Source organism: Mobula birostris, chromosome X (genome assembly GCF_030028105.1).
Source record: "Mobula birostris isolate sMobBir1 chromosome X, sMobBir1.hap1, whole genome shotgun sequence".
Classification (NCBI taxonomy): domain Eukaryota; kingdom Metazoa; phylum Chordata; class Chondrichthyes; order Myliobatiformes; family Myliobatidae; genus Mobula; species Mobula birostris.
This window is the reverse complement of record NC_092402.1, coordinates 35,634,582-35,706,670: the sequence shown is the minus strand read 5'-3', so window position 1 is coordinate 35,706,670 and position 72,089 is coordinate 35,634,582. Positions and strand designations below refer to the sequence as shown.

At 40.5% G+C, this 72,089-nt stretch overlaps 1 protein-coding gene across 1 annotated transcript; it reads right to left on the bottom strand.

The window, feature by feature from the left end:
- Nucleotides 1-38,848: 38,848 nt before the first annotated feature.
- LOC140191386 (peptide YY-like) lies at nucleotides 38,849-48,040 on the bottom strand. Its single transcript, XM_072248764.1, has 3 exons — nucleotides 48,024-48,040; nucleotides 45,606-45,793; nucleotides 38,849-38,906 (listed from the first exon to the last, which is right to left on the bottom strand). The coding sequence occupies exons 2-3, from the start codon at nucleotides 45,791-45,793 to the stop codon at nucleotides 38,891-38,893; spliced, it is 204 nt and encodes a 67-aa protein (XP_072104865.1). The 5' UTR covers nucleotides 48,024-48,040; the 3' UTR covers nucleotides 38,849-38,890.
- Nucleotides 48,041-72,089: the final 24,049 nt, after the last annotated feature.

Below are 72,089 nucleotides of genomic sequence, written 5' to 3'. Positions count from 1 at the left end.
TAAGTAGGTGACGAAAACTGCACACAGTACTCTGAATTAGACCTCACCAACATCTTATACAACTTCAACATAACATCCCAACTCCTGTACTCAATACTTTGATTTATGAAGGCTCCTTTGGAGGAGAAGATGGCGGCGTGATGCAGCGTGCAGCGGCCACTCCGGTGATGAATATTTGTAATCTGTCAAGTAGGGTGCCGTGCACAATCCTGATTCGATGGAGACAGATGTGAGAGCATGGAGGAACATCTGGAGAAATTTTTGAAATGCCTTCTTCGCTGCCGCTGCTACTGTGTGATCCAGATTCTCCGGAGGAGGAGGCCCCGAATCCTCGGCTTTGCTTGTTGCTCGGCGGCCGGGGCAGGGTCGAAGTGCTCTGCAGAGGATGGTGCTCGGGAGGCTGTATCAGAGGGGGTGGTCGGAGGCTTGAAGTTTTCGGATGGACTCAGAGTCGACTGTGGTCGGGTGCTTCCAATGCATCAGCAGTTGTCGGCGCCTGGAGGTTTAAGGCAGAGAGAGTTTCTCCCCTTTGTCGCCTGCTATCAGGACTATCGGGAGTCAATCGGAACTTTGGGACTTTTTTTTTTACCATGTCCATGGTGTGCTCTTTATCAAATTATGGTATTGCTTTGCACTGCTGTAACTATATGTTATAATTATGTGGTCTTGTCAGTGTTACTCTTTGGTTTGTCCTGTTTTTATTTGGTGATATCACTCTGGAGGAACATTGTATCATTTTTTAATGCATGCATTTCTAAATGACAATAAACAAGGACAGAGTGTCCTCATAATCTAATCTAATGTGCCAAAAACTTTCTTTACAACCCGATCTACCTGTGATAACACTTTCAATAAATTATGTATCTGTATTCCCAGATCCCTTTGTTCTACCACACTTCTCAGTGCCTACCATTCACTGTGTAAGACCTACCCTGGTTGGTGCTTTTGAAGTGCAACACCTCACACTTGTCTGCATTAAGTTCCATCTGCCATTTTTCAGCCCACTTTTCCATCTGGTCCTGCTGCAAGCTATGATAGTTTTCATCACTGTTCAATCTTGCTGTCATCCACAAATTTACTGATCCAGTTAACCACATTATCATCTAGATTACTGATATAGATGGCAAACATCAATGGACCCAGCACCAATCCCTGTGGCACTCCACTAGTCACAGGCCTCCAGTCAGAGAGGCAACCCTCTACTACTACTCTCTGGCTTCTCCCACAAAGCTGATGTCAAATCTAATTTACTACCTCATCTTGGATGCCTGAAACTTCTTGACCCACCTCCCATGCAGGACCTTGTCAAATGCCATGTAGACAACATCCACTATCTAGCCTTTACCAACTTTCCTGGTAACTTCCTTGAAAACTCTATAATGTTGGTTAGACGTGACCTACCATGCACAAAGCGATACTGTCTATCCCTAATCAGTCCATGTCTATCCAAATGCTCGTATATCTGGTCGCTTAGAATACCTTCAAATAACTTTCCCACTACTGATGTCAGGCTCACCAGCCTATCACTTGAATATGTGCATCACTTGTCAAAATCAACTTCTTACACTCTACCAAAGCTTTCAGAAGTATTAATATAAAATTATGCCATATTTCCTGAATGGATGTGTAATTGGGAGGGAGAGCTGGGAAGAGAAACCAAAACAACATTACACAAAAGGGAACTATGTGTTCTGGCACAGTTGCTGGTAATGAAAAGAGACTCATCTCTATTGGCCCAGAAAAAATGAAATTATTAATGAAGTAGCACCATAATGGTGCCACTTCAAGCCCATTATTAATTTACTTAGACTTCTTCCTTAAGTGTTTTTAATGCCTACATTGTCATCAATATGAAAACTTGGCTTGCAAATCCAGTAAGCCCTCATGTGATGAATTGTTTTTTTTTCTCAGTTTTGTCTGATCCTTCAAAGTCATAGTGGCCTGACTGTTTAATTAGATTTACTACACAATTCAAATGTATTACAAAGAATTAAACATCATAATTATGGAATTAATCATTAGCATTATGTTAAATTCAAGTCCAGCAGAAGCATTTGTATCAATCAAATCACTGCTTGTCATAAATAAAACTTGCTCAGCCAGCTAATCTTTCTCCTCAAGTCATTGCTGAGACTGAAGGGCCACATTTAACACAATGTATCAAGACATTGAGTAAGTGTTGATACAAACAATTTACCTATTAAAACAGCCTTTTTATTTTTGCTTCCTTGCCTAAATACTTTCTGCTCATTTTCATTGAAACAGTTATATATCTCTTCTAGTCTTTAAATGTTCCAACGGCTATTTTGTCATTGTGAATTTGCTTTTAGTTTTCATAATTGTACATTTCTTCAGAAGACTCATTTATCAGTTTTCTTGTAGTGAAATGAATTATATAAATGTTTGTCTCAAGCAGCAGAACAACCCAACATTATTTGTGGCTGGAGAAGTTATGGCAGTGCTCCAAATTTTGTTGTGAAAATTCCTTTTGTGAAAGAACAGAGCATTAGATCTCCCAATCAGCAATTAAGTCAATACAAATGGGAAATTAATGCCATCTCACATTAGCATCATCATTAATGTGTAACATGTCTCATTGTGGAATGGCCATCTTGTTCATAATACTTCTTTTAAATACTCATTTCTGTTAAGTGTTTTGTTTTAGAATGATTAAGCCACCATTGTGAAATGGCAAATGCAGTAGTTTATATACACAACTATGAAAAAGCTGGCACACTATCATGGTCCAAAACGCTGCATTTTCATCATAGAGGTGACATATGCATTAAGCTATCCATTGAATATTCAAAGAATGAATAATTTGTTAACAAATGTTTCATGTGTGCAGTAGATAAAGGGTGTATTAAACTTGTGGGTAAACTTTAAATCTACATCTATTATTGAGGTAAAACAACCCTTGACACAGTACCAAAACGTCCTTTTGTTACTGTTACTGTGATCATGCTACACTCTTGCTCAACGTCCATGTTAACCTGCAGGCATTCTCTGATCTCAGCTTCTTCCTCATAGTTCAGCTGGTTTCATTTCTGTCCATCCAATCAGAATGTCTCACCTTTCCATTTTGGTGTCAGAATCCCATTCCTAACTTGCTGTCCTTTTGTGATGTCATCTGGAAACAAATAATTAAGTTTTACGTATATACCCATAACATCAGTAATTATCACCTCACTCAACTTCTTCACCATTTGTCCTGCATCTGGAAATGGATTAAGAATTAACTAATAAGTTGACTGAAACCATACCACAGAGCTGGACAGCTGAAATGGAATGGATCCCACTTGAAGGACAAAGGAAACCAAAGATGCGCTAAAGGCCAGAATTGGAAGAAGGCAAGATTACTTGAATATTGTAGGACTAGTGAAGGATATGGAGACAGAGGGAAGATTAAGCCATCATGGTAAGTAGAATAAAATTGTTTGTGGTATTCTACGTGACTGAGAGCTGAGCTTCCAACCTATAATATCACTTGTGCCTGATTTATCTCAACCTACTTCGTGCAGAAACCCTCATCCATGCCTTTGTTACCTTGTGGTCTATACTAGTCCAATGTCCATGGTCCACAGTCTCCCATCTTGCATCCTCCTGAAGTCTGTGTTCATCCAAAACTTGGCTAGCCATATCCTTATAATGATAAGATCCCAGTTTCCCATCACCCCATGCTTGTTCACCAATATGAACTCCCAGTGTATCAGAATCTGTATTTAAAACCCCTTACTGGTATTCAAATCATTTAAAATTTACTCCAGATGCAACCTCTTTCTACCCTGCAACCCAATGAGAAATCTTTATTCCTGACATCACTACAGCTTCAGCATTCTTGGCTCTGGAATCTGTGCTCTAATTCAGTCCTTCTGTCCTCATTTATAACACTTTAAAACCTACTCATCTCTTAAGAATGTTCCTATTGTCACCTTTGGCTTTGTATCATTCTTTTCTCCAACTGTATTGCAATAAAACAGGTCAGGACATGTTTCTATGTTACAGGCACTATATATTAAATGCATATTATTCTCACATATTAATGAATACCCTTATGATAAATATGGTAGATACACATCAAGTAATAAAGGAACAATTCAACATTTGAATGAATGGCTTTAAGATACAGCACTTTGTTTCAGAATATTGTAATAACCATAGCTAGAACATTCAAGCAAGATAGTGAGCTTTTAATTTTATCTGGTGCAACAAATGTCTTGGTTGCTATGTAACTTTGTAAATACCTTCAAAAGGAACGTAGTCACTTATTGTTCTTCAATATGAATAGGGTTGTTGATACTCCAGGAGTGAACAAATGTCACAATGCAGAGGGAAAAAAATTAAAACAGCACTTTCTCCTTCGCGTTCTGTGGTCTTTGGTATTCTATTACAAAATAGAAAAGCTGCTTTGCTTACACTCAGGAATCATATGTTTCTTCGATAATGGAGAGCACATGATGTTTGTAACAGTACGTTGAGAGGATGAATCCACCAGATTACAAAAGGCATAGATATCAGGGTACAGGATGTGAGACAGAAATACATCTGACAAGTATCAAGGCCACATTTATGCCTCATTGATTCTGACATTTATTACACATGCATATTGCTTTTGGAATTTGCTGATGGCCTTCTCCATAAACTAGTGTAGTTCTCTGGTGGAGGCTATTTACATAATGACATTAGGGAGGGAATCCTGTGTGGATGGCCATTGACAATATTTAGAGTCATCATATTGTAGCATTGGAGTTACATAAATTTGTCAGAATGCTGGCCCTGGGCAAATTGTCTGTGTGAGTATTTGCAAAGAACTTTATGACAGACAGGCATTTTTTTCTGATGGTAGCATGCAGAGTTCAAGGATGAAATCAATTTCCCAGTTCAAGATTCAAACACATTGCTCCGGTTTACTGTGACCACCCAGCTACTGTACTTAAAAAGTCACTTTGCAGAGCAATTTTCAACCTGATATCTTTAGTAAAAATCCTCTTCACCTTCTCCTACACTGTGGCATCTTTCCTAAAAACTGGTGCTCAGAATTGGCCACGGTTCCCTGCTTTATGCCCCATAGACAATTTTGCATCCACACAGCCCATGAGCTTCAGCTTCATCAATAACTATGTACAAAGCTAATTTACAGAAAGCTCTGCTTTAAGTGTTGAATGGAGGGCATATTATTGGCAACACTGCTGAATATCAAGATTAACTGTCAGCTCCATATGCCAGTTTACCCACCAAATAAAACAGATCAGATTGATTTCTGGTTTCTGGAGACCGAGTCAGACTGTACTCTGCATTGATCTTTGGCAAAGGTTATCCTAAAGTATCACCCCGACATTAAAATAGAATCAATCTTCAGGTGCAGAGATATTGTTTGTACCCATTTCATCAAACACATTTGCACATAATTGTCCAAGAGTCATCACACACACTAATATTCCATAAAAGTCTAAATGTCAGCTGGCAGCAATCACCAAGTTAGGCTTTAATACTGAGGAAATATAACAAAATAAATAAGGTAATAATGATTGGATTGACAATATTTGACCTTGCTTGCTAAAAATCCTTGGTAACACACAGTTCAAACATTATTCATACAGAAATAGGGCACTGATTGTGTTTGTGCATTGGTTATCCACAAAGGATGTTGGCTTTGATTTTGAAGTGACTATTGTATTTGGGTAATGAACTAGGAACAACCTTCCAACAAAGTGTTCATCCTGGAAGTACAACACAGATGGTCAAATCAGGAGGTTGTGTCCAAAACAAAAAAAAAGTTCAAAGTAAATTTATTATCAAAGTACCGAAGTGTCACCATATACTACCCTGAGATTCATTTTCTTGCAGGCATTCACATTAGAACAAAGAAATACAATAGAAACAATGGAAAGCTACCGCACAAAGACTGACAAACAACCAATGTGCAAAAGATGACAATCTGTGAGTTTAGATGCTGTGTACAGTGCTGAGGTGCGTGAAGATGGGTGAGTTAGTGAGTGAAAAGGTATTATTGACTCCAATTAAAAAAGTCTCATTGAATGTCATAAAGGTCAGAAAATTATTAATAATTACAGCATTGTAAGACAAAAAATACTTTTTAGAAATGATTTCAGTGACATAAATTCATTTGCAGGAAGAATGAAAAATAATAGTGGTCTATTATTTAGGGACTATTAATGCTGACTTCCAAATAGGTAACATTATACTTGTGAGGCTAATTTCAACCAGCTGATTATCAGAATATTGCAGTTTATTGAATGAACAGTACAGTTCGAACATTACATTTGTTAGCATCCACACTATGGTAATATTCTACAACCTAAAGAACAGCTATAGGTCTGATATTACAGATTTTTTTAAGCTTCTTTCAGTTTACATTTTCCACGGGTTCCAGGCTTTGATCAATGCAACAAGACAAGAGAGAGCTATTTCACAGTATTCACCATTGTAATTTGTGCTCTGTATAAAATGCTGTTCTCTGTTAGTGCTTCGAAGGTCTCATGCTTGATAGGCTCGCTTTTGATTTTATTCTATTTCACAAACTTTATTCTTGTGCCAAAATGTTATGTACAAAGATAATGCTTAATAACACCGTCACCATGGGAGTACTACTTTCAGTTCATGTAGACACCCTCTCAAGGGACTACACCGAATCAAAGCCTGCGTTACCGGGGAACAGTATCAACATCTGAACAATGGTGATTACATGATTACTATGCATTATTTGTGAACAAATTTGATATACCACTGCAAAGAATATTTTCCTTATAATTTGTTTATAATCTCAAACCAAAACAAGTAATCCAGTCTTTCTCCTTCTCTCTTGCATTGATTCATCACCCAGCTTCTTTTGTTCAAAAATATTTCTTCACATATGTGTGTGTCTGCTAGCCTCATGCACTATCAATGTACTGCTGGTGGCAATGATCTTCATCAAGTGTAGCTGAACATTATTAAGATGGTTGCGGGCAGTGATATTTCTCTTTGGTAGGGATATATTAGCATGAATCACAAGGAATGTCATACTTTCCGAGAATGGGAAAAAGAGTTGAAAATTCACTACAGATAAGTAAAATTTCAAGTAGAAGATCGGTTGCTGAAAAGGAGACAACAGCTGGGCATAAGTGGATCATTTTCTGAATGACAAGATGTAGCATGTAGTGTGCCAGAGGGATCAGTGCTAGGTACTCAGCCTTTTACAACTTCAGCCGCTAAAATTGCTGTTGATACAGGGTAGGTAGGAAGAGGACATGAAGCAACAAAGGATTATGAGAATAGGCAAAGATCTGACAAAATGTGGGAAAATTGTTCATTTTAGTGGGAAAAATTATAAAGCAGCATAATGTCTAAACAGTGATAAATTGCAGAGTTTTATGATACAAAACGATCTGGGTGTCCAAGAGCAAAAATTTTCCAAAAGCTGATGTGCATGTACAGGAAATACTTAGAATTAAAAGGAGGTTATTGTTTATTGCTAGGGCAATTCAACATAAAACTAAAGAATCAGAATCAAATTAAATCACAAATCAGAATCAGATTTAGTATCACAAACAACAGGAATTCTGCTGGAAATTCAAGCAACACGCATCCAAGTTGCTGGTGAACGCAGCAGGCCAGGCAGCATCTCTAGGAATAGGTGCAGCCGACGTTTCAGGCCCAGACCCTTCGTCAGGACTAACCGAAGGAAGAGATAGTAAGAGATTTGAAAGTGGGAGGGGGAGGGGGAAATCCAAAATGATAGGAGAAGACAGGAGGGGGAGGGATGGAGCCAAGAGCTGGACAGGTGATTGGCAAAGGGGATATGAGAGGATCATGGGACAGGAGGTCTGGGGAGAAAGACGGGGGGGGAACAGACGATGGGCAAGAGGTATAGTCAGAGGGACAGAGGGAGAAAAAAGAGAGTGAGAGAAAGAATGTGTGTATAAAAATAAATAACGGATGGGGTACGAGGGGGAGGTGGGGCATTAGCGGAAGTTAGAGAAGTCAGGACTAACTGAAGGAAGAGTTAGTATCAGGACTAACTGAAGGAAGAGTTAGTGTCAGGACTAACTGAAGGAGGAGTTAGCCAGAGAAAGCAGGATCTCCCAGTGGCCACACATTTTAATTCCATGTCCCATTCCCATTCTGACATGTCCATTCACAGCCTCCTCTGCTGTAAAGATGAAGCCACACTCAGGTTGGAGGAACAACGTCTTATATTCCGTCTGGGTAGACTCCAACCTGATGGCATGAACATTGATGAAGGATCTCGGCCTGAAACGTCAACTGTACCTCTTCCTAGAGATGCTGCCTGGCCTGCTGCGTTCACCAGCAACTTTGATGTGTGTTGCTCAGATTTAATATCACCAGCATATGTCGTGAAATCTGTTAACTTTTTGGCAGCAGTACAATGAAATATATGATAAATAAATATAGAGAAAAAATGAGTTACATTAAGTATATATGTATATGTGTTTTAAATAGTTGAGTTAAAATAGGTAGTGCAAAATAACAGAAATAAAAAAAGTAGTAAGGTAATGGTCAAGGGTTCAATATCCAATTAGAAATTGGATTGCAGAGGGGAAGAAGCTGCTCCTGAATCACTGATTGTGTGCCTTCAGGCTTCTGTACCTCCTTCCTGATGGTAATAATGAGAAGAGGGCATGTCCTGGGTGATGGAGGTCCTTAATGATAGACACTGTCTGGGGCACCACTCCTTGACGATGTCTTGGATACTACGGAGGCTGGCACACATGATGGAGCTGACTAATTTTACAAGTTTCTGCAACTTATTTCAATCTTGTGCAATAGCCACTGCTCCCCACACCCCCCCCCGCCCATATCAGATGGTGATGCAGCCAGTCAGAACGCTTCCCACAGTACATTTGTAGAAGTGTTTGAGAGTTTTAGGTTACAAACAAAATCTCCTTAAACTCCAAATGAAATACAGCTTCTGTCTTGCTTTCTTTATAACTGCATCAATATGTTGCGTGCAGGTTAGGTCCTCAGAGATCTTGACACCCGGGAACTTGAAATTGCTCACTCTCTCCAATTCTGATCCCCCTTTGAGGATTGGTATGTGTTCCTTTGTCTTACCCTTCCTGAAGTCTACAATGTTGAGTGCCAGGTTGTTGCTGCAACACCACTCAACTAGCTGGTATATCTCACTCCTGTACGCCTTTTTGTCACCATCTGAAATTCTGCCAGCATCGGATGATGGATCTATCTTCAGCAAATATATAGATGCTGTTTGAGCTATGCCTAGCCACACAGTCATGGGTGTAGAGAGAGAGCAATTAGCTAAGCATACACCTCTGTGAAACATAAAGAGGGTGTGTTCAGATCTACAGAGCATTGGCAATATGAAATCTGGTGTAATGTGACTTGAAACTTCCTTGTGTTGATAGGGAGACACAATCATCCGAGTTTTGTTATGGGCATTGATCCAGATAAAGTTCAGACCCAGTGCACACACATGCTATGACTGTCAATTGTTAACATACTGCATTACTATACTTAAACCATATTATTAGCTTGCTTCTGTGTGGGAAGCATTTTCTTTGACAAAAGGCAATTTAATCATTTCCTGACTTTTGCTTTGAAGTTCTGTGCAATTGTGCACAATACAACGTTAGATTGCGCATAGGAAAAATAATTACAGCAAATGTCCAAATATGCATTCTAAAATTAACAAAAGGAGGCCGATTCAATAGATGCAGGGGAAAAGCTCCAGAAGCTCAGATAAAAGAGACTTGAAAGTATAGAGAGATTCACATTTTAGCCTGCAAAGGCCTTGTAATTATTATATGGTATAACTGTTATTAGCTAAATACTGACATTTTTAAAATAACCTGATATTTTGTTCGCTAATAGACCTGTGAATTTTAGCATGGAGGACTCCTGGGATCGGTAATGATACCAAATGGCAAGAAAAACATTTTGAACATTCACATGAGGCACATAAACAGCAAAGGCTTCAAATAGTAATGCAGGAGGTGAGACTACAGGTTACGTGCCCCAGCAACTTTGGGTCAAACCTGACAACAGGAGATTATGTATTTTCTCCCTGTTGCAGTCTCTGTGTTCTCTGCTTTCCTACCAAACCCAAGAGATACATGGGTGGGTAGGTTATTTTTAACCGGGTGTAAATTACCTCTAATTTTAAGTAAGTGGAAGAAACTGGGAAGGTCGTTGAGAATCTGGGGAGTCTGAAATGGGATGAGTCTAGGATTAGTGTGAATGGATCTTTGGTTATTAGCAGGGACCATGTGTGCAGTAGGGCCTGTTTTTCTGCTGTGCAACTCTTAACTGGAGAGTTAAAGCCTCCTTCATCATTAGTTAAATGACCTGACAGGAAAGATGGTAACATCCATCTCTCTCAAGACTATGCCTTCTTTATCTTTAACCATTATCTTGCTATTGGTGTCATTAGGCTCCCTACCAGTCCCATCTGGGCCTGACCTTCTGATGTCACAACATCAGTCCACACCATTCATTCCTCAGATGCCCAATATAATTTCTCAGACACCCAGGGTGAATAACCACCAGATGAAAATCCCTTTGATAATCAGCCAGGACACTGCCTTGACAGTTATCTTGCTTCAAGTATCATCTCAATTTCCCATCACAGTTACCTATGCTGTTTCCTTCAAAATCTTCCCTCATCGATCCCCCAAATCTCTATCCTATTCCTACTTGGCTAATATTGTTTAATATTCTGAAACCCACATGGTTTATTTATGTTAAGGTAAAATGTATTTTATAAGAACAATGTGTTAATTTTGTTCTAACGTTGGCATTGTTTCTTTCAGAAGTCATGGCTGAGCTAATTTTCTTATGGGAAAATATTATGTATAAAGATGGCTGATTCCCTGGAACGTAGCAGACTGAGGGAAGATTTGATACAGGTATACAAAATTGTGAGAGGTATAGACAGGGTAACTTTTCCACTAAGGTTCGGTAAGACTAGAACTAGAAGTCATAGGTTAAGGGTGAAGGGCAAAATATTTAAGGGTATCATGAGGGAAAAAGGTTTCACACAGAGGGTGGAGCAAGTGTGGAACAAACTGCCAGCAAAACTGATGCTTGTGGGTTTGATTGCAACATTTAAGAGCTGTTCAGATAAGTACATGGATGGGAGGGGTATGGAGGGCAATGGTCCATGTCTGAGTCAATGGGACTAGGCAGAATGACAGATCTTCACAGACTAAATGGACTGAAGTGCTTGTTTTCTATGACTCATAGATACAGAGCTGGGTTTTAGAGATCTTGGACTATCCTTTTATTTAACTACTTAAAATTTGGCCCATGGCACCACCGTGTGGAATACTGGATAAATACAGACATGTCAAGCTCCATCTATTTTTGTTATTGCAATTCATGATGGCTAAAGCAATGATAATATTGGGGCTTCGTCTGATATACAGTACTATGCAAAAGTCTTAGGCACTCATATATAGCTAGGGTGCCTAAGACTTTTGCACAGTACTGTATTTGTCAATGTGGAGCAGAGAGCGAGTTTGTAAATCTGGCGGGAGCAAAAGATGTCGGGAATGGCGAGAGTGGATCGCCATGGGAGGGGTGTGGGACAGGTGGCAGAGAAGGAGTGCCGGGGCGGGGCAGGATGGTGGTGGCGTGGGTGCAGACACACCCAACCCTGAGACACCAGGCAAGGTCTTTTGATTCGAAACAATTGGTTTATTGATGCCCCTCTCCCTGCCACTTTCCCACTCTCAGTTCACAATAGAGACCCATATCAGAAACAGGTTTATCATCATTCATATACATCATGAAATTTGTTTTTTGTGTGGCAGAAGTACAGTATAATGCATAAAATTACTACAGTACTGTGCAAAGGTCTTAGGCACCCTAGCTAAATATATATATTCCTGTGTATTGGAATTTCTGTACTAGGCTATGATGCAACCAGTTAGCATATATTTGTGAAAGTTCGTTAGAGTATTTGGTTACATTCCAAATCTCCTTAAGCTGCTAAGAAATTAGAGACACTGCTACACCTTCTTTCACAATTACATCAATGTGCTGGGTCCAGAACAAGTCATCTGAGATGTTAATGCCCAGGAATTAAAAGCTACTTACTCTCTCCTCACCTGTCCCACCAAGAAGAACTGGTATGGCCTTATATAATTGCAGTAAGTTGCTTTCATTACTGTATTCAAATCCTCAAGCAATGAAGGCCAACATGTCAATTGCATCCCAAACTACTTACTGTACCTATGCATTAATTACAGTAAATTATGTATTAGGGCTCCCAGACAAGGTGGATTGCCTTCGTCTACGGCTGTGGGAAATGAGGAACTGCTGTGTGTTTGTTCTTGCAGAAATGTGTATTTGCTGAGTTCTGGAGGAACACTGTTTCATTTGGATGTCTGGCTGATTGACAATTAAACGTGATCCAACACACTCCCAAACCTTTTAACCTCTCACCTTTGCAAAAACAAAACTCCAGCTTTCTATTTTTCCCTGCTAAATCCAATCATGAGATATGATGGGCAGTGATTTGGCCACCACTGCCAGCCCACCAACTGGAGAGAGTCGTGGTTAAGGGTCAAAACACTCTGTGAAGGTTGGGAACCACCTGATGACACCTGCTCCTGGCTGAAGGCTACGGTTATCTTATAAGGGAACTGGAGAATGCACCCTAACAGTTGTATGTAACAAGACAAGTTCTAGGTTAAATCCCAGGTTTTCCTTCCACAACATCATTCTAGTATCCGCTTCAGTGTACAATCTGCAGCCATTCTCAAAAACAGATTACAGAGAATGGACATTATGCCAAGCATGACGATCCATAAATTATTAAAATGTAGCAAATGATAGCCAATTTGTGAAGCAGTACAGAGATCATGAGTAAATGTTGCAATAAAATTTGGACCTTAAGGTTCAGGTATGAATGAATTATAAGAGAGTTACAAACAATTTCGTGTCATTGCATACGAGAGGTGATTGATAAGTTTGTGGCCTGAGATAGAAGGAGTCAATTTTAGAAAACCTAGCACATTTACTTTTCCTACATTTACACACTTAGTCCAGTGGTCATGGAGCATACGGATTCCTCCTTTGTAGAAGTTGGCGTCTTGGACCTCCAGAAGTGGTCCACAGCAGGGGTGATTGATAAGTTCGTGGCCCAAGGTAAAAGGAGATGAGTTATTAACTTCAAACTTTCTGCATTTTCACTCAAAGAGTTGAACTGCACGTACATGTAACGGGAGCTGTATAACTCATCTCCTTCTACCTTAGGCCACTAACTTATCAATCACCCCTGCTGTGGACCACTTCTACAAAGAAAGGATCTGTATGCTCCACGACTGCTGGACTAAGTGTGTACATGTAGGAGGGGACTATGTTGAAAAATAAATGTGCTAGGTTTTCTACAATTGACTCCTTCTGCCCTAGGCCACAAACTTATCAATCGCCCTTTGTATTTCAGCTCTTTGGAACTCTGTAGCAGAGCCAAAAGCTAATGCTTCTGGAGATATGAGAAACAGACACAGCTAATTATGAATCTATCAAACCTACAGCAGAGGTAGCTCTAACATAAGGAGCTTGAGAATTCTGTTGAATACTGATAGTATGCAAACACTGCTTTGGTAAGAAATGTAATGATGCAGATCAGTAACTTAGAACAAAGGGAAAGCTGGCTGATCAAAAAGTTGTAACAATGTGGATGGTTGCATTGATATTCTGCCAAGGAAAGGGTCTGAACATACTTTTTTTCATGCTGTATAATATTAAAAAAGGTGACTTTGATAGGACACAGATTTAGAGAATATGGAATCAAGCCCTTCAGCCAGCTAACACACACAAATTGCTGGAGGAGCTCAGCAGGTTAGCAGCATCTATGCAGAGGAATAAAAAGTCAATAATTTGGGCCAAGACCCTTCATTTGGTCTTCTGCAGATTTCCAGCATCTGCAGAATCTCTTGTGTTTATGATTTGCATCAGCCTACTGATGTCTGTATCAACTATTAAGCAACGAAGTACTTATTCCCCACCTCCCTCACACTTCCACCAAATGCCCTCAGGATCTACCGCTCACCCACACACTAGGGGCAATTTGTAGTGGCCAATTAGTCTACCAACCTGCACAGCTTTGGGATTTGGGAGGAAACCCAGGCATACTGGAAACATAGTGCTCACAGGGAGAATATGCCAACTGCATAGGCAGTACTGGATGTCAGAATGCAAGAGGTTGCAAAGAGTAGATAACACAGACTCATCCATTGTGGGCACAGCCCTTCTTGCCATTGAAAGAATCTGCCTGAGGCACTGCCTCACCAAGGCAGCAACTATAATTAAGGATCCCCATCATCTTGGTTATCCCCTCTTCTCATTGCTACCATCAGGCAGGAAGTGAAGAAGTTTGAAGCCCCACATCACCACGTTCAGGAACAACAGCTTCCCAACAATCATCCAGTTCTTGAATTGATCTGCACAGCCCTAATTGAAAACTATGGACCATGTCCAGCACTGCATTGGACTTATTTTGTTTCTGATTGAGACTTTTTCTTGCATTCATGTCTAGTCTTTTTTTTCCTTCACTGCCTAATATAGGTTATTTATAATTGATGTATAATTTATATTCTGAGTGTTGTCTGAATCTACAAATCTGTGATGCTGCTGCAAGCAGGTTTTTCATTATAGTTGTACCTCATTATGTTTGTGCACATGATCATAAACCCGACTTGACAAATGTGATTTGACTTAACCCTGGATCACTGGAACTGAGGACTGTTATGTTGTTCTTCACTGGAGATATGCTGTAGTACCTTTCTACAGCACCACATATCCAGTGGATATACATATGCCATAGAACTATACAATTAAATGCTTATAGTCTAGATAGACCTTCGTGCCCATCGCATACAAAAAAAAAGCAACACATGATTTGGGCTAATCCTATTCATTAGCCTATGCCTGTAGCCTTGAAGTATGGCCACTTCCATTGTTCATCTAGGTTTCACACATGGAGAGATTCTGCCCCACCATACCTTCAGGTGGTGATTTCCATATGAGTAAAACGCTCAACTCCTTTTACCAGATCCAAAAGAACATAAGATATAGGAGCAGAATCAGGCCATTCAGCCCATCGAGTCCACTCCACCATTCCATCATGGCTGATTTAATAGACCTCTCAACCCTGTTCTTCTGCCCTGTAACCTTCGACACCTTGACTAATATCAACCTCTGTTTTAAATATATCCAATGTCTAGGCCTCCTCAGCCGTCTATGGCAATGAGTTCCATACATTCACCACCCCCGGTTAAAGAAATTCCTCCTCAATCTCCGTTCTAATGAATGTCCCTCTATTTTGAGGCTGTGTCATCTGGTCCTAACCCACTCACTATAGGAAGCATCCTCTCAATATCCACATTATCTTGGTCTTTCAATATCCAATAGGTTTCAATGAGCTCGCCCCTCGTTCTTGTAAACTCCAGTGAGTACAGGCCCAAAGCCATCAAAATGTGATGTTCACGGTAATCTGTGTCTCCAGTTTTTTAAGCACTCTGCTCAAAAACACAGTTGCTCCTTATTCCTTCCATCTAGGCCTCCAAATAATAAAACATGAATAATTCTCTCAACCTCCTCTGTTCCAAAGAAAACCACCTGGGCCTAGCTTAATAACTAAAATTCTCCAGCCTGACTCAGCAAGTCATATAGCATCTTTGGAAAGCAAAACAGTTAAAAATCCAGGTTTTGGGGTCCTTCTTCATAATTTTTCTGCATGGTTTGCTGGGTCAGAAGCTTCTCAGTGCACAGAAATGGTCTAAAGTGGGGTAAGAGTTGTCAAAAAAAATCAAAAGTTAAAAAGGAAATCACAACAAGTGTCTAATTTGTTGGGAAATATATTTTGAATGTTTGCTTCAATGAGGTCTAAGGTTAGAGTTTATGATAGTATAGGCAAACTCAAATAGAGGAATGCAATCTCTTAGGAACTTTCTTTCAATATAAGATCACCCTAACATAAGTCCGGAAAATATGCCAAGCGTTTTGTAGCAGTCATAATCATCACTTTAGTTTTCCAGTGACAATAGTTCATCTGGAAAACTGGCAGCACATATTTCTTCCTAACACCATTTAGATCTACCACAAAATACCGCTTTGTTTAGTTTGGCATACACTCATTTCTGGTTTCAGAGCCAAAAAATATTGACACCACTTCGATTTAATGTTGCTGTGCTAGTCTTCACTGTAATTCTTTTGAATGATTGTACCTTTGTAATTCTGATGCTATTAAAAAAAAACCATCTAGGCCAAGAAAGTTCAAGGCTATGCATCGGGGAAAGAAAATGTTGGTTTCCGGCGCAGGGCATGATTAACAACATTTCTAGATTGAACATGTCATTCCTAAATTCAACTGGACACTACCAGTTTAATACACTGATAATGTAATTGCAGTGGATTCTGGTTAATTGGACCAATCAGGGTAGCCACTTATTTGAAACAATTCTTAAAGAATAAAAACGAATTGAAAAAATAGCCAAGATTCCCTTCACTTATTTAAGACACTATGCCACTTAAACAGGGCTGGAGATATTGCCAAAGTTTTTAACTAGCGTCATTTGTGTGGCCGTTATACATTACACTGTGCTTAGAGTGAACAGTTTTTAAATAGCATCAGTCGCGTGTGTTTGTGTTCAAAAAGCAGTGATATATGCAGTAATACAATTCAGAACTCTTTTGCTTACTGTGGTTTCAAACGTATGGGTTTGGAGATTCCAGAAACGCTCAAGTGAAAATGAAACAATTTCACTACTTCAACAAATTAGGAACTACAAAGAATTTGAAGGTATCAACAATCATCTTGAATGTTACAATGAAAATGTAGATTTGGAGGATGCAATCATCGATGGCATTGTATGAAGGCAGTCTATTATCTGCACTAGCTGTCTGCACTGATAGCAAATAAACAAGCAGCATACACAAGAGATGAATTTCTCCATTGATAACTATTAGGAACTACAATTTTATAGTACTATAGTAGACAGATTCTGGAAAGGTGTAATAATAACAAGGTTGTCACAGTGGGAGATTTTAATTTCCCAAATATCAATTGGCATCTCCCGAGAGTGAGGGATTTAGATGGGGTGGAGTTTCTAGGTGTGTTCAGGGAGGTTTCTTGACACAATCTGTAGATAAGCCTACAAGAGGAGAGGCTGTACTTGATCTGGTATTGGGAAATGAACCTGGTTAAATGTCAGATCTCTCAGTGGGAGAGCATTTTGGAGATAGTGATCACAATTTTATCTCCTTTACCATAGTATTGGAGAGGGATAGGAACAGACAAGTTAGGAAAGCGTTTTATTGGAGTAAGGGGAAATATGAGGCTATCAGGCAGGAAATTGGAAGCATAAATTGGGAACAGATGTTCTCAGGGGAATGTACAGAAGAAATATGACAAATGTTCAGGGGATATTTGTGTGGATTTCTGCGTAGCTACGTTCCAATGAGGCAGGGAAAGGATGGTAGGGTACAGGAAACGTGGTGTACAAAGGCTGTTGTAAATCTAGTCAAGAAGAAAAGAAAAGCTTACGAAAGGTTCAAAAAACTAGATAATGTTAGAGATCTAGAAGATTATAAGGCTAGCAGGAAGGAGCTTAAGAATAAAATTAGGAGAGCCAGAAGTGGCCATGAGAAGGCCTTGGCGGGCAGGATTAAGGAAAACCCCAAGGCATTCTACAAGTATGTGAAGAGCAAGAGGATAAGACGTGAGAGAATAGGGCCAATCAAGTGTGACAATGGAGAAGTGTGTATGGAACTGGAGAAGATGGAAGAGGTACTTAATAAGTACTTTGCTTCAGTATTCACTACGGAAAAGGATCTTGGCGATTGTAAGGATGACTTACAGTCGACTGAAAAGCTTGAGCATGTAGATACTAAGAAAGAAGATGTGCTGGTGTCATGGTCTGGTCCGTGAGTCCAGATTCCAGTTCATGGTCCGGTCCATCTTTCCTTATTCCAGGTTTTCTGGTTTTCCCTTTTTCTGTTGGTTGTTCTAATTCAGGCAGCTGATTCACATTTTGGGCTGGCTACGTAATAGCTCCTTGGTTCAGCTTCAGTTCCTGGATTGTCCCTATCCAAACCCTCTGTCTGAATCCCTTCTCTGCCCCTTCCTCCTGAAGTCTTGCCCTGCAACCAGTGTCTGGAGCCTTGCCTCACCTGGAGCCTTGCCTCGTCTGTAACCCTTGCCCGCAACCTTTGCCTGCACCACTGTCAAGTTCAACTGCCGGAGCAAGATAAGGAACTGTCTAGCGTTGTTTTGAACTGTCTCTGTGTCCACGCCTTCACGAGGTAGGTCCAGCCATTTGCCGCTACCTAGTGTTGAGAACAGTCTCTGTGTCCACGCCTTCGCTAGGTAGGTCCAGCCGTTTGCTGCTACCTTGAGTAGAGAACTGTCTCTGTGTTCTGTGTACGAGTCCCAGCCCTACGTCCTGCTCCCTAGGAGGGGTCCTGACTCTGTGTAGAGCCCAGGCCCCAAGTCCAAGGTTCTGAGTTTCCTGTCATCCCAAGTCCAAGGTTCCGGAGTTCCGTGTCACTAGTCTAGGCTCCTTGTTCCTAGTTCCTTACACTGCAACCAGTGTCTGGAGCCTTGCCCCGCCTGGAGCCTTGCCCTGCAAACAGTGTCTGGAGTCTTGCCCCGCCTGGAGCCTTGTCCTGCAAACAGTGTCTGGAGTCTTGCCCCGCCTGGAGCCCTTGCCTGCAACCTTTGCCTGCACCGCTGTCAAGTTCAACTGCCGGAGCAAGATAAGGAACTGTCTAGCATTGTTTTGAACTGTCTCTGTGTCCACGCCTTCACTAGGTAGGTCTGGCCATTTGCCACCACTTAGTGTTGGGATCCGTCTCTGTGTCCACGCCTTCACTAGGTAGGTCTGGCTGTTTGCTGCTACCTTGAGTGGAGAACTGTCTCAGTGTTCTGTGTACGAACCCCATCCCCAAGTCCTGCTCCCAAGGAGGGGTCCTGGCTCTGTGTTCCATGTCTCTGCGTTCCTGTCTCTTCCTCGACCAAGGCTCTGCATTCCTGTCTCTTCCTCGACCAAGGCTCTGCATCCCTGTCTCCCTCGACCAAGTCAAGGCTTTGTGTTCTCGTCCTGTCTATGTGCCTTGTCCAGCCCAGGAGTACCTCACCCATCCCAGTGCTGGGGTTCCCTTCTCCTGTGCTGGGGTTCCCTCGTTCTGTCCAGGAGTCTCTCGTCCTGTCCAAGCCATGTCCAAGAACCTCATCCTATCCAAGCCACGGCTTTGCGTTCTCATCCTGTCTATGTGCTTCATTCTGAGCAGGAGTTCCACGTCCTGTTCTGTAGCCATGTCCTGTCCTTCCCAAGATCCTAGTCCCAAGTCCTAGCCTAGACCCGGGTTCTGAGTCCCAACCAAGACCAAGGCTCTGGGTCCTTGTCCAGGCTCTGGCTCGGAGTCCGAACCCAAGCCTCGTCATGTCCTCGGCTCAAGGAACCGAAGCCTCGTCATGTCCTCGGCTTGAGGAACCCAAGCCTCGTCATGTCCTTGGCTCGAGGAACCCAGGCCTCGTCATGTCCTCGGCTCGAGGAACTCAAGCCTCGTCATGTCCTCGGCTCGAGGAAGCCAAGCCTCGTCATGTCCTCGGCTCGAGGAACCATAGCCTCGTCATGTCCTCGGCTCAAGGAACCCAAGCCTCATCCAGTCCTGTAGCCACGTCGTGTCCCCGCCTAGTTCCGGGGTCCGAGCCCGAGTCAAGAGCCAGGTTCTGCGTCCTTGTCCAGTCTCTGGCTCGGAGTCCAAGCCCAGGCTCCTAGTTCCCAGTTCCTTGTCCTGGTCGCGCTTGCCTAGCCAATGTCCTAGCCCAAGTCTATGTTCTAGTCCCAGCTCCTAGTCTGCATCCAGTCACGTCCCTACCTTTAGTTTCTAGTCCTGTCCTGTTCCTAGTACTTCAGTGTCTGTGTCTTGCACTTGGGTCCACCACCAGCACCCCACTTTATGACAGCTGGAGCTTTTGGAAAGCATCAAGTTGGATAAGTCACCAGGACTGGACAAGATGTACCCCAGACTACTGTGGGAAACGAGGGAGGAGATTGCTGAGCCTCTGGCGATGATCTTTGCATCATCATTGGGGACGGGAGAGGTTCCAGAGGATTGGAGGGTTGCGGATATTGTTCCCTTATTCAAGAAAGGGAGTAGAGATAGCCCAGGAAATTATAGACCAGTGAGTCTTACTTCAGTGGTTGGTAAACTGATCGAGAAGATCCTGAGAGGCAGGATTTATGAACATTTGGAGAGACATAATCTGATTAAGGATAGTCAGCATGGCTTTGTAAAAAGGCAAGTCATGTCTTACGAGTCTGATTAAATTTTTAAGGATGTGACTAAACACATTGATGAAGGAAGAGCAGTAGATGTAGTGTATATGGATTTCAGCAAGGCATTTAACAAGGTACCCTATGCAAGGCTTATTGAGAAAGTAAGGAGGCATGGGATCCAAGGGGACATTGCTTTGTGGATCCAGAACTGGCTTGCCCACAGAAGGCAAAGAGCAGTTGTAGACGGGTCATATTCTGCATGGAGGTCGGTGACCAATGGTGTGCCTCAGGGATCTGTTCTGGGACCCCTACTCTTCGTGATTTTTATAAATGACCTGGGTGAGGAAGTCGAGGGATGGGTTAGTAAATTTGCTGATGGCACACAGGTTGGGGGTGTTGTGGATAGTGTGGAGGGCTGTCAGAGGTTACAGCGAGACATTGATTGGATGTAAAACTGGGCTGAGAAGTGGCAGGTGGAGATCAATCCAGATAAGTGTGAGGTGGTTCATTTTGGTAGGTCAAATATGATGGCAGAATATAGTATTAATGGTAAGACTCTTGGCAGTGTGGAGGATCAGAGGGATCTTGAGGTCCAATTCAATAGGACTCTCAAAGCTGCTGTGCAGGTTGACTCTGTGGTTAAGAAGGCATACGGTGCATTGGCTTTCATCAAATGTGGGATTGAATTTAGAAGCCGAGAGATAATGTTGTAGCTATATAGGACCCTGATCAGACCCCACTTGGAGTACTGTGCTCAGTTCTGGTCGCCTCACTACAGGAATGAAGTGGAAACCATAGAAAGGGTGCAGAGGAGATTTACAAAGATGTTGTCAGGATTGGGGAGCATGCCTTATGAGAATAGGTTGTGTGAACTTGGCCTTTTCTCCTTGGAGCGACGGAGGATGAGAGGTGACCTGATAGAGGTGTATAAGATGATGAGAGACATTGATCATGTGGATATTCAGAGGCTTTTTCCCAGGGCTAAAATGGTTAGCATGAGAGGGCACAGTTTTAAGGTGCTTGGAAGAGGTACAGAGGAGATGTCAGGGGTAAGTGTTTTACGCAGAGAGTGGTGAGTGCGTGGAATGGGCTGCCGGCGACAGTGGTGGAGCCGGATACAATAGGGTCTTTTAAGAGACTCCTGGATGGGTACATGGAGCTTAGAAAAATAGAGGGCTATGGGTAACCCTAGGTAATTTCTAAGGTAAGGACATGTTCAGCACAGCTTTGTGGGCCAAAGGGCCTGTATTGTGCTGTAGGTTTTCTATATTTCTAAGGCAAAAGTCTGGGATTTTCAGTCAAGTGAATGATAGAAAGCGGCCAGTGCGTGGGTGGGCCAGTGAACAAGTGGAGCTTTGAGGCTTTGACTCGAGAGATTCTGGCAGTTTTGGTAGTTGGTCTGTGCAGTCAAGTCAATCAAGATTTGAATAGATCAGCAGAAAGCCGTTGATTAGACAATCAAGATTTGAATAGCCCAGACTCAGCAGAAAGCAGCTGATTGGGCAATGGAGGTCAGATGACCAAGCATTTTGAAAAGCTCAAACAGATAAATAGAGGGATAGCTCAAGCAAAGCGGCCTGTGGAAAGCAGCCAGTGAACGAGTGGAGCTTTGAGGCTTTGATGAGAAGGGGTGGTGGACAAGCTTGCTTGCAGTTAGTCTTTACCATGCCTCCTGAGACAGTGATGTGTCTCTCATGTGAGATGTGGCAGTCGTGGGGGAACGCCCCTCTCCCGCAGAGTCACATCTGTCAGAAGTGCATACGGCTGGGTGATTTGGAAGACCATGTAAGGAATCTGGAGCAGCAGCTGGATGACCTTCGACTCATAAGGGAGAATGAGGCAGTCATAGGTGAGAGCTACAGGGAGGTAGTCACACCTAGGCTGTCGGAAGCAGGTCGTTGGGTGACAGTCAGTGGGGGGAAGTGAAGGTGAGCAGACAGGCAGTGCAGAGCACCCCTGTAGCCATTCCCCTGAATAATAAGTTTACTATCCTGGATATTGTTGGTGGGGACGACCGACCAGGTGTGAGCCACGGTGGCAGGGCCTCCGGCACTGAGTCTGACCCGGTGGTGCAGAAGGGTGGGACGGAGAAGAGGAGAGCTGTCGTCATTGGAGACCCTATAGTCAGGGGAGCAGATAGGAGATTTTGTAGGCGTGAGAAGGACACCCGCATGGTTTGTTGCCTCCCGGGTGCTAGGGTCCGGGATGTCTCTGACCGGGTGCACGACATCCTGGTACGAGAGGAAAAGCAACCAGAGGTCGTGATACATGTTGGGACCAATGACATAGGCAGGAAGAGGGATGAGGTCCTGAAGTGTGAGTTTCGGGAACTAGGCAGAAGGCTGAAGAACAGGACCTCAAGGGTGACACTCAGGATTGCTGCCCGTGCTACAGTGATGGTAAGAATTGGAGGAGATGGCAGTTGAATGCATGGCTGAGGAGTTGGTGCAGGGAGCAGGGTTTTAGGTTTTTGGATCATTGGGATCTCTTTTGGGGAAGGTGGGACCTGTACATATTGGATGGGTTTCACCTGAACTTGAGGGGGAGCAATATCCTTGCAGGTAGGTTTGCTAGCATGGTTCGGGAGGGTTTAAGCTAATTTGCAAGGGGGATGGGATCCAGAGTGATAGAGCAGTGAAAGAAGTGCATGGAGTAAAGCCAGATCTAACATATAGAGAGGCTTTGAGGAAAGAGAAGCAGAATAAACGGTGTAAAGACAGTAAGGTAGAAGGGCTGAAATGTGTGTACCTCAATGCAAGAAGCATCAGGAACAAAGGTGATGAACTGAGAGCTTGGATACATACATGGAATTATGATGTAGTGGCCATTACAGAGACTCGGCTGGCACCAGGGCAGGAATGGATTCTCAATATTCCTGGATTTCAGTGCTTAAAAGGGGAGGAGGGGTGGCATTACTGGTCAAGGATACTATTACAGCTACAGAAAGGGTGGGTAATGTAGCAGGATCCTCTTTTGAGTCAGTATGGGTGGAAGTCAGGAACAGGAAGGGAGAAGTTACTCTATTGGGGGTATTCTATAGGCCCCCTGGTAGCAACAGAGACACAGAGGAGCAGATTGGGAGGCAGATTTTGGAAAGATGCAAAAATAACAGGGTTGTTATCATGGGAGACTTTAACTTCCCTAATATTGATTGGCACCTGATTAGTTCCAAGGGTTTAGATGGGGCAGAGTTTGTTAAGTGTGTCCAGGACAGATTCCTGTCACAGTATGTGGACAGGTCGACCAGGGGGAATGCCATACTAGATCTAGTACTAGGTAATGAACCGAGTCAGGTCACAGATCTCTCAGTGGGTGAGCATCTGGGGGATAGTGACCACCGCTCCCTGGCCTTTAGCATTATCATGGAAAAGGATAGAATCAGAGAGGACAGGAAAATTTTTAATTGGGGAAAGGCAAATTATGAGGCTATAAGGCTAGAACTTGCAGGTGTGAATTGGGATGATGTTTATGCAGGGAAATGTACTATGGACATGTGGTCGATGTTTAGAGATCTCTTGCAGGAGGTTAGGGATAAATTTGTCCTGGTGAGGAAGATAAAGAATGGTAGGGTGAAGGAACCATGGGTGACAAGTGAGGTGGAAAATCTAGTCAGGTGGAAGAAGGCAGCATACATGAGGTTTAGGAAGCAAGGATCAGATGGGTCTATTGAGGAATATAGGGAAGCAAGAAAGGAGCTTAAGAAGGGGCTGAGAAGAGCAAGAAGGGGGCATGAGAAGGCCTTGGCGAGCAGGGTAAAGGAAAACCCCAAGGCATTCTTCAATTATGTGAAGAAAAAAGGGATGACACGAGTGAATGTAGGACCGATTAGAGATAAAGGTGGGAAGATGTGCCTGGAGGCTGTGGGAGTGAGCGAGGTCCTCAATGAATACTTCTCTTCGGTATTCACCATGAGAGGGAACTTGATGGTGAGGACAATATGAGTGAGGTTGATGTTCTGGAGCATGTTGATATTAAGGGAGAGGAGGTGTTGGAGTTGTTAAAATACATTAGGACAGATAAGTCACCGGGGCCTGACGGAATATTCCCCAGGCTGCTCCACGAGGCGAGGGAAGAGATTGCTGAGCCTCTGGCTAGGATCTTTATGTCCTCATTGTCCACGGGAATGGTACCGGAGGATTGGAGGGAGGCGAAAGTTGTCCCCTTGTTCAAAAAAGGTAGTAGGGATAGTCCAGGTAATTATAGACCAGTGAGCCTTACGTCTGTGGTAGGGCTGTAGGAAAAGATTCTTAGAGGTAGGATCTCTGGGCATTAAGAGAATCATGGTCTGATCAGGGACAGTCAACATGGCTTTGTGAAGGGCAGATCATGTCTAACAAGCCTGATAGAGTTCTTTGAGGAGGTGACCAGGCATATAGATGAGGGTAGTGTAGTGGATGTGATCTATATGGATTTTAGTAAGGCTTTTGACAAGGTTCCACACGGTAGGCTTATTCAGAAAGTCAGAAGGCATGAGATCCAGGGAAGTTTGGCCAGGTGGATTCAGAATTGGCTTGCCTGCAGAAGGCAGAGGGTCGTGGTGGAGGGAGTACATTCAGATTGGAGGATTGTGACTAGTGGTGTCCCACAAGGATCTGTTCTGGGACCTCTACTTTTCGTGATTTTTATTAACGACCTGGATGTGGGGGTAGAAGGGTGGGTTGGCAAGTTTGCAGATGACACAAAGGTTGGTGGTGTTGTAGATAGTGTAGAGGATTGTCAAAGATTGCAGAGAGGCATTGATAGGATGCAGACGTGGGCTGAGATGTGGCAGATGGAGTTCAACCTGGAGAAGTGTGAGGTGGTACACTTTGGAAGGACAAACTCCAAGGCAGAGTACAAAGTAAATGGCAGGATACTTGGTAGTGTGGAGGAACAGAGGGATCTGGGGGTACATGTCCACAGATCCTTAAAAGTTGCCTCACAGGTGGATAGGGTAGTTAAGAAAGCTTATGGGGTGTTAGCTTTCATAAGTCAAGGGAGAGAGTTTAAGAGTCGCGATGTAATGATGCAGCTCTATAAAACTCTGGTTAGGCCACACTTGGAGTACTGTGTCCAGTTCTGGTCGCCTCACTGGTTAGAGGGTCGGCACAACGTTGTGGGCCGAAGGGCCTGTACTGTTCCGTACTATCCTATGTTCTACGTTCTATTAAAAAACACCAAAGCTTCTTAATTTGTGCTTTTCATGATCACCACACCTCATTAAGACCATCTGACTGGGATTTTATACTGAGCTTCTACTGTCATTGATTGATCCATGCTGAACATGGCCAACCCAATCAAATGTTAACAAACTTCTCTGCTGACTCTTAATGTCAAAGCAGTTGGTTGCTGCAATAATAACCAAATCTTTGACAGAGTGCTGCTCAGAAATTCAGTACTACCGAGAAGAAAATATTTGGTGCTGCTGACTTGGTTTCTCATTGAGGAAGACCTTTCTTTTATATGTTGCATGAGTGCCAGTCCGCAGGTCAGTCTAGGGCTAGGGTGGAGTTCAGGGAGGTGGGCACCGGGCCATGGATCAGATGGGTTCAGAGCAAGGCTTGGACTCAGATTATTGTGATTAGGGAACTGTGTGTGTTTGCAATGTAGTTGGGGGTGAAAGTTTGCTGGGTACTTGGAGGAGGGCTGATTAATGCCTGGGTGAGTGGGGTAGGATGGGTGTAGGAATCCAATCGATGGGGTGGGATGGTTGTTGACAGACTGAGTGAACCACAGGGGGTGATATATAAGTTGAACAGGATATTGATACTGATGTCAGGATATTGGTGGGCGGGGAAGGACTTGTGATCAGTGGACAGAGAAAGTCAGACAAAATGTGTTAAATTGGGACTACTGGGATCATTATGGGGGGGTTGCAATAGAGCTAGAAAGGGGAATGATTTGAGGGGACCCTATTTAAGTCAGCTTTCCAACACTGAACTATCAGCTGCTCCAGGAAGCCCTTTTTTAAGTCATGCACCTGCAGAACGAGCAGTACTAGGAAAGTCTGGTTAAGATTCATGAGATGAAGGAGGACAAGAGATGACTTGATAGGGTGCACAAGATGATAAGAGGCATAGATCGAGTGGACAGTCAGAGACTGTTCCCAGGGTGGAAATGGCTAATACCGGGGGCATAATTTTAAGATGATTGAAGGAATCTATCGGGGGAATGTCAGAGATGTTTTTTTACACAGAGAGTGGCGGGTGTGTAGAAGCAGATGCATTAAGAAACCCTTCGGCACATGGGGGGCTATGTGGGAGGGAAGGGTGAGATTGATCTTACAGTAGGTTAAAAGGTTGGCTCAACATCATGGGATGAAGGGCCTAAAATGTAATGTTGCAATGTTCTTTTGAGATGAACTCACTCAGTGACATGCAGACTTTGGACCACCATGATCAATTTCTTCTGATAATGCTCCAAACATGTAGTGGGCATAACATCATTGCATGCACTTCCAGTGCATAAACACTTAACCTGTGCAAGTGCAATTCAATTTCTGGAGTGGTGCAATTCAAACCAGTATTATTACATCTCATTCATCAAGTGGGGCCTACACAGAAACATAGAAAAACAGAAATTTACAGCACATGACAGGCCCTTCGGCCCACAATATTGTGCCAACCATGTAACCTACTCTAGAAGCGGCCTAGAATTTCCCTACTGCATAATCCTCTATTTTTCTAAACTCCATGTTCCTATGTAAGAGCCTCTTCAAAGACCCTATTGTATCCACCTCTACCACCTTCGCTGGCAGTGCATTCCACGCATCCACCACTCTGTGTGGAAAAACATGCCCCAGACATCTCCTCTGTACCTACTTTCAAGCACCTTAAAGCTATGCCCCCTCGTGTTAGTTATTTCTGCCCTGGGTAAAAGCCTCTGGCTGTCCACATGATCAATACCTTTCATCATCTTATACACCTCTATCAGGTCACTTCTCCATCGCTCCAAGGAGAAAAGGCCAAGTTCACTCAACCTATTCTCATAAGGCATGCTCTCCAATCTAGACAACATCCTTGTAAATCTCCTCTGCACTCTCTCTATAGTATCCACATCCTTCCTGTAGTGAACTGAACACAGTACTCCAAGTGGGGTCTAACGCTCAGCTATATTGGCTCATATTTATCTAGGGGAAACCCCATTCGCCGCCCGGTTACGCTGGTTGCTGTGCAATGCCACCTGATTCGGCTTCAAACATCAATCATCAGCCAGCACACAATGTACATTTTACAACCTACTCTTTATATATATTACTAGGACTATGAGATTAATAGAGGTACAATACAAAGGGGAATGAAAAAGGCGCCAGACTTATCGAAGTTCAATTTCTTCGTGCACACAGTTGGAGCTCGGGACCGTCTTTCTTCAATTTAACCCAAACAAACTGTAATGAGAGAACCTTCTCAGCATTTACCATAACAAAGAAGCCATTTTGATTAACATTCGCAGTAACATAAAAGAAGAAACCCCTTACATAAGGTCTTATATAGCTGTAACATTACCTCCCGGCTCTTGAATTCAATTCCGCAATTGATGAAGGCCAACACACCATATGCCTTCTTAACAACAGTGTCAACCTGCATAGCAGCTTTGAGTGTCCTATGGATGAGGACCCCAAAATCTCGCTGATCCTCCACTCTGCCAAGAGTCTTACCATTAATATTACATTTTGTCTTCAAATTTGACTTACCAAAATAAACCACTTCACACTTAGCTGGATTGAACTCTATCTGCCACTTCTCAGCCCAGTTCTGTATCCTATCAATGTCCCGCTGTAACCTCTGACAACCCTCTAGACCATCCACAACACCCCTAACTTTTGTGTCATCAGCAAACTTACTAACTCACCCTTCTCCTTCCTCATCTAGGTTACTTATAAAAATCACAAAGAGGATGGGTCCCAGAATAGATCCCTGTGAAACATCACTGGTCACCATCCTCCATGCAGAATACAAACCATCTACAACCACCCTTTTCCTTCTGTGGGCAAGCCATTTCTGGATCCACAAAGCAGGGTCTCCTTAGATCCCATGCCTCCTTACTTTCTGAAGGAGCCTTGCATCTTATTGAATGCCTTACTGAAATCCGTATACACTACATCCACTTTTCTACCTTCATCAATGTGTTTCATTACTTCCTCAAAGAATTTAATCAGGTTCATAAGGCATGACCTGCCCTTGACAAAGCTATGCTGACTGTCCCATATCAGATTATGTCTCTCCAAATGCTCATAAATCTTACCTCTCAGGATTTTCTCCAACAGCTTCCCCATCACTGAAGTAAGACTCACCAGTCTATAATTCCCTGGGTTATCTCTACTCCTTGAACAGGCGAACAACATTTGCAACCTTCCAATCCTCTGGTACTTCTCCTGTCCTTATTGATGATGCAAAGATCATCGCCAGAGGCTCATCAATCTCCTCCCCACAATAGCCTGGGGTATATCTCATCCAGTCCCAATAACTTATCTAACTTAATACCTTTCAAAAGCTCCAGCACATCTTCTTTCCTAATATCTATAAACTCAAGCGTTGCAGTCTGCTGTAAGTCATCCCTACAATTGCCAGGATCCTTTTCACTGGTGAATACTGAAGCAAAGTATTCTTGAAGTACCTCTGCTATCTCCTCCTGCTCCATGCACGTGCTTCCACTATTGCTTCTGATTGGTCCTATTCTCACATGGCTCATCCTCTTGCTCTTCACATACTTGTAGAATGCCTTGGGGTTTTCCTTAATCCTGTTCACCAAGGCCTTCCCTTGGCCCCTTCTAACTCTCCTAATTTCATTCTTGGGCTCCTTCCTGGCACCCTTGTAATTTTCTAGAGTTCTAACAGTACCTAGTTTCTTGAACCTTTCATAAGCCTTTCATTTCTTCTTAACTAGATTTTCTACATCCTTTGTACACCGTGCTTCTTTTACCCTACCATCCTTTCCCTGCCTCCCTCAATGGAACATACCTATGCAGAATGCCATGCCAATGTTCCCTGAACATTTGCCACATTTCTGCCATGCATTTCCCTGAGAGCATCTGTTCCCAAGTTCCTGCCTAATAGCATCATATTTCCCCCTACCTCAATTAAGTGTTTTCCCAAATTGTCTGCCCCTATCCCCCTCCAGCGCTATGGTAAAGGAGATAGAGTTGTGATCACTACATCCAAAATGCTCTCCCACTGAGAGACCTGACACTTGACCAGGTTCATTTCCCAATACCAGATCAAGTACAGCCTCTCCTCCAGTTGGCTTATCTACATATTGCGTCAGAAAACTTTCCTGAACACACCTAACAAACGCCACCCCATCTAAACTCCTTGCTCCAAGGAGATGCTTCTGAAATGAAATTGCATGGCACAAGAGGAAATCAATTGCTGTGCTTCTGGGAAGGGGAGGACAATTGGACAGCTCTATAATGAGCTGGTATGGGCTTAATAGACTGAATGGTCTCCTTTTGAGCCATAAGCAGTCAATGCTACTATGATTCATAAAGTGCAGATTGTAAAGGAAAGCCAATAGCCATAAAATTAACTGAGGGCTGATTCTTTCCACGATCTGAGAAAAGGAGCTATACATTCTGTGTATCCAGCCATAAATGACAGTGGATTTTTACGTTGTTCCTCTGCTGCTGAGGGTGTCGTTAATAATTTATTAAAGGGCATTGAGCTGGCATGAGCATCAAAGTATTTGAAACTTCAACATTTATACACTAATTATTTCTTTTTCTCATTAGCATATCAGAAATTTCCAAGCATTTTTACTTGTAACATATGGTGTCTGAAAGGATAAATGAATGAGGAGTTGTTAATAAAATGTACACAGAGCTGGTCACATCATTTCCAATAATTTCCTACTGAAGGCAATCAATTTAAGGTCACAACTCCGCTCCTTGGAAAACATCAGCCAGTCTTAAATATTTAACTACCAGATGACTGTCTCCTTCTGTTGAAGCATATGCTAAAATCCTAACAAGTTGTCCCAGTTCAAAGTCTGAAATAAAATATTATTTCAGTGTAAATCATGCCTTGTAGAGCACCTGCTACTTTTGAACAAAAATTGGTTTGATTATGATGTGAATCCAAATCCACTACATCTGAGAGGTGGTGGATTGGTTGCACCTTTTAAATCTAAAGCTGTGGACTCACCTCTTTGTGGACTGTGGAATTCCTCACAGGGTGAGGAAAAGGATGCAATGATCTTTGTCTCTGTTTATCCCAGCAGCTGCGTAATAGAGGACACTTTGATCTACGGGCTGTTCTCAGGGACACATCTTTCATCAGCTTGGTGGAAGATACCCTCTGGTCTACCCGAAAGTTGTTGCTCTCCTAGCACAGCAAGATGTCGATAAGGGACGTTCCAGTTAGCAGGTGTACATGCTGAGGAACACACTGAAACCAGTGCAAAGACTCTGTATGGAAGGATCACTGTCTAGGTTCCTTCCACAATTGCAGATGGACAGGCTACGTTGGATCAGGAAGCCACTTAAACAATGTATCATTCCAGGGTCCATATAAGTGGCAATGGTTTTAAAATAAGTCATTTCTACTGAATATATTAACTATAAATGTAAAGGTTTTGCACTGTTTCTTCATTTGTATATTTCTTGTTACAAAAAATGTTTCATTTGGAAATATTAAAAAGTCTGAGGTGTTCCAAAATCCTACTTGCCTTCTGAGGTGAACATGACAGATTCATGCCACTGTCCATAGAGTGTTTTACCTTGAATCAATATGTCATTTTCTCTTTGCTAATTCATGTGACCTTGATGTATGCAAATTAGCAGCGGTGTTTCCTACAATCACGTATACATTTCAAAATTGAGCTCTGACCAGCCGCCAATCAGGAGATCGGAAGCTTGAGAGGAAGGAATGCCACTCAGGTCCACTGACCAAGTATAAAAGGCAGCAACTTGCAGCAGTTTGTTTGGAGCTCTGACTAATGACCAATCAGCATTGAGGACTGGTTAGCAGGAACAAATTAAAGGAAGGCAGAGGCAAGCGCAGCAGCCGTCGTCTAAGTGGACAGAATTCGAGTGGTGATTTTGAGGCTTTAGCTCTTCAAGGCTTCAGTGAAGAGAGGTTTCAGTCGGAGAAAGCAAAAAAGAAAAGCTGTGTGTAGAGTTTTTTTCCCTCCTCCCTTCTTTACATTTGCTCAGCTAGGATAGTAGAGATGTCAGGCAGAATAGATGAATGCTCCTCTTGCAGGATATGAGAAGGCAGGGAGACCTCCAGTGTCCGTGGCAACTACAACTGCAAGATGTGCATCCACCTGCAGCTTCTAACAATCCACGTTAAGGAGTTGGAGCTGGAGCTGGATGAACTCTGGATTATTTGGGAGGCTGAGGGAGTGATAGATAGGACATATAGAGAGGTAGTTACACCCAAGGTGCAGGACACTTTTCACTGGGTGAGAGTCAGGAAGGGAAAAGGGGTTAAGGAGCCAGTGCAGAGTAACCCTATGGCCATCCCTCTCAACAACAGGTATACCACTCTGGACACTGTTGTAGGGTGGGGGGGGGGGTGACCTAACAGAGGGAAGTCACAGTGGTCGGGTCTCTGGCACTGAGTCTGCCTCTGTGACTCAGATGGGAAGAGGGGAGAAGAGGCATGCTGTGGTGACAGGGGATTCGTTAGTTAGGGGAACGGACCGGAGGTTTGGTGGGTGAGAACGAGATTCCCAGATGGAATGTTGCCTCCTGAGTGCCAGGGTCTGGAATATCTCGGATAGAGTCCTCAGCATTCTTAAGTGGGAGGGTGAAGAGCCAGAGGCCGTGGTCCATGTACAAACGTTCATAGGTACCAATGACATGGATAGGATAAGTGACCAGGTTCTGCAAAGGGAATTCAGGGAGTTAGGTGCTAAATTAAAGGGCAAGACTTCCAGGGTTGTGATCTCAGGATTGCTATCTGTGCCACGTACTAGTGAGGTCAGAAATAGGAAGATTATACAGTTTAACACATGGCTAAGGAGTTGGTGTCGGAGACAGGGCATAACATTATTGGATCATTGGACTCTTTTTCAGGGAAGCTGGGACCTGTACAGAAGAGACAGTTTGAACCTGAACTGGAGGGGGACTAATATATCCTCTTGCATTGCATATATTTCAATTCAAGAAGTATCATAGGAAAGGCAGATGAGCTCAGGCATGGATCAACACCTGGAATTATAGCATTGTAGCCATTAGTAAAACTTGGTTGCAGGAGGGGTAGGACTGGCAGCTCAATATTCCAGGGTTCCATTGTTTGAGACGTGACAGATTGAGAGGAATTAAAGGGGGAGGGGTGGCGTTACTAGTCAGTGAAAATGTCACGGCAGTGCTCAGTCAGAACAGACTGGAGAACTCATCTAATGAGGAATATGAGCAACTGAGGAATAAGAAGGGTATGACATTTTAATGGGGCTATATTACAGACCACCCAACGGTCCTAGGGATTTAGAGGAAAATATTTGAAAAGAGTTTGCAGACTGTTGCAAGACACATAAGGTTGTTATAGTAGGTGATTTTAACTTTTCGCATATTCACTGGGAATCCCATACTGTAAAGGGAATAGAAGGGATAGAATTTGTCAAAAATGTTCAGGAAAGTTTCCTTGAAGTCCCAACAAGAGACCATGCAATACTGGATCTGATTCCAAATTGGAGAAAGGCCAACTTAGATGGTATCAGAAATTATCTAGCAATTGTTGTTTGGGACAGGCTATTTTCTGGCAAAGCTGTACTTGGTAAGTGGGAGGCCTTCAAAAGTGAAATTTTGAGAATACAAAGCTTGTATGTGCCTCTCACAATAAAAGGTAAAGATAACAAGTGTAGTGAACATTGATTTTCAAGAGCTATCAAGGCCCTGGTTAAGAGAAGAGGTGCATAGCAGGTATAAGCAACTAGGAACAAATGAGGTGTTTATGGAGGATAAGAAATGAAAGAGAACACTTAAGAAAGAAATCAGAGGGATAAAAGGAAGTGTGAGGTTCCTCTAGCAGACAAGGTGAAGGAGAATCCTAAAGGATTCTACAGATATTTTAGGAGCAAAAGGATTACAAGGGACAAAGTTAGTCCTCTGGAAGGCCAGAATGGTAATCCATGTGCGGAACCAAAACAGATGGGGGAGATCTTAAACAATTTTTTTTGCATCTGTATTTGCTCAGGAGGTGGACACAGAATCTATAGAAGTGAGGCAAAGTGACATCAACTTCATGAACCCTGTATAGATTACAGAGGAGGAGGTGCTTGCTATCCTGAAGCAAATCAGGGTGGATAAATCCCTAGGGCCTGACAAGGTGTTCCCTTGGACCCGATGTGCAGAAATCGCTGGAGCACTAAGCTAGCAGAAATATTTAAATCATCCTAAGCTACAGAGGAGGTACCAGAGGATTGGAGGGTAGCCAATGTTGTTCTGCTGTTTTAAAAAGGCCCTAAGCGTAAACTAGGAAATTATAGGCCAGTGAGTCTGACATCAGTTGTGGAAAAGTTATTGGAAGGTATTCTAAGGGATCAGATAAATAAGAACTTGCATAGTCATTAACTTCTTTTTTGAAAGAAGTTACCGTGAACGTGCATGAAGATATTGCAGTGGATATTGTCTACATTGACTTTAAGTGAGGCATTTGACAAGGTCCCGCATGGGTGGCTGCTCAAGACCGTTCAGTTGCTTGGTATTCAAGATGAGGTAGTAAATTGAATTAGACATTGGCCTTGTGAGAGAAGTCAGAGGGTGGTAATAGATGGTTACCTGTCTGACTGGAGGCCTGGGACTAGCGCTGTGCCACAGGGATCGGTGCTGGGTCCTTTGTTGTTTGTCATCTATAATCAATGATCTGGATGATAACGTGGTTAACTGGATCAGCAAATTTGCAGATGACACCAAGATTAGGAGTGTGGTGGACAGTGAGGAAGGCTATCATGGCTTGCAGAGGGATCTGCATCAGCTAGAAAAATGGGCCGAAAAATGGCAGGTAGTATTTAATGCAGACAAGTGCGAGGTTTTGCCTTTCAGTAAGACCAATCAGGTTAGGCCTTACACAGTGAATGGTGGAAGGAGTATGGAATGGTAGAACAGAGAAATCTGAGAATACAGGTAAATAATTCGCTGTAAGTGACATCACAGGTAGATAGGGTCGTAAAGAAAGCTTTTGGCACATTGGCCTTCATAAATCAAACGTTTGAGTACAGGAGATGGGATGTTAAGTTGAAGTTGTATAAGATGTTGGTGAGGCCTAATTTGTAGTATTGTGTGCAGTTCTGGTCACCTACCTACAGGAATGTAAACAAGGTTAAGGAGTATAGAGAAAATTTATGAGGATGTTGCTGTGTCTGGAGGACTTGAGTTATAAGGAGAGATTGAACAAGTTAGGACTTTATTCGTTGGAGTGTAGAAGATTGAGAGGAGATCAGATAGAAATACAAAATTATGAGAGGTATGGATAGGGTAAATGCAAGCAGGCTTTTTCAGCTGAGGTTGGGTAGGACTACAATGAGAGGTCATGGGTTAAGGGTGAAAGGTGGAAAGTTTTAGGGGAACATGAGGGGAAACTTCTTCACTCAGTGTGTTGTGAGAGTGTGGAACAAGCTGCCAGCGCAAGTGGTGCATGTGAGCTCGATTTCAATGTTTGAGAGGAGATTGAATAGGTCTGGTATAGTAGGGGTATGGAGAGCCATGGTCTCAGTGCAGGTCGATGGGAGTAGGCAGTTTAAGTGGTTTCAGTACTGACTAGATGGCCTGAAGGGCCTGTTTCTGTGCTGTACTTCTCCATGACTCTATTGTCCAAGAACAGTTTATGAGGTCGTAAAACTCATGAAGGTCACAAAGACACACAAATGGGCACACCTAAAAATGTCTGGCCATGTAACTTCAGAGAAGCGGAGACTTCATTTTGGATGCAAATTTGATTGATCTTTAATTTGATTAAACTTTAATTGCACATAAACATTTTTACAATACAAACAAGATATTTTTCCTCAGAAAGACCCCCCATTTTGTTTTTTTTCTTGACTGTCATATATTATTTTAACAATAAATTATGTACAATTGTCTGCCACAAAAAAAACTTCAATGGTTTCTCAATGCATGAACAAGGTTTGCATGCAGTGATCCTTTTGGTTTGGTGTAGTCTTGTCATAATTCTGTAGAGGTCAGGTCCTTCTGCACCATAATTAAAATGCATCAACACAAAAGGTAAAATGAGGATGAAATCACCACATCAAGGAATCATAGTATCTGTGAAAAGGAACATTAAAACAGATAAGAAATTGAAATGCATAAAGTTTATATCCATTAAAATGCCAACAGAACTGCAAACATCAAATATTTGGTTACCGGTGTGAATATTATTTTGTGCTTCAGTGGCATAATTTTGTGGTGTACATTATTAAATGGTTATTAACAGAACAACTTTACTTTTACAACCTTTTTCACAGCCAACTTACTCAGGTGACACCATGAGTAACACTAATTATACTGAGAGTTGCTGGAAAAATATACAATAGTTTTACCTGACTTCATATTAGCCCGAATTTAACCAACATATTTTCACATTTAAACTGTCATTATATCTAAGCTTGCAAATCAATTATCTTACGCGACACTGGAGATTAAAAAGCAGATCATTCCTCAGAAAATGGAGGTGCCAGGTATTGTAAGTGCCAAGTTTGTTTGAGATCTAAGATGGAGGATAGGGAGAATGGGATGAGGTCTGGAGATGAAGTGTTAGGAGAGTCAAGAGATAATCACAGGGAATTAGTTGGAGAGTTCGTCAAGGGAAGCAATTGTGATCCAGAAACTTCCATCATCACATTTCACTCCAAGAGAAAATTATCTTTGTTCACAAGGAACTGAAACTAATCCTGCGAATTGGATTTCTAGGCAGTTCTATGCTTACAATGGATGTCTAAAATAAGATGTTTAACTTATGGAACATTGCAACCCCATAGTGATTAAGTTAATGTGCTTGTATACGGATGTCTGGTCTATTCATCTGGAGGTATAAATTTGACACCTACCCACAGCAGCTGAGGAAATTAAAATGCAAATCATTGAATAGCTATGGAATGAAAAGCTAGTTCCAGTAATGGTGACTATGAAACTGAGAAATTGTCACAAAATCTAACTATTTCATGGAAAGTAATTCAATGGAAATATTCTTCCAGACTTGCTCCAAGTGTGACTCCAGCATAAAAGAAATGTAATAGAATCTTAAATGCCTTCTGAAACGTCCTAGTAAATGAGTCAGCTTTAGGGCAATAAGGGATTGGCACTAAGTGGCAGTTATGCCAGAACCATTTACATCCATGAACACACAAATAAAACAAAAAGGTTGGATCAGTGTGAAATTTTAATATTAAGATCTATGTATTTTTGACTTAAATGCTCTTTCTGCATTCTTTATATAATTCTGCATTTTTTAAAACCACAACTCATTCTATTGAACATTTCATAGAAACATAGAAAATAGGTGCAGGAGTAGGCCATTTGGCCCTTCGAGCCTGCACCGCCATTTATTATGATCATGGCTGATCATCCAACTCAGAACACCGCCCCAGCCTTCCCTCCATACCCCCTGATCCCCGTAGCCACAAGGGCCATATCTAACTCCCTCTTAAATATAGCCAATGAACTGGCCTCAACTGTTTCCTGTGGCAGAGAATTCCACAGATTCACCACTCTCTGTCAGGACCTTGTGCATATTTTGAATATTCTAGTTAGTACTCTTTGATGTCCATGAAGTCTTTCTGATTAATAATTCACGATGGATCCTTCTCTTGGCTTTCTCAATAAAACAAATTTATTTTTCTTCTGATTGTGCCCCTTAAAGTTGAACTTAACCTTCTTTTACAGTCATTTCATAAAATATGGCATTATTTCAGAATTTTCCCATCAAGAGAATTTAGAATGATAATAGAATGAAGAAAAAAAAAGATCTAGCCAGGAGGCAAAAGAGGAAAAACAAAATAAGGAAATGATCATATTGTTTAAAAGTATACAAAATTTGTGTTATCAACACAGTCAAATGTACTTTCAAGGACTCTTCACCTCATGCTCGATATTTATTGCTTATTTATGATGATGATGATTATTATTATTATTACTCCTCTTTTGTCTTTCTTCTTGTGTTTGCACAATTTGTTGTCTTTTGCACACTGGTTGTTTGTTCAGCCTGTTAGGTGCAGTCTTTCAATGTTTCTTGTATTTACTGTGAATACCAGCAAGAAAATGAATTTCAGGCTTGTGACATATGCTATAGGTACTTCGAAAACAAATTTACTTTGAACTTTGTAAAATAAGGCCAATTTAAACTTAGGTTGAAGTTTGTTTCAGTTTAGAAAAGTCTCATATCTTCAGAGAAGTGATTATGTGAACAAAGTATAATGTATATGCATAGAACTAATACTATTTTATTTGGAGTACCAGTTCTTTTCTTCAGATCTCAGATGAAGTGGTATCCTCATATTGTGTGAATGTCCTGAAGCTCTGATATTAGTATTGTGTACTGGTGCCATTTAAAATTTTAATTTTATGAATTTGGAAACACTAAGAATGATCATGAACTGCCAATTTCACTAATTATTATCTCAGTTCTGTTCTATAAGGAATAAGAAATTAAAAAATCACCAGAGTCCTCCCTATTAGTAGCAATAATTACATTATGTTGCAAAATAATGTGACTTACAACTTGTCCCGTATTTGATTTAAAATACCAACTATTCAAGTTTGCAATGTTTCTGTTTGTATCCAGTTCATTTCAACTCTAAGTTGAACAGAAAATTCAAAGCATATGCCATGTGCTATTAAGAGCAGTATTTCAGTATTGTAGTACTGAATGGATGTAATAAAAATATTGAGGTTGATTTTAAACCTAAAAGCCCTGGAAAAAGAACAGAAGGCAGTTAAACTGAACATAACTTAGCCACTTGAAAGTCAGCTCTTTCACTTCTATTTGTTATTCCTCCAAAAAGAACCAGAAGATGAATGAAAGTCAGGGTTCTATTACATCATTGGGATCCTGAGCATTTGCTGATGTGCCTGTTCCTGTGCTATATTCTTATATACTCAGTGTTCCAACTCGCCGATCTAAATCATTAATAATACTCTACATATTTGTGAGTATCCCAAATACTTACGATGTGAAACCCTAACATTTGCTGTCGTGGTTTAGGGAAGCTTCACAGGCTGTACTGTTGGCAGATTTGCCTACTGGTATCAAGCTACAACCATTGAAACTGATACGCACTTAACCGACTAATGAATTAGTCCAACCAGACAATACCCTGAAAGGTAGCTGGTCTGAGATTTTAATGGACTTCTATGGCATAGTTACAGCTGAACCAATTATCAGGCTCTAAAAATTAATTTTATCTACATTGTCAGTTTTCATCAAAATGATGTTTTTTCCGACTTTATTACTGCAGTAATTTTTTAAAAAATGCACTCTGGGAATTCTATATATTCTTGGATAAAGGTGTGAAGAAAAGATGTGATTTATCTTCATGTTATTGAATTGGTAAAAAAGTATCTGAGTGAGAAAGTGAATCAGCATCCTTGCTCTGTATGACCGTGATCTCTCAAGCATTCATAACATTCTCTTAGCTGTATTTACCTTGACTTCCCAACACGAACTCTGCTTTCATCAAAAGGGGAATCTGACAAAGCTTCTGGATTATCTCTTCCCATATCTATTAGAGAAAAACACAACAATTCAATTATGGAATAATTTCCCTTGTAGATTGAGCTGTATCATATCAAAAAACCTTTCCACTCAGTGACATCTGGATTACACTAATTAGAATAAAATAGTTTGTACAAATTTCCTGTCACCCATACAAATATTGTGCTAGTTTCCCATTAGAAAATGGGATACGTACATTTCATTTATTTTAACTATTCAATCCGAAGAGGATAACTTCACTCAACTTCACTTGCTCCATCATTGAAAGGTTCCCACAACCTATGGACTCACTTTCAAGGACTCTTCGTCTCATGTTCTTGATATTTATTGTTTATATTTATTATTATTTCTTTTTTTTTGTATTTGCATAGTTTGTTGTCTTTTGTACACTGGTTTAACACTCAAGTTGGTGTGGTCTTTCATTGACTCTATCATGGTTATTATTCTGCTGTGGATTTATTCAGTATGCCCACACAAAAATTAATCTCAAGGTTGTATATGGTGACCTTTATGTACTTTGAACACTTTGGAAAGATATCAGTTCAGAATATATGACAACGTGTACTTGGTGAGTGAATACTGACTTTACTCCATGAATGCAGAGGTCAGCTACAAAAAAAAATTGTTGTAAACTATATTCTCCAGTAGTATTACACTCTTGGTATATCTTCTGTGTGCAAAACTGGTAAAAGGTGGTATATTGAAAGTTGCTGTTGTTTGTGCTAGAGCAGTATTTGCACGAGAACATGAAATTATTTAAAGCCAAATATGTGACAGTTCCCTTATGAGTTCAGGATTAATCAAACCACCAGAAGCAATTCATTGAAAGTTTTGTTTTAAATAATTACAATGAATTCATGGCCGAAGTGATCGATAGGGACATTTTTATTCCACGCATAAAACCTCACGCTCTATTCATGTATCATTCTATCTCTCTCTGTCATATACTAATTATTTTCTCTTTAAGTAAACCTCTGCCACTTGGTTTACCTATTCTCAGTGTTAACAGATTTTTCTTTATGTGGCATACTATTTCCTGTATGTTTGAGGTTGACAAATAGACTGACAAAAAAGTGATCAAGAATGAATAAATCATATAAGATATTAGATAAATATTCTATATTTACATTTGGGAGCTTTGAAGCAAATATGTACAAGGTAAATGCCTCACCAGGTGCTGTGCTAGATTGATTAAAGGCGATGTTGATTAGAATAGGTTTGTGGAGGGGACAGGTTTAATAGGTCAAATGATTTCCTCTGATTCTGTGCCTTTTAAAAAATATAATATTCCTTAGAATTTTCTTGTGAGTATCAAAGTGAAGAGAACTAAAATTAAATCATGTGGACGCGTGAAAAAAGCTAGACAAGCTTATGATAATTTAACAAAAAAGCAGAAAGCACTTGGTCAGCCAATTGGCACCAAATGGTTTGGAAAGATTTCTTAATGTAGTCAGGCTAATGAATGATCATGGCAACTGTGAAAAGAGCATTACACTAGAGTACATTGGGTAATGCCCTAAGTAAGATATTGTACTGTCATCATAGTGTCAAAACATCATACTGCCTTTCACCTCCAAACTCAAACACCATTTCATGGTATTGTGCGGTTTATTATTATGGGCTATTTACTGTAACTGATTTTATTAAAAATATTAGATGCAGGTTTTTTTTCCCCCCTTTTGGCAAATCTCTCCTCCTGTCATGGTTTACTCTGAGAATTGGCATTGGTAATGCTTCAGTGCCATTTCTGAAATGACTGCTCTGTGTCTGACTCGACAAAGGAAACTCTTGGCAGATCAAGAACGTCGTCAGAAGGGAGCCTAACCCTCACCTCTTCCACACTCCATGAATGTGCCGACAAGGTAGGTTTGAAGACAAGAATATTATGTAATGGCCAATTATCTCTGAACTATAGCTACCTGCAGTTAAATATATAGTTTTTCAACTCATCTGCAATTCATATCACTGTAAATATTAATCTCATGCCATTTCTATAATTTAAAAAAAGTCAACCATCTTACCAACTATTTTCCCTCATTATCACTGGCTTAGCGCTGTGTGTGGTTATGCAGCAACCTAGATCAGTGCAAATGATGCAAGACAAACACCTACACATATTTTAAAAACATTGAATTAATGCCTACTTGGCTCTTTATATTCAAAAATTATTTTCATTGACACTGCAATAAATTAAGGTAACTAATTGGTGAGTCACCAATGTCTGCCCTTTGATTTGGGCTGATATAACAAAAAAAACCAAAAATCCCTAAAATAAGGAAGAATCAAAGGCCCATTTGCCAGTCAGGTTTTTACCATTAACATCATTAATTTGCACATGCCAGATGTAGGTTAGTTAAGTTGATAGCACATTTAATGGACTCAGAAGGGAGCATGAAATTATTCAGGGAATTAAATACAGAAGTTTTGTTAATACCTTAGATGCTCTATTATATTTTGGATGAAATGTTAATCTAAGGCACTATCTACCAATTCAAGTGAGGTAGAGCATCCACAGCAATATTTTGATGGGACCAAGGAGTTCTCTTATTGTCCTGACAATTAAACACACCACAACCAATACAACCATATTCACTATCTAGCCATCTATTTGTTTGCTATTTCTGAGACCATGCTGTTTGCTGGTTGGTTTTCAAATTGGCTCTATCATAACATTAATAATAACTTAACTTTAAAAGAGATACATTCATTGGGAAATACACTAGCCACAAGGAAATACTGCAGTTATATACTGCTTTCAACATAACAAAATGTGACAAAATATTTTACAGAAATATTACAATCAATATTTTTGGGGGTCTTGGAAAAAGGTATTAGAACAAATGAGCAAAAGCTTGATCAAGAAATAGATTTTATGAAGAATCTTAAAGGGATAAAGAAAGACTTGAGAAGGCAAAGAATTTAGAGTGGGCATTCCAGAGCCAAGACATCTGAAGAATTAACCACCAGTGCAATAACAAGTAAAAGTAGGAATTCACAGTGGAGGAGCACAAACACAATGATGAGAGTCTTAAAATTGAGGTATTGATCATCTAGGAGCTAGTGATGGTCCAGGATGAATAAAGGAGGCATAGTGTGAGTTAGAATATGGGAAGCACTTATTGGATAACCAAGAGAGAAAATGAGATAAAGGCTCAAGGTATTTTCCAATAATAATCATGGATGGAGGATCCAACAGTTGATGGGAAAAGACATATGTAGGAAGGCAGGGTGACTGTGTTGGTAATTGGGAATCAGAATTTGAAGAAAATGAGTTCTGTTTCCCAAATGTCCGCAGAGGAAATTTCCTCTTTTTCAGTAGTGATTCAAATGTACAAATTTTGGAAGTGGTCACACATTCAATGCCAGGGGAAAGGAAAGAGAAATTGGTCATAAGGTGGTGATCTGTAAGGTCTGAGTGTTAAAGGTTTTACTTTGAAGAGAGGTATAATGACAACGAATCTGAGGGAATGGTTTTATTATCTGTGGCGTGTGAATTGTTAACGAATCAGCTGAAGCACAGGCTGGAGGAGGAAGTAGGGTAAACAGCAGGATGAGGGAGCAGGATAGATCTCATGGACAAGGTGATTTCAGGGAGAGTATGGAGTTGTAGGGGAGAAGCTGGAGAATATGCAAGTTCACCATAAGGCCAAAGGACCTTAAAGAGAGCTGAGTCTAGGGGTTAGGAGAAAGAGTACAAGTGCAGATGCAGCTGAAGTGATGGTATTATTTTCAGGAACAAACGTCCCTGAGTTCCTTATACTTGTGTTAGCAGTGAGAATGGAGTATGCAGGTAAGAAAATATTTGTAGTGAGGGGTCGTCTATCTATTTCGTTATCATCCAGAATGAAATTATGGTATTATTTTCTGGATCCAATGGTGCTTTAGGGATTGTTGTATTGAAAATGTTTCTGTTGAGTCCCTCCATTTATAGGAAGTTATGAGTACCTGAATCATAATGAATGACAAGAAAATAAAAGAGAGTAACGCATACCCAAAGTGATGGAGATGTAGTAACAAATATCTCAGATGCATTCCTAACTAAAGACATTTATTTTTATGTAAGAAGGTGTGTGCTGTAATTCTGTGGAAATGATCAGCAAATTGCCTCTCTGTGAATATCCCAGAGTTCTTCTTGCTTCGCACCTGATTACAGGTGGGGGAGATTCATGTGAAATCAGTCTTTCAGTCTCAACCCAATTCACAGGGAAGTCTTTCCACCAGATTAACAAGACTATACTAGAGAAGAATGAAATATCAAACCAATGAAGGATGAGGCTATTGTTTCTAAAACCTTCCTGATAGCCCAAACGATGCAAGACCATTGTTCCTTAACTAAGCAGGCAATAAGAGGCTTCTGATCACAGCTGTTACTAAATAAAAGTAGTCATTTTTAGGTCCCATAAAAATGACGATGAATCTGTTCTGTTTTGCTCAACCGATGTCATTAGCTAAATTAATCGATGTAAAGAAAACAGACCCTGCTGTCAAATGGGCTAAATGTAGGTGATGTTGTAGACAATGTGCAAGTGCTAGGACCCATTAACTACTCTGACATCACTCTAGGCGTACAGCTTGTCCCATGCAATTTAAAAGAACTTAAAATAGATTATATTACAAATGCACAAATTAGTCACCATCTGGAAGGATTTCATGAAGATGCACACCTTCAAGTTCTTTATTTTCCTCTTTACAGACACTGAACTATATTCTGCAAATTTCCAACATATTTAACATTTCTTGCATACACAAGATTTTTTTTTGCATTATTTCAGATCAACCTATTCTCCTTTAAATCCTGTCCAGGAAATTGTTGTTGACTGTACTCTTTTGAAAGAGCATCAAAAAGCCACTGCTGTGAATATATGACGAGTAAACTGCTGACATGTACAATAAGAAAGGTCTCGTATATGAACTGTCAGATTTCAGATTTAAGAAAGGACAGGAGCATTAGTAAAGCAGAAAGTCAGAAAGTTAATTAGCTCTAACGTTCAAACGTGGTGATGTGGCCACAGTCAATCATAAAAGGTTCAGCTTAAATTTGTATTTATTCTAGGTAAGCATTTTTTTCATCTACTGGTAGAGATATGGCTTGTCTGAATGTTGAATTCATGAGATCTTCAAATTTTTTGAGTATATTCCATCTATCAAGCTATAGTGAATGTCACAGTGTAGATTAAAAGGTCTTTACTATACAAACAATTGAAAGACAAAACAAAATTAAATCCCCAGAAATGTGTCACCTTAATTCAAACTAAACTAGGAATAATATAAGAAAATTGTGTGCAAGTGTACTTGAAAGCAGATAATTGGAACAAGATCACTTCTGTTAAAATAACAGTTTAATATTTTGGATCAATATGTTGGGGCATGTAACATTTTTTTTGGATGATAGTATCACAACTGGACAGACCACAGGACATGTTGTGGTCTGCAGGTGTTCAAGAAGGATGCTCAGCAGCAGCAGCAGATTCTCAAGGGCAAGTAGAGATGGGCAATCCAAGCTAGCTTTGCCAGTGATGGCCACATTTTACAAAAGAAAAGTTGTGGTTTTCATTGTTCAATATATTAGACCTGAGATTTCACTCTCTATAGATGCTGCCTGAACTGCTGAGTATTTCAAACACTTGTTGTTTTTACTTAAAAAAAGATGCAATCCTGATCTTGAAGTGAAACAAATATTCAGAATGAGCATTCTTTCTCTGTTTTGGTGAGGATAATTTTGCCAGTGAGGATAATTACTTTGTTTCCTACTGTGACTACAATTCAAAAGAATGTTTTTGATAGCTTGAGGTTATTAGAAGGATTTTATAGTTTGAGGTTATTTCTTTTCCATATATTCTAACATGGAGTTCAGTCATGCACTCATTATGAGATTCCATCTCAATAAATGTAATTATTCTCAATCTTTTGCTGAAATTAAGCTAATGTTAGAAGAATCATTGAGAAACTGAATGGCACTTTTTTCAGAAATCTTTATACTCCCAGAATACTGTTCCTGAATGCAAGGACTGTAACATATAGGAAAATTGTTTCAGAAATCACACTGCAAAGTGCTTCAATTCAGAGACAAAATGTAGCTGCTCTGTATGAAATAGGAACTTTGAAATTGCTTTTATTTCATTTTTGTTGGCTCATAGTCCACATACTCCACATGTACCAATTACTGCCAATAATTCACACAACCACTTATATTTCTCGCATGTGACTGGATTGTTTGTGCTGGCAGGCCACTAGAAACAGTGAAAACAGCCTAATGTTCCAGCTATATACTAATCACAATTACACTCCAAATGTACACCATCGGAGCGTTCAGAGGCCATGATGGGTGGCACATAAGTGCAAGTCCACCCCCACCCCCCCAACCCCTTTGCTTAACAAGTCATGACAATTTATAGCAGCATTCATGATTTGCAGACCAAAACCCTGGTTAGGATTTGGCCTGGACACTTGCCTGAATCGGAAGAATGCACTTACCAATACCGCAATGGAGAAGCTGGATTTTTATATTGTATATAAAATGCTATGTTCAATTCATTAAACGACAAAGGGAGTAAAGTATTCAGATCAATCACATGATATGACAGCTTAGCACTGTTAATGATCTGCAGCAGGAACTGCCTGTAGTGTGAGTTATTAATATGCAGTGTGAATAGATGCTAACTTGGTTGTTATCTTACATATTCAATGATGTGTGGTTCCAGTTTACCTCTGTCGTGTGATGAGATTGAGGTAATATCTGAGAGCGGAGTAGTACTTCGCCATTTCTTCAGGGGGGGCATTTTCTCCTGGGAACTCGGGTTTCAGAGGGTAAGCCTCTACCAGGGTCCCTATGCACATCAGCAAACACACAGCAAGGACAATCAGGGTGGTCCAAGACTTCTGCACAGCCACCATCTGTCACAGAGAAAGAAGTGGAAACATCAGTGCAATCACCAAGATTCGACTGAGAAATCAGCAACAGACTTCAGGAAAGGAGTTCAGTAGGCCTAGATTATTTAGAAGCTGGTTTGAGTATTTAGATTATTAATATTATGTTATTTTGACCTTGAAACTATTTCAAAGGCCTTTTTGCACAATGAGTACTGATTAAAGGCAAGAATTCTCAAAATAGAATAGAGCTCAACAACTTTCATTGAAATTCATCAGAGTTTCATTAAAATTTGTATTGTTATGAAAGCACTATTGCTTGGTGGGATGTTCAGCGTTGTTCTCACCCTGGTCGAGAGAAGTGCCAAGATGACAGTTCTCAAACGAGGAAGAAACTGGAAGGGTGGGAAGAGGGTGAGCTTTGGGTAATGAGGCATCCACCAGAATGTCTAAACAAATGTTCTTGCCAATCAGAGACAAACCCAAGAACAGAATCTGAAATTAATACAAGTTCACCTATTCTGACAAAGGTTAGTTTCAAAGAAAAGTTTGTCAAGCCAATATAAAGATGGGAAAAAAGCCTTCTTTGGGGCTTGAATATACGGATACAGTACTCAAATTGGTTTCTGTCAGAGAAAATATTTGAAATTATGCTTGCTGAACAAAGACACAATATTTGAAATGAGATGTTACAAGCAAATGAATAAAACTCAGATAATCATGAATTAAGCAGCAAACAAATATGTGATAGCACAATAATCAAAAATCAAACAATGGAAAGATAAAAGGAAGAATGGAAGACTGGAAGAAAAAAAACTGATCAGCTTTCTATATTAATCATAACATACTTCTTGTGATTAATGATATTTAACCACAAGTAGCATTACTCATAATTAAACATGATTACCACAGCAAGCCACACATCTCATGCTTGAGGTATAAGATAAATGGCAAAGGAAACATTTAATTTTTATTTGTACAACTCCTAGACATGAATGTATTGAAGGAAAGAAGGCGAGATATCCAAGTCAAGCCTGAATAACTATAATAGCATCTGGGAGAACAAATGATGGATGTAGATGTTCTGATGAAATTAAATTTAAAAATATTAATATCATCATAGTGCATTCTATTCCCCGTTACATTAAGGCTTAAAGACATGGTGTTATTCTTAAAAATTTTAAATTCTGAATTGTTGCTGATTTGCACAAATAAAGTCTTACATGTCCTATGTGTATCTTCCAGTTGACACATGTTTATTCTATGTGAAATCTTTACACTGATTCCATTCTATTTAACTCACTCACAGTGACAAAAACACTGTATGCTGAGAAAATTTACCATGAGATACTAATAAAAAAAGTTATCCACATTTCTGTCTCTTATTGCTTAAATAATGCGTAATAATGAATGTTTTTCTTCCACTTACAACTATACTAATGTCCAACACTAAACAATGCAGTGGAATTGAGGTGAATAAAGCGTGATTCCAAATATAGAGGTCTCTGCTGGTTCCACACCCACTCACTTGTGATTCAGATATAAACATGAAATTAATTACCTGGAGATTCAATTTTGCTAACCAGTTTTCCTTGTACCTTTAAAGTTGAGCAGTGCTAGGCACAACATAAAAGCGTTGCAGCATTGAGCAGCAGCAAGTCAAATCTGGGCAAACAGTGCACAATGTTAATTGCACCCTTCGCACCCTATTACAGGCATTAATATGACTTCTCATTTAAAGAGTGTTCGGTACTTTTTTTTACGTGTTTTTATTTCCAGACAGTACAATCGCCTAGCAGCAAACATATACCCGATCCAGAACACATGCATGTAGAAAATATAAATTCCCCAGCCACAAGGATACTAAGCTTATAAGATTAAAGCGGTTTAGTTTCAGGATATTCATTATTAGCTCGTGATTTCTTTAGTATCTTGTAGACAAATAGATACCTTCTCGTCCGTATCCCAGCCCACACTTCACAGAATACAGTCAGTGATGGATAAGAATAAACATCAACATGTTTTTGAAACATTGAATAACTTAGACATACAAAACTATTGAGACAAGAAGTTGTGTTCATTGAAGTTTCCATGAGCGGGCTGCTGTTGTCATCGCTTCGACAATCTTACACTTTCATTTGAGAAATTAGAACGTTTCACCTGGGGGTGGGGTGTCGAGACGGGTGGGGGAGGAATGCAGCATGAAGTAACTTGGAATTCGAGACAAAGCACTTGGATAAAGAAAACAAGTACTTACATCTTCTATTGTCTGGATGTCTTGACGACGAGCAGAGAAAATCCCAGTGTACCTGTCCTGACTGATTTACTCAGCCGTCCTCAGTTTGCTTCTGATGCTGCTCAGGATCTCAAGTCCCTTTTATATGCGCGGACTCTAAGACCACGAGGGAGGCGCCTCTTTGTCATCACCTCCTTTGACTTACTTTGCATTAATGAATTATAGGAAAATCGATATCCGCTCACTCTCCTTGTTATCCCCACACGAAATTGACAGATAGCATAACTTCCGCAAAAATCATAAAATGTCTTCGCCCCTAGTTAAAAAAAAGTAACCATGACTAAAGAAACAGAAATATCTGATCTAACATTGAGCAATGATTTCCGAGTTATCATTTCACTTGGCCCTTTCAATCGTTGCATGCAATAGTTCGGAGGACTTGGTACAATAAATGTCTATACCTGCAAAACTATTCTAATGGCAGCTTTTAAAAAATACTTTCTTCTATTATATAGACACTTTGTTTTAATGATTTAGTAGACAGAAATGATATTTTCATGAAAACACGGTTCTTGTATTAAATCGAGGTTTTAAGTTAATAGAACTAGAGAAAAACGTAAATTATTTGAGTCCTTTACTGAAAGTATTCTTAAAATTGTTTTTGAAATAAGGTAACTGTCAATGTGCTTCTTGTATGAAGTTTAGCATCGACCACTCCCCCCCCCCGATCGAATTTATTTCTAGCCTATTCAACGTGTTAACTTTTCATTCACTTGTACCATCTGAAGTCGAGTGTTTAAATGTCCGGTAAAATGGGGAAATGCATTAAATCCAATCGGGAATCACTTAAACCGAAAAAACACCGGGTCCTCCATGCAGCAAAAGCGGAGATACCAAAAGAAATTAAAGTTTCTTTCAAAGTGGCTTCAGGTCAGGCACAAACTACTGCCACAACCTTATGATTTGATGTATAAATCCAGGTCAATATTAAAACAGGTTAAATCTCAAACAGTTATCTTTGACGGAGCTCCGTCCTATTGATGATGCGGATTTGTTGCAGAAACACCGCATCTCCCCTGCCCCTAAATTAAGAATTTTATAATCGTAGTTCACCGGATGACTTGGTACCGACAAGTCGTATTCGCCCAGAGAGCGAGAGAGTACCTGGAATACACTGCCTGACAGAGTGGTGGAAGCAGAGTGGCAGAGTGGCTGACAGCATTTAAGTTGTGTCTGGACGAAAAAGGCAAAGGAGGGCTGAGGGCCAAATATTTGGAAGATGGGGGGAATACGGAGAGGTAGTCGTGTGATGGGGTGGGGGGTGGGGTCGGCTTGCCTGCTTCCCTGCTGTATCAACCGCTCTCAGTCCCCTCAAGTTTCAGTGCTTTCTCTATTTCATGTCTTCACATGATCAGATGATGGCATCTCATATTCACTCGAACATTAATCAAGTAGCATTACAGATAACTTGATCCAATGACGTGTAATTGTTTCAGTTTCTTTGTGGTGCTTATACCAAATAATACCCATCATTTCTACACTTGACAGAAAGTGACTGAGCTTAACAACAACTTTCGCTCTGCTCCATTAGTTCGTTGAAATGTTTTATTATTTTAATCCCTATCTGCTTAGCGAATGAAAAATAAGCTAACTGCGCTTAAAAGTACATCCAGATGCGTAACTTCGAAAATTTCCTAACCATCAGCCTGGAAGGAGTTCTGAGACTTCCAGGTGGATTAGGAAGTGCGAGATACAAGAGAAAATAGGTGCTGTAAACTGGAGCTAACAAAACAAACTGTTGAAGGAACTCCGAACAGATCTGTGAGGGCAAGGAATTGACGCTTCGTGTCCAGTGCTAATGCAGGGTTTTGACCAGAAACGTCGACACTTCCTTCCCTTCCACAGGTACTTCACGGCTCACTGAGTTCCCCCGGCAGTTTGTTGTTTTGTATTGGGTTAGAAAGACAAAAGTTAAACTCGTGTTAAAAAATTTCCCTGCAGTGTACGGGAGATCGTTCCTTCCGCTCTGTTTTGACAGACCTTCCTGCAGTCTTGATATCGTGGAGCATCCTCAGCGTGTCTGGATTTTTTTTCTCATTCGTCCTTGCTATTTACCCTGTAAACGTGTAGGTGTCGCAATTAACCACTATTCACTTCGGTAGGCAGGCCTAATTTATAAACATCTCTGGGTGGGAAGCCTTCGAAATTGTTGTCGCTAGTATTATTCTGCCCAGGTTCTATTTCGCGGTTTGATCCATGATCTTAATCTTAAAGCTTCTGTAGTCGTTTTATAGGCAGTAAAGTATGATTAATTCTTAAAGAACTTATGAATAAATTGATTTTATGAAGGAGATACCTCAACTTTCAGTTTACTGAGGAAAAACGCAATAGAGATAGAGACACTTGCTTTTAAGATAAATAGCCACGATCTTAAGACATTTTGAGTGTGGGTGTCTTTTAGCGTAGGTATGACCAACTCACCAGGTAAAAGAGCTGTTGTGATATCTTCTTGTACACTTCTAATATGAGGGATCAGTAGCATATTTTAATACAGTGTTTATAATGCAACAATGGGTTTTACCTTTATAGATGTAAGGTGAGGCTGGATTAGTGAAATTGTCTCCTATTTTCATCCAAAATACTTCAGTCTGTATCATTTGTGTTGGGCTTGGGAGCTTCAAGTTCCTAGGTTTAAATATTATAAACCATTTGTCTTGGTTTGGCCACATGGATGTCATGGCCTAGAAAGTGCACCAATGGCTCTACTTCCTGAGAGGGCTAAGGAAGTTCGCCATGTTTGTGATGCTGAACTTCCTGAACGTTACAGGTACACCATAAAAAGCATCCTTTCTGGATGTATCAGAGCTTGCTATGGCAATTTGCTCTGCTCAAGACTAAGAAGTTGCACAGAATAGTGAATGCAGCCCATCCTCTCCATTGCCTTCAGTTACACTTCCCACTGCCTCAAGAAAGTAGCTAATGTAACCAATGACCCCTTCCACTCTAGTCATTCTCTCTTCTCCCCCTCCCATTTGGCAGAAGATACAAAATCTAGAGATCACAAATCACAAGGATAGTTTGTTATCCCACTGTTATTAGGCTCTTGGTAAAACATGAACTCTTGACTTCCATTCAACCTTAGATTTGATTTGCCTACCTGTACAGCATTTTCCCCATAACTGCAACACTATATTCTGCATTCAGTCTTCTTGTTACTACCTTGATGTAATTATGTATGGAATGATCCGTCTGGATGGTGTGCAAAACAAGGAAACTTTTCACTGCATCGTGGTACAATAACAACAATAAACCTATAATTTTACTGTGGCATATTGAATGCCCCTGTATTAGCATTCAGTTATACTGATTAAGAATGATTTAGATTTAGTTCTCTATTCATCCAACCTGAGTTACTCCAATGAGGAACCATCTGACTAAAGTCTCCCTGGTGCATTCTAAACTACAGTCCAACAAAGATGTACCAAGTACTGTTTGTGGTTTTGCAGAAATCCAGGAGCAAGCTTTTCTTCTCCAATGACAAGTGTGAAATGAGGAACACTAAGCATTAGAGGAAAATATACTGAAATAATCATGGTATGTGGAACACACTGCCGGGGTGGTGGTGGAGGCAGATACAACAGGGGTATCTAGGACATTGCTGCAAGGTTTCTACAGGGCAGTGTTGTAGGACTGACCATCTTCAAGAGCTTCACCAATGACCTTTCTTCCCTCACAAAGTTAGAAATGGGGACATTTGCTGATGGCTATGTAATATTCATCCCAGTTCACAAGTTTCATAATCAATGCTATTGTGTAGCATGTTCTCGATGAGAGCTCAGCATACTTAATTAGCTGCACTTGTACATCTGCTCATTAATGTAAGTATCTAATTATCCAATCATGTGGCAGCAACAATGCATAAAAGCATACAGACATAGTCAAGAAGTTCAGTTGTTGTTCAGACCAAACATCAGAATGGGAACGAAATGTGATCTGAGTGCCTTTGACCGTGGAATGATTGCTAGTGACAGACAGTATGGTTATAGAACTATCCCAGAAACTGCTGATCTCCTGGGATTTTCGGCACAACAGCCTTTAGAGTTTACTGAGAATGGTGCAAAAAACAAAAAAAAAAGCATCCAGTGAGCAGCCAGTGGATGAAGATGCCTTGTTAATGAAAGAGGTCAGAGGAGAATGGCCAGACTGGTTCAAGCTGACAGGAAGGCAACAGTAACTCAAATATCTATGTGTTACAAGAGTGGTGTACAGAAGAGCATCTCTAAATGCACAACACATCAGACCTTGACATTGATGAGCTAAGGGAGCAGAAGACTACAAACATACACTCCGTGGCCACTTTATTTGGTCAGGAGGTACCTAATAAAGAGGCCTGATTGCAGGCTAAGTGGGAAATAACATGTGTACCACACTGTGCCAAGCATTGTTCTCCTGTATCAAGCAAGAGACTAAACACTTGAAGTTGATATTTTGTAATATTACCATCAGCAATCAGCAGTTCTCCAACCATCAACATTTGGGGTTCACTATTAAATAGAAACTCAACTGGGCCAACCACATAAGCAGGGCAGACTGTGTATCCTACAGTGTGTGATTAATCCATTACTAGGCAGCGCTTTCTACACTATTTACAAGGCCAGTCACATAATTAAATGCTCTAATTCTTTGAAGGTAAAGCATGCTTCTTAACTGGCATCTTTTCTACTACCTGAAACATTTGTTCCCTCCACCACCATTGCACAGTGTTGCACTGGGTACCATCTACAAAATATACTGGACTTTGACAACACTTCCCAAACCAGTACCCGGACCGCCAAGAAGGACAAGGAGAGCAGATGGACAGGAACATCACCCACCTACAAGCTGCACACCATGCTGACTTGGATAAAACATCCCTGTTTCTTTATACCCTGCCCAACAGCATCTTGGAAGCACCTTGACAAGAAACACATGCAAATGCTCACTAGAATCTCCTCAAGGACAACTAATGCTAACCTTGCTAATAATACATAATTCCACCTCTACTCAAACAAAACTCATAAATCATGCAATGATGTTCTTTGTATAGCAATGACTTATATTGTAGAAATATTTTCAAAAACAGTAGGCATATCTGTATCCTTTCAAACAACCTAAATGATAATATATTTCAGAAAAGTTATTTCTTCACTTATACTAAACTTATTGGATTGCCAGAATGAAATGACCTCACTTTCTTGTGCCAAATCCAACATTTGATCAAGTATACAATCTCAGCCATGAGTCCATTAGTATCCTAAACACCCACACAGACAATGAAGTGAGCCATTTATCTTCTTCTCACCCACAAAGTAAATATCTTTCCAATCATTTGTCCATTAGTTAGCCTTATCCTTCTGTTATTAACTTTCCTTTTAAAGATAGCAGTGGTGCTGAGTAAATAACTATTATGTTACTGTTTGCGTTTTCGAGATGGAAAGTTTAAAGCTATTTTCCACTTCCATGGAACATTATCAGTCACTTTACTCAAGTTTCTTACACAGTAGAGTGAAAAGTAAATCTAAAAAACTTTCCTTTCTCTTTTTTTGTAATTCAGTCATTCTGGTGATGGGTGACTATGAAATATTAAGCTGAATTGTGCTGACTGTGACTGGTGAATCTTTCTAGAACTGCCAAGTCCCAAAAATAATCAGACTTGCTGTAAATCCAGGGTGGGTTGAATTATAGTTGCTGCGCACAGACAGCTGATTTACTATAGTTCTCAACAACAGGAAAATTCAAGGCATTTTTTCTCACCATTGCACAATAGCTGCTATGTGTACCACCTATAAAATACACTGCATTTATTTACCAAAGCTACTCTGATAGCACTTCCTAAACCAGTGACCTTTAACTCCAAAGGAACAAGGGCAGTAGGTTCCTCTTTTGCTGGGATTTCTCAGCATTACATTGAGCAATCTATCTCTCTGATCCTAACCCAGTAAAATTCTAAGTAGGGATCAATCCCCATAAATTTGTCTGCCAAATCCTTGCTTAAAGATTTGGAGGGAAATTAAGTGATTTATGTTTTCTTAGGTCATGTTTTAAATTAGCTCTTGATATTAGAGTGTTTTTAATTTAAAATTTGCTAGTAATTTTGAGTTTTGAAAATATTTACAAAAAAATTATTAGTTGCTGACTGTTAGCAACATTTAAAGATGATAAAAAGCTTTGATAGCCTTGACAAGAGGAAGAGGTCAGCTCTCATGTTTTGTCTCCTATCAAATCTTGTCGAAGTATTCTAGGGGCAGTGTTTTGGTCCAAAGAAGCCTGAGACATTATCTGTTCACTACATCTCAATGCCATTTTAGACACAAGAGACTGCAGATGCTGGAATCTGGAGCAACACACAAAATGCTGGAGGAATTCAACAGGTCGGGCAGCATCTGTGGAGTTAAATGGACAGTTGACATTTTGGGTTGAGACACTTCATCTGGATTGTCTGTCTGTCTATTTCCCTCTCAATGCTGCCTGACCCACTGCATTTTGTTTGTTGAACCTTGCCTTCATTCTCTGGCTGCAGAGAGGTCAATTCGCTGAGCCTGTGTACCTAGCCCAGGTGAAAATTGGTAGGCAGGGACTATAGGAAGCCAATTTAATTCAACCCATTATCCTTGTAATTTGTTATAATTGCCAACAACTCACTTTATCTTTCCATCGTTATGTTAATTCTGATTTCAATTTTATCTTCACGCATTTATTTAGATGGATGAAAATGATTTTTATAGTGTACAATAGTCGCTTGTAAATACTGAATATCAAACACTTTCTGGTCTACTTAATTCCAATTCCACCTGTTGGCAAAATTAAGTTTCCACACTTTAATATTTTCTTACACCAGTGATGGAGGCCATTTGGTCCATCGAGTCTATGTCAGCTCTCAGAGCACATCCCACCAATCCTACTCCTCACTTGTTTCGCTGTAATCTAGTCCCCCTCACAGATTCATTAACTCCCCTTTGATTCTCTGAACAGCCATCTACATATACTAGGGGTAGGTCGTTTATAGCATAGTGGCTAGTGTAATGCCTTACAGTGCAAGTGATTGAGGGTCAGTTCCTGCCACTGTCTGCAAGGAGTTTCTACCTTCTCCCCGTGACCCTATGGGTTTTCTCTGGGTGCTCTGATTTCCTCCTACATTCCAAAAGACGTACAGGTCAGTAAGGGTTAATAAGTTATGGATATGCCCAAATGTTGCTGACAGAAGTATAACAACACTTGCAGGCTGCCTCCAGCACATTCTTAGTCTGTGTTGGTTGATGATGCAAATGACCATTTTACTGCAGATTCTGATGTTTCAATGCACATGTGAGAAACAGACTAATCTCTTTAATCAACAAACAAGCACATCTTTGGGAGATGGAAGGAAACCAAACCACAGGGAAACACCTATGCTCACAAGGAAAATGTGCAGACACCGCATAGACAGGAGTTAAGGATCAAACCTGGTTCACTAGAGTTGCAAGGTGGCAGCACTACCTGCTGTGCTATCTTTTAAACCTATAAAAGTAATATGTTCACTATTTATCAAATTCATCCATTAAATCAAAGGTGTAAATGTAATCCTGCATTGCAGATTCATACCACTGGTGGTGTTCCTAACTCCAAACTATGAAGAGTATTTGCTTTATTGAATTTTTCTAATGTTGGGAAACCACAGAATTCACACTATGTGGAATCCACTTTGATGTCCCAATGAGGTCTCATATAATGAAAATATTGCCTTTATTAACAATGCTCTAAGAGCAAGCATGACACATGTTGGCTCAGATCGACGAACCAGCATACAGGTTGTTAATACAGGTCCTCTGCAGTTTATGAATGCCTGACATACATTCAGCCTGTAATGACGAGTGAGGTTTTGAAGGACTGGCGGGATAGAACTGTCAGCAGCTGTGGAGTTGCAGGCATCTTCTGCTGCTCAGAAATTTGGCTCACGGGCATATTTCCTACTTATGAAATGTTTGAGTTACGAATAGTTAACAGGAACAGCTAAGGGGATGACCTGTAGTTGTTTTTATCTCAGGTGGGAAGGTGGGTAGGTTAGTGGATTCCCTCAAGCTGTGGTGAACTGTTCACTTCCCAGTGAATCCAGTCTTTTGTTGCGACACTGAGCGCAGAATCACCTGGCCCTGTCAGCAGGTAGCCATCACCATTCAGCCATCCAGCCCTGTTGAGGTTTTGTGCTGCAGCTCAATTGCTGACTGGTGTGTTTTCTCTGACTTTCAGAGATTCCCAGAAGAGCCTGGTTCAGTATAGGACTCTGGTGGCTGAGGTGAATGTGAATTTTGTGAAGAATATGTGCCCATGTAATTGTTTGCCCAAAATAGCAACCAACACAGGAGAGGGAGTGTAATCTTGACAAACGTAAGGTGATGCATTTCAGGAGAATTCATGAGCCAAGGACATACAACAGGAATGGTTGTGCCTTAGGGAGTAATTAGGACCTTAGTGTGCAAGTCCATAAATCCTTGAAGGAACTAACACAGTTAGATAAGATGGTTAGGAAGGCATATGGAGTACTGGCTTCCATTGGTCAGAGCATTGAATACAGAAGTTTGATCAGACCTCAGCTGAAGTAATTATGTGAAGTTCTGGTCACCAAGTATAGGAAGGATGTGATAGTGCTGGAGAGGATTCAGAGGAGATTCACAAGGATGTTGCCTGGCATGGATCAGTTCAGTTATAGGAGAGACTGGAAAAGCTAGGTTTGTATCTCCCTGGAGTGGAAGAGGTTAACAGGGTACAGAGATATAAAATTATGAAGGGCATAGATAGGAGAGACTGCAGAAAACTTTCTCCCATATAGAAGTAGATAAAACTCGAGGACATAGATTTAGGGTAATGAGCAAGAGATCTAGATAGGATATAAGGATGACCTCCTTCACCCAGAGGGATGAATAACTGGTGTGTACTGCTTGAGGGAGTGCTTGACGTTGGGGTGTTGACAGTATTTAACAAGTGTCTAGAGGAACACGGAAAGTTATTGCCCTAGCGCTGGCTGATGGGATTAATGTTGAAAGGTGTCCACTGGTTGGTACGTGTAGTGGGTCGAATGGCCACATTGTAGTGCAACCCTATGATTCTATGCCCTTATTTTAGATGGGTATCAGATGGTTCCACACAGTCAAGAAATATTATCAAATCTTTCTCATATTTTCCGATATCTATGACAGGCAACAGAGTATTTTCATCAATACTTTCCTCCCTCTTTTTTTTTCCAGTAATATTCTCATTCATCTGCCCATAAATTCACTCTTGATTTCCCTACTACCTATCTACACAAGGAGTAAGTTACAGTGATCAATTAGCCTAGCAATACGGTCATCTTCCAGATGTGGGAGGAAACCAAAGAATCTGGGGAAGGACCCCCACCACTCAGTACATGTTCACTTCTCATTGCTACTGTCAGAGCTGAGGTACAAGAACCTGAAGACATACACTCAACATCTTAGGAATAGCTTCTTAATCCTGCGCCATCAGATTTCTAAATGGACAATGAACCCATGAACACTACCTCACTATTTTTGCTGTCTTTTTGCACCACAGTTTTTATACAGTATGTATTTCTTATTATAATTTATAGGTTTTTTTTGTATTGCACTGTCTTGGTGCCATGAAACTACAAACTTCACAACATAGGTCAGTAAAAATAAATCTGATTCTGATCCCATGCTCACTTTTACTTCTTATTAGATTGGTGGCAACCTGGTAGCTACAATTCCTGCTCAATGAAAATACATTACAATGGAGAATATACTTCTTATGTACTTGCTTGTCAGTAAAGTGCTTTGAGATGCTTGAAAGAGAAAGGAGTGATGATATATAAATGCAAATCCTCTTTCCTTTTATATAAAAAATGTTCATTTTGGCAGCACCATTTTTCTGTAAAATTGGTAGCTGTAATTGCAACAGGAATCTATAGACTGCCTTGGAGAAGCTATTACTTTTTGTTACTAACCTGTTCAACCATGTGCTGCACTATATTAGCTAAAACTGGGCACAAACCAGATACTTTTCAATTCGTCATGCCTTTCATTTGAACTCTGTGAAGGATCACATTAAATGCGTATATTAAGTATGTGTCATACCAAGCTCAGCATAAATGTTACTTTTTGCAAAATTATTTGCATGTATGAGTCCTCAGCTCTCTTTTCTAAGTTTAATATTACTATTTACCACAGAACACAAATTGCACAGTGGGTTAAATTACTTTCCTTCATCTATTGGGTGTGATCCAGTCTGGAATAAGTCAATTACTTTTCTTCATCTATTGGGTGTGATGCAGTTTGGAATAAGTCAATTACTGTCTCTTCTTTCCAGTGACTAAAACCAGTAACAAGAATAGTGTGATAAATTATGAAAACAAATACTCAATCCAAAAGGAGTACAGCAATAACTTAAAAAAGGAAGGACAAAGCAAAGTTGAAACGATAGCCATCAATCTCTTGTTGGACCATATGCATATAACATGACGAATCTCAACAGTTTATTCTTGTCCATACTTTCTTTGCTTCTTCTGTCACTTGTGAAAGCTCAGAGCAAAAGCTAACAACGAAACACAGGAAACAGAAATATTACAGCTGACTGCAACGTCTGATGCTGATTTGAACACACTGCTCTCAAGTGTCATTTTACCCAAGGAAATCCAAGAGGTGCTAAAAATGTAGCGCTTCAAACACAAGCGCAAAAAAACACTGATTCTGTCAGCCTTTATCTTCGTCACTGTTACCAGTGAGGAGAAATATATTTTTGTCCATGAATTCTGTAGCACAGGGAAAGAAAAGCCTGACCAATAATAGCACGAATTACACCTGCAACAGTACTACTTTGTACAGCTTTAAGAACAGATGCACAGCTCACAATATCAAGCTGACATCAATTTCATCCCCACCGAATAATTGTCCAACCCACTCTCCCCACTGACTCATCTTTTGCCCTTGCCCAGTGTAAATATGATGTGTTGATACAAAGCATTAGCAACCTGCTCCATTGGTTAGTTCTGGCCAAAATTTATCCCCCCCATTTACCTCTCCCAAAATCATATTACCTGATCATTATCATGTTGCTGTTTGCAGACGCTTGTCGTGTGGGAAAAAGCAGCTGCAGTTCCAATGTTAGAAAAATAGCTCATTCACTGGAAAATCTGAAAGGGAGATGAGACACCGTTTATTACAACCCAGCAGGGGACCACTTATCCATTGCATCCATCCTAGCTCTTAACAGAACAATCTCATTTGTCCTATTCCCACTCTCTTCTTTCCTCCAGAACCTTGCAACTTAGTGTCCTTCACATGCTCAACAACCCCTGTTTCATTCTTTGCCATTTACCTACACTAGGGATAATTTACAGTTGCCAATTAACCTACCAGTGTGTATTTGGGAAACCAAAGCACCCAGTCTACCATTTCTTGTTATGATCATTGCCTGTCATTTGTTGGAAGAGTAAAATTCCATTCGCTTCTTTGACTAGACTAAATAGGTATACGTATTTTTCCAACGATTCCAATTCTAGTTTTTGAATCAGTCAACATACCAAGTATTTCTCTTAACCCAACTCTTACAGCAGCAAAAAAAATTATCAGTGTATTTAATTCCAATGTACTTGATATCAGGGAAGAATGCCATTCTACAAAGTGACTACAGTGTCAGGGGATTCTGTTGCTCCTATTTCAATATGAAAAACTTTACCTTGGAAGAAATGAAAAGCCTGCCACAAAGCCGAAATTAACTTATTTTAAGCATCTGCAGAATTAAGAAAAAATAATAATTCAGAATATTCTTGAAATCAAAGTGCATGATTGAACACAACTGCAGGTACAGGTGCATGTAATACTGCATTGGGTATCCCAAGAATTAGAAGGTTGCATTATTACTGTACATTGGGACTCAATACAACAGTGATTCAAACAAATAAGGTCAAGGCTTTGCCTATGTACGTATACAGCTATGTTTCATGTGCATAGTCAGTATCCGTTCCAGAAAAAAAATAAAAACAGCCTGTGACCTGAATTGATGGATATTGGATTGGAGTGAAGTTATAGCCGGGGACATAATGTACCCAATGGCCAGTCCGAATGTCTCGGTTCACACATAATGAATGATCAGGTACTAAAGCAAATAGTTCCTGTAGTTCCACAGTGTAAGAGCAACCAATAACTCCAGCAGAGGAGAAAAACAATTGAGGAACAGTAAATCAGTTAATAAGTTGGTTGATTCAGCCACCTTGGATAGGGGTTTAAACTGCTCCGCTTTCCATTCACTTGAATTGGATAACATAGGAAAAAATATTGGCCTAGAAATGCTCTGGGCACTTATGAATACATATCAAAGAAGTGGAACAAGATGAGTTGATTATTATTTTTTATTCAAGAGTACATCGGAGCAACACTGTACAGTGCATGAGAGCCAAGATTATTCAGAAGCATGTGAAGGAAAGCAGGAAGTTGTGGGATGGTATCATGGGGGAGAGAGACCAGAAGCATTGGTGAGAGTTGGGAAAGGGTTCTGAATCCAGAGGCTCTGCTGAAGAAGTAGGAGCTGCAATCAGCAACTGAGAAACAGCCTTAAAATGCCGCTGAGATGCAGAGTGGGAACTGTGACTGTGAAGGGGAGGTTTAGGAGAGGTAACCTGTGGTGTAACTTGGATGTCCTGTTGCCAGCTACAAATTAGACAAATGCATGCCACGTGTTGTCTAGGGCTATTTCTCTCTCCATGAATGGTCAGACCATCCCTGCATAAATGCACAAAATCACAGCATAGGTGTCCAGTAATTTTTCACCCTCCCCCTTCCCTCTTCCCTCTTCATCCATTCACCTCTCTGGCTCTCCTCTTACCTCTTGTCTTCTCCTCATCTGTCTATTACCTCCCCCTGGTGCCCTTCTTCCTTCCCTTTCTCCTATGATCCACTCTTCTTTCCTATAAGATTCCTTCTTCTACAGCACTTTACCTTTTCCACCTATTACCTCCCTGCTTCTTACTCCATTCCCCCTCCCCCACCTACCTGGCTTCACCAATCACCTTCTATCTTGGAATCCTTCCCCTCCCCCTACCTTCTGATTCTGGCTTCTTTCCCCTTCATTTCCAGCCCCGATGAAAGGTCTTGGCTTGAAATGTTGATTGCTTATTTATTTCCATAGATGCTGCCTGACCTGCTAAGCTCCTCCAGCACTTTGAGAGTGTCAGGGAGCAGAAGTGAGTGTAGTCTCTATTACTAAGAAGAAGGTGCTTGGGAAGCTGAAAGGTCTGAAGGTAGATAAGTCACCTGGACTAGATAGACAATACTTCAGGGTTCTGAAGGAGGTAGCTGAAGAGATTTGGGAGGCAACAGTAGTGATTTTTCAAGAATCACTAGATTCTGGAATGGCTCTTGAGTACTGGAAAATTGGAAATGTCACTCCGCTCCTTAAGAAGAGATGAAGGCAAAAGACAGGAAATTATATGCCAGCTAGCCTGATTTCAGTAGTTGGCAAGATGTTGGAGTCTATTATTAAGGACGAGGTTTTGGGGTATTTGGAGGCACATGATAAAATAAGCCAAAGTCAACATGGTTTCCTTAAGGGAAAATCTTTTAGATTCTATTATTGGGCAATTAATATTCGATATTTAAAATTTTGGTTACGAGATCTGGACGTATCTTTAAATCCTCATTGGGTAAATCTTGAATCTAATTCATTACAAGGGCTTTCCTTGGGTTCAGTTTTAGGAACTTCGCTTCCTTTTACTTCTTTTAAATTATATAAACAAATGAATAACCCAATAGTTAAGCATACTTTACATATATGGTTTCAATTTCGAAGATTTTTTGGGTTCAATCAATTTATCCTATCTTGTCAAACTTTCTTTTTCAACCTTCCACCATGGATCAAGCTTACTCTGATTGGAAAATTAAAGGTATAATATCTTTTCACGATTTATTTATGGATGATTGTTTTATGTCTTTTGATCAACTTTCTAATAAATATAACTTACCCAGATCTCACTTTTTCAGATATTTACAGATTAGGAACTTTTTAATTACTGTTTCCCCTAATTTCCCACATCCATATCCAACGGATATTTTGGAAAAAATTTTAGATTTAAATCTCTCTCAGAAAAGTGTTGTAGCAATCATATATGATATAATTTTGAATTTATGTCCTGATGCTTCTAATAAAATTAAAGCTGACTGGGAAAGAGAACTTGAGATTAATATACCGACTGAAGAATGGGAAAAAATTCTTCAGTTGGTGAATTCATCCTCTGTGTGTGCTAAGCATAGGTTAATACAGTTCAAAGTAGTACACAGGGCTCATATGTCCAAAGATAAACTATCTCGCTATTACTCTTATATTAATCCAATATGTGACAGGTGTCATTTCGAGATAGCTTCTCTAACCCACATGTTTTGGTCATGTCCCCTGTTGCAGAAATATTGGAAAGATATTTTTGATATTATTTCAACGGTTTTAAATATAGACTTACAACCGCATCCAATTTCTGCTATTTTTGGACTACCAATGATAGATTTAAATAATTTAACCTCTTCATCACAAAGAATGATTGCATTTCTTACTTTAATGACTAGAAGGTCTATTTTGTTGAATTGGAAAGAGATTAACCCTCCCAAGGTATTTCATTGGTTTTCACAAACTATGCTGTGTTTGAATTTGGAGAAAATTAGAAGTGCAGTTTATGAACCTTCCATCAAGTTTGAAAAAACTTGGAGGCCATTCATTCAGCATTTTCACTTAATGTAATATCTTTATTTCCAAACCTATTCTATTTCTCTGTATTGTTGTTGGAGGGGAATGGAGTCGTCGGCACTAAGGTTTTCTTCTTTTTCATTTTTAAGTTTTTAGATTTGCCCAAGTCTTTTGGTTTAGTTGATTAATTTTGTCTTTCTTTTGGGTTGGGATTTTTTTTTGGTTTTGGTTTTTTTTTTCTTTTTCATGTTTTTTTTTAGTTTTTTTTTTGATTTGTATTATCCGTTGTTAGTTTTATATGATTGGGAGATTTGTCAAATTTCAATATTGGACTTTATGATTACCGTTTGTAAGTGTAACAATTTATCTCCTATTATCTGTATCATTGCTATGTTTTGTTTATATATTCTAAAATTAATAAAAAGATTGAAAAAGAAAGAAAGGGAAAACCTTGCCTGAAAAAGTTGTTTCTATAGCATGGCAACTCAAATGTTCACTGAGATACTTCTTAAATAAGAGTACCTATCTCTACCACCTAGTCAGGTGGAGCGTTCCAAGTTCCAACAATCCTCTGAGTAAAAAAGTTCTTCTTTAGATCCCTTTTCCTTAAACCTATGCCTTCAAACATTAGAAACCTTTGCAATGGTAGAAATGGTAGAAAGGTCCATTATCTCCCCAAACTCCCCAATCTACTGTATGCCCCTCATAATATTGTATCTCACTATAAGGTTCTCTCTCAGACTCCTCTGTCCCACAGAAAACAAACCCAACCTATCTAGTCATCATTGTAACTGAAACATCTCATTCCCCACAACATCATCGTGAAACTCCTCTGTGCCTTCTTCACTATAATCGCATCCTTCCTATAGTGTGGTGATTATAAGTGTATGCAGTACTCCAAATGTGGCCTAACTCATGTTTTATAAAGTTGTACAATAATTTCCTCAGTCTTATATTCAATGCCCCAACTAATGTGTCCCATATGCCTTCTGCACCACTTCATCTACTTGTGCTGCCACCTTCTTTTGGATTGTACATCAAGGTCCCTCATTTCCTCAAAACCTCCTTAAGCACAATGATTCATGTTCTACCTTAATTAGTTCTCCCAAAATGCATTGCTTCATGATTAACTTTCATTTTATGTTGCTCTACCCATCTTACCAAATGATCAATATCATTCTGTAGCATAAGACCACAGCTACACTATCAACAGCACCAACAGCGTTCATGCCATCTGCAAACTTCTGAATCATCCCTCCTGCACTGTCAGGAAATGTAGAGGAGTCTTGACCCAAACACAGAGCAGTGGAGATGATTTTGCGGTGAGCGATAACTTTAATAATAAACTGCAAAATAACAAGCCACAAGGAGCAGCAAAACAAGAGAGAACAGATATTGAACATAACAAGGCACCAAGGTAACTGAAGGCTAGGAACAATTGGTTGAGACTGGCTGGTTTGATGGGTGAACAAAGACTGTAGAATGACATGTCGTTGCTATACTTAAGCCAGAGGTTGATAGGTCATTGATTAGTCAGGGCATGAAAGGATACGGGAGAAATCAGGAGATTGGGGCTGAGAGGGAAAATAGATCAGCCATGATGAAATGCGGACCAGAATCGATGGACCAAATGGCCTATTTCTGCTCCTATATCTTTTGGTTTTATGGTCTCATAGGAGGAGCTGGTATCCAAGCATTGACGGATGGCAGTCAGGCATTTGAGGTTGATATGAAGGAATCTTAGTGTTGAAAGAAGCAGGGTGTTGAGGAAGAGAAGGCCAGGCAGGCTCTGGACCTACATTTGGATCCTTTTGAAATGCAACCGTTTTGATCAAAGTCAAAGTAAATTTGTTACATCACAAGTACATATATGTGACCATATACTAACTTGAGATTCATTTTCTTGCAGACATTTATGGGAAAATAAAGAAATAGAATAGAATTTATGAAAAACTATGCATAAATAAAGAATGACAAACAATGGATGTGCAAATGTGCTGTAGAAGACAAGTTGTGCAATATTATAAACTGAATGTGTATATATGTATATATATGGCTATATTTTGGTCATGCAGTTTCATGATTCATTTACTAATGACTTTACTGTAGGGAGACAGAGGAATGTCATATCAATGTATGAAATATTAATATTCCAACTGTACAAACCTGTAATTTCTATTCTTTGATATTCTTCCATTATATAACAGAAAACATCTGATGATTGAGAGCTGTATCATTGTACCAGGTATTTGCATGTCTAAGTTTTCTTGCCAAATTATCTCAAAATAAAGAACATTTTCATGTGATAACTGTTGATTCCAATATAACTATGCTATTTTGATAAATGTGCTACGGAAAATGCCGAAAAAAGCTTGATGAAGGGTTGATTGTTCATTCATTTTCATAGATGCTGCCCGACCTGCTGAGTTCCTCTCGCATTTTGTGTGTGTTGCTTTGGATTTCCAGCATCTGCAGAATCCCTTCTGTTTATTGGTGAGCATCCATGTGTTACATGTCGTTAGAATCCACCATGTGTGTTTAGAAGTATTGGTGCATTAGATACTTAAAACCACTGCAAGGAAAAGCATGGACATTGTAATCCAAACAGCACGTTACAACTCTCTTAATAAAACCTTTCCAATGAGATTTATTTGAGGAGTATACACAAATATTGCACAATGCAACAAAAATTCTAGCCCATGATACGTAGTTCTGAACAGTGGATCAATCAGAAATACAATTCCACAGGATTTGGCCCTTTTTAAAATATAGAACTCTGGTGTTCTTGGTAAAGTTATTTTGAGAAATCGCTGTTATTGTTGGAACACTTTACATAGACTGGTTAGAAGTTAAACATTCAATTGTATCTGTTATCCTTCTGAGCTGGTAGTATTGTTCTTTGGTGGGATTGTGATTAGTGTAATATTAAGAGCATCACTTCTATGTCACTGTGTTAAACAGATAAAAAACTCACAGGCAATAAACTTCTTATGTAAAGTGACTGACATATTTCACACATGATGATCATTACACCATGGAACGCTTACACATTGCAGGCAATAAAGAGTTCACAATGCAAGATTATATAATTGTAACAGGAAAACATAAATTGTTTTTTTTGTTGAAGATTGAAATCAAATTTAGCATGACAGGGGCCAGGGAGTGTTTGATGCAAATTATGTATTTGACCCAGGTTCATTACCAAAAGGCTGCTTATACTCTGCTCTTGTCAGATGTAACAAGTCAATACAAGAAATTATCCAAACTGAGTCTAATTAAGGCTCATGTACTTGTCAGTGACTATTACATACCAAGAGTATTGAAAATACACAACTATTAATGACAATATTACACAAACAGAACAACACAGTGAAAATATTCAAAGAGTATAAAATTAATACACACAAATAATATGCATAAATATGGAAACTGGTACATCATAAACTGATTATTATAATTATTTTAAAATAAATCATGCTTGTTATATATTGGGTGAATTTTCTAAAATATACTATTTTTGATTCAGTCTTATAGAAGGAGCTCTTCAATTTCATTTTTGTAGAATTTGGAACTGGTTGATTAGCACAACTTATCTGATTACCAGTCATATTTAAGGCTTACCTTCATTCAACCTTGGCTATGCTACTTACAGTCTGAACGTCAGTCATGCCATTACAACTGCCCCGTACTCTCAGACTAAGGGTGGGTGAGGATTCAAAGAATTTCATGGTTTAGGTTGCCATTCAGCAAAAAGTAATAAAAGTCCTGGTTATGGACTTAATTTTGCTGGCTGCAGAATATGGTTTGTCAACCTCAGGAGAATAGTCAAGGAATCAATGGCACCTAGGGTTTAACCATGGCGGAAGGAAAATCCACAGGGAAAATGTGGCTAGATCCGTGGCATTCAAGTCTGGTGACCCAGGCCTGTACCAGAAAGCCAGCTAGGATTTGCGGAGGGCTATTTCAAGGGTGAAGAGTCAATTTCGAATGAGGTTGGAGGTGACATCGGATATATGACAACTCTGGCAGGGTTTGCATGACATTACTTCCTACAAAGCGAAACCTAGATGGCAGTGATGCTTCACTACCGGATGAACTCAATGCCTTCTATGCCCGCTTTGAAAGGGAGAATATAACTACAGCTGTGAAGAACCCTGCTGCACCTGATGACCCTGTGATCTCTGTCTCAGAGGCCGATGTTAGGCTGTCTTTAAAGAGAGTGAACCCTCACAAGGTGGAAGGTCCTGATGGAGTACCTGGTAAGGCTCTGAAAACCTGTGCCAACCAACTAGCAGGAGTATTCAAGGACATTTTCAACCTCTCACTGCTACGGGTTCCCACTTGCTTCGAAAAGGCAACAATTATACCAGTGCCTAAGAAGAATAATGTGAGCTGCCTTAATGACTATCGCCCAGTAGCACTCACATCTACAGTGATGAAATGCTTTGAGAGTTTGGTCATGACTAGACTGAACTCCTGCCTCAGCAAGGACCTGGACCCATTGCAATTTGCCTGTCGCCACAATAGGTCAATGGCAGATGCAATCTTACTGACTCTCCACGTGGCTTTAGACCACCTGGACAACACAAACACCTATGTCAGGATGCTGTTCATCGACTATAGCTCAGCATTTAATAGCATAATTCCCACAATCCTGACTGAGAAGTTACAGAACCTGGGCCTCTGTACCTCCCTCTGCAATTGGATCCTCGACTTCCTAACCGGAAGACCACAATCTGTGCAGATTGGTGATAACATCTCCTCCTCACCGACGATCAACACTGGTGCAACTCAGGGGTGTGTGCTTAGCCCACTGCTCTACTCTCTGTATACACATGACTGTATGGCTAGGCATAGCTCAAATACCATCTATAAATTTGCTGATGATACAAATATTATTGGTAGAATCTCAGATGGAGACAAGTGGGTGTATAGGAGCAAGATATGCCAATTAGTGGAGTGGTGTCGCAGCAACAACCTGGCACTCAACGTCAGTAAGATGAAAGAGCTGATTGTGGACTTCAGGAAGGGTAAGACGAAGGAACACATACCAATCCTCATAGAGGGATCAGAAGTGGAGAGAGTGAGCAGTTTCAAGTTCCTGGGTGTCAAGATCTCTGAGGACCTAACCTGGCCCCAACTTATCTGTGCAGTTATAATGAAGGCAAGACAGCAACTATACTTCATTAGGAGCTTGAAGAGATTTGGAATGTCAACAAACACACTCAAAAACTTCTACAGATATACTGTGGAGAGCGTTCTGACAGGCTGCATCACTGTCTGGTATGGGAAAGCTGCAGAAATCTAGTCAGCTCCATCTTGGGTACTAGCCTACAAAGTACCCAGGGCATCTTCAGGAAGCAGTGTCTTAGAAAGGCAGTGTCCATTATTAAAGGCCTCCAGCACCCAGGGCATGCCCTTTTCTCACTGTTACCATCAGGTAGGAGGTACAGAAGCCTGAAGGCACACACTCAGGATCAGGATCAGCTTCTTCCCCTCAGCCATCCGATTCCTAAATGGACATTGAACCCTTGGACACTACCTCACTTTTTAAAAATATTTAGTACTTCTGGTTTTTGCACAATTTTTAATCTATTCAATATATGTATACTGTAATTTATCTATTTATTTATTTACTTATTTGGTATTGCGTTGAACTGCTGCTGCTAAGTTAACAAATTTTTATGACACAAAGGTTAGGGGTGTTGTGGATAGTGTGGAGGGCTGTCAGAGGTTACAGCGGGATGTTGATAGGATGCAAAACTGGGCTGAGAAGTGGCAGATGGAGTTCAACCCAGATAACTGTGAGGTGCTTCATTTTGGTAGGTAAAAAATGATGGCAGATTATGTTATTAATGGTAAGACTCTTGGCAGTGTGGAGGTTCAGAGGGATCTTGGGATCCAAGTCCATAGGACGCTCAAAGCTGCTGTGCTGGTTGACTCTGTGGTTAAGGAGGCATACAGTGCATTGGCCTCCATCAATCTTGTTGCAGCTATATAGGACCCCGGTCAGACCCATTTGGAGTACTGCACTCAGTTCTGGTCGCTTCACCACAGGAAGGATGTGGAAACCATAGAAAGGGTTTAGAGGAGATTTACAAGGATGTTGCCTGGATTGGGGAGCATGCCTTATGAGAATAGGTTGAGTGAACTCGGCCTTTTTGACCTTGGAGCGACGGAGGACGAGAGGTGACCTGATAGAGGTGTATAAGATGATGAGAGGCATTGATTGTGTGGATAGTCAGAGGCTTTTTCCCAGGGCTGAAATGGCTAGCATGAGAGGGCTCAGTTTTAAGGTGCTTGTAAGTAGATACAGAGGAGACGTCAAGGGTAAGTTTTTTACGCAGAGAGTGGTGAGTGCGTGGAATGGGCTGCTGGCGATGGTGGTGGAGGCGGATATGATAGGATCTTTTAAGAGACTTCTGGATAGGTACATGGAGCTTAGAAAAACAGAGGGCTATGGGTAACTCTAGGTAATTTCTAAGGTAAGGATATGTTCGGCACAGCTTTGTGGGCTGAAGGGCCTGTATTGTGCTGTAGGTTTTCTGTTTCTATGTTTCTACAGGCCGGTGATAATAAACCTGATGCTGATTCTGATTCTGATTCTGAAATGTTAAGCAATAAAATGTGTGCATTTTACTTTAATTCAGGCATTGCTAAGGAGGTGAATATTCATGGAATATCTTAAAATACCACCTCTTAACAATCCCTAAATGACTCATATGTTATTGCAGTTGTACTGCATCCATTGGTTTGATACCATTAGCATTCTTAGTCACTCCAAGTGGGCCACCATACATAAAACTGTCCGACTCACATTCCATCTATTCAATCGTAGCAGACAATTCTGCTGAATTAACTAGACCTCATATTTTTCATGTCAGTAAGGAACAGATGAAGATGTCACTTCTTTTTTATTATGATAACCAAAAGAGGTGTAGCATGTCTCCTGAATCCATTTTACAATTTTCACATGCGGCAAGGTTTATGTAGAAGACTATATCATCTATTCCAGGAATCCAATCGAGACTATAGTTGTAGTGTGATGTAAAAATCATATCACAGCAAGAAAAGCGGGAGTAATCTACCCACTAATAGTGGGGTTATTTAAAACACATTTAGGTACACAATTGCAGAATACACCAGGGATGAGAACTGATAAGCTGAATAGTCTGTGTTATTATTACTTCCAAATACGTGGTATAGCCTTTGTATAGTATTAATCTAAATGCATTTCCTTATATACACAGAACATAGCAAGTAGTTTACATTGCTGGCTTTGTTGACTTTCCCCAGCTTCTCCCAATCTGTAATTTTCCCTTTGCATCCAAAGTGTTTGAATACCTCTTTTTCTGTGATTAATTCTATTTCCGAAGCCTTTATTCTGGTTTCAATCCTCTCTCACCTTGACCAATATATTTTCTGACCTCAGCCATGGTGCATTACTTCTTGCTAGCACTGTTTGACATGGTCAACCACGCCAGCCTTCTTCCCAGCATTGCCATTAGATGGCTGATGAAGAGCAATGGTGATCTCTGCTGTAGATAGCCATGCATGGAGTTGCTGAAAGGCTGCAATTATGGAACCTTCCATCCAGCACGACTCCTGTCAGGTGGAATGATATAGTGCATTTTAATGATTGGATGATAACAAGTGGATTAAAGCCTTGTCCAAGCTCCTGGGACTTGATCTAAACATCAAGAAAACCCAAGTTCTGCACTAACGTGCTCCAGATCAAGCTCCTAAACCTCCGACCATCCAAGTTGACAATGTCCCTCTGGAGAACAGTGATCATTTCCCATATCTTGGCAGACTTCTTTCTTCAAGAGCCAATATTCACCTTGAAATAAATTGCAGAACAGGCTGTGCAAGTGGAGCTTTTGCCAGGCTGAGAAAAAGAGTTTTTGAAGATCGAGATATCAAGACCTACACTAAACTTCTGGTCTGTAAAGCTATAGTCCTCCCCTCCTTGCTATACAGAGTAGAGTCATGGACAACATACAGCAGGCACATAAAATCCCTCGAAACTTACCATCAAAGATGCCTCTGAAAGATTCTGAGAGTTAGCTGGAAGGTTATGCGTACTAACTCCAGCATCCTGGAGGAAGCTAGCATTAACTCCATAGCCACAATCATGACTCAACACCAATTGCAATGGATCCGACACATCATCCATATACTTGACTCCCGTCTCCCTAAACAACTCCTGTTCGGCCAACTCAAGGAAGCAAAGCACATTCCTGGAGGGTAGAAAAAGCTATTCAAGGACAATATCAAGACCAACCTGCAGAAATGCCACATCAGCCTGAAAGGATGGGAGAAATTAGCACAGGATAGGAAAAGCTGGAGAAGGACTACAGAGCTACCTCCATCGTGCCGCTGAGACTAAACGGCTTCAACATAAGAAGAGACTGGGAAAGGCCCAACCAGCTACATCCATCACCACTTCAACGACCTACACCTGCCAACACTGCAATAGGGCTTGTGGATCACGGATCAGCCTCTTCAGTCATCTCAAGACCCACAGGTGACCGGACCAACCACCAGGAGAAGAATCATACTCGACCACGAGTGATCGCTGATGATGACGAAGAGTCCCACAGAAGGAAGGGTTAGTAAGTTTGCAGATGACACAAACGTTGATGGTGTTTTGGATAGTGTTGATGGTTGTTGTAGGTTGCAACAGGACATTGGTAGGATACAGAACTGGGCTGAGAAGCTGCAATTAGAGCTCAACCTGGAAAAGTGTGAAGTGATTCATTTTGGAAGGTCCAATATGAAGGTAGAATCCCGAGATAATGGCAGGTTTCTTGGCAGTGTCAAGGAACAGAGGGATCTTGGGATCCACTTCATACATCCCTCAAAGTTCCTGCGCAAGTTGATAGGGTGGTTATGAAGGCCTTCATTCATTGTGGGACTGAATTCAAGAGCTGAGAGGTAATGTTGCAACTCTATAAAACTCTGTTTAGATCACACATTTAAGATGGTGGTTTAAGATGGCACTGACCCAGTGACTATTTATTGGGAGCAAACAATTCCTTCTCAGCAAACCATGAAAGAATACAACTAAATATTTTACTAATAACTCCTTTTCTGGTAAATGATCACTGCAAGCAAAGGTGAAGTGAGTGGAGCAGAGGCAGAGGCGAGACAAGCGAGTGAGTGTGAGGCAAAGTCAAGGTAAGGTCGAAGCAGAGTCGGGGCAAGCGGAGGCGAGCGAAGGCAAGGCCCATCCACCAAACGTTAATAAGTTCTTTTGTGTTACTTTGTCTTGTCGCTGCCTATAAGGAGACAAATCTTGAGGTTGTATAATGTATGCATACTTTGATAATAAATGTACTTTGAACTTTGAATGTGGAGTATTGT

Coding starts and splice junctions, on each gene's coding strand:
- LOC140191386 (XM_072248764.1), bottom strand. CDS start 45,793: ATGGTGGCTGTGCAGAAGTCTTGGACCACCCTGATTGTCCTTGCTGTG.